The 72,089-nt window shown below is 38.6% G+C and overlaps 1 protein-coding gene across 1 annotated transcript; it reads right to left on the reverse strand.

Moving 5' to 3' along the window:
* Nucleotides 1–950: 950 nt before the first annotated feature.
* Nucleotides 951–59,653, reverse strand: LOC131943485 (uncharacterized). Its single transcript, XM_059303644.1, has 13 exons — nt 59,570–59,653; nt 58,045–58,136; nt 56,126–56,219; nt 54,884–55,078; nt 50,247–50,282; nt 43,520–43,663; nt 37,183–37,344; nt 36,174–36,380; nt 34,979–35,158; nt 30,559–30,741; nt 24,268–24,399; nt 8,418–8,612; nt 951–1,275 (listed from the first exon to the last, which is right to left on the reverse strand). Exons 3-13 carry the CDS (start codon nt 56,187–56,189, stop codon nt 1,124–1,126), a joined length of 1,650 nt encoding a protein of 549 aa, XP_059159627.1. The 5' UTR covers nt 56,190–56,219; nt 58,045–58,136; nt 59,570–59,653; the 3' UTR covers nt 951–1,123.
* Between the last annotated feature and the right edge of the window lie 12,436 nt (nt 59,654–72,089).

The raw sequence follows: 72,089 nt of genomic DNA on the forward strand, positions 1-72,089 counted from the left end.
TGTTTTTTTAGGACATCTATAAAAGCTTTCTTTACAGGTTTTTTTGGTTTTTAAATGATAAAAATAGTAATAAAAATGATTGTCTAAGTAGCACGAGAATGTGATTACTTAATTTAGTAGCTGAAACTGTCTTTAATTCGTTAGATAACTAACACTATCTGTTGTATCATTGCCGCTACCATTTGTATTTAACTTTATATAGAAATTTGTATTTATACAAAAATAAAACAAATATAAAAAAAAAAAACTTTATAGCAACAAGCTTTAAAATGCACTGAAAATAAGAATATAAAACTAATTTGCTTTCTTTCATAAAAGCGTTGGTAGCTAAAATATGTAAAAAATCTCATGAGTTTTAACCGGGTAAAGGTGGTGGGGGGGGGGGGGTGAGATGGGGGTCCCTGAAGAGATGCCTGGAAGAAATTCTGATGTAAATTTTCTAAGAAATTTGAACGCTCTCTACTGAATTTCTTGCTTAATATTATGGTCAAGACAGCAAATTAAAAAAATTATTGTCTGTAACACAACCACATGCTGCAATATTTTTTTAATTAATACAAAAAAATTGTACACAACAACATTATTATTTCAACCAACGAATGCAGTTAATAAAATAATTCTTGTCTTCTGTTTGTCATAATATAATGTTATCAAAGTTGAAATCGGATAATGTTTATATTAACTGGACAAACAGATTTATGACCATAATCGAAAACCTGACATATGACTAAAATAAAAAACCTGGCGTATGACTAAAAAAACCTGACGTATGACTAAAATAAAAAAACCTGACGTATGACTAAAAAACCTGACATATGACTAAAATAAAAAACCTGGCGTATGTCTAAAAAACCTGACGTATGACTAAAATAGAAAAACCTGACGTATGACTAAAAAACCTGACATATGACTAAAATAAAAAACCTGACGTATGACTAAAAAACCTGACGTTAACTAAAATAAAAAAAACCTGACGTATGACTAAAATAAAAAAAAACCTGACGTGACTAAAATAAAAAAAAAAACTGACGTGACTAAAATAAAAAAACCTGACGTATGACTAGAATAAAAAACCTGACGGATGACTAAAATAAAAACCCTGACGTATGACTAGAATGTAAAATTAGGCGGTTGTTGCGGATGATGATGAGACATTTGATGACGTAATGCTGCTTGTCGCCTCTGTCAGTGTCGTGGTGGCCTTTGATTGGATATTCTGGACGGTTGGACTTCCGGCTTGTCCTACAGGACTAGCTAGCGATCCGCGGTGGTGACCTGTTTCAATAGGACATTCAATAGGACATTCAATAGGACATTCAATAAGACATTCAATAGGACATTCAACTGGACATTCAATAAGACATGCAATACGACATTCAATAGGACATTCAATAGGACATTCAATAGGACATTCAATTGGACATTCAATAGGACATTCAATTGGACATTCAATAAGACATGCAATAGGACATTCAATAGGACATTCAATAGGACATTCAATAAGACATTCAATAGGACATTCAATAGGACATTCAATAGGACATTCAATTGGACATTCAATAAGACATGCAATAGGACATTCAATAGGACATTCAATAGGACATTCAATAGGACATTCAATAGGACATTCAATAGGACATTCAATAGGACATTCAATAGGACATTCAATAGGACATTCAATAAGACATTCAATAGGACATTCAATAGGACATTCAATAAGACATGCAATAGGACATTCAATAGGACATTCAATAGGACATGCAATAGGACATTCAATAGGACATGCAATAGGACATTCAATAGAACATTCAATAGGACATTCAATTGGACATGCAATAGGACATGCAATAGGACATGCAATAGGACATTCAATAGGACATTCAATTGGACATTCAATAGGACATTCAATAGGACATGCAATAGGACATTCAATTGGACATTCAATAGGGCATGCAATAGGACATGCAATAGGACATTCAATAGGACATGCAATTGGACATTCAATAGGACATTCAATAGAACATGCAATAGGACATTCAATAGGACATTCAATAGGACATGCAATAGGACATTCAATTGGACATTCAATAGGACATGCAATAGGACATGCAATAGGACATTCAATAGGACATGCAATTGGACATTCAATAGGACATTCAATAGAACATTCAATAGGACATTCAATAGGACATTCAACAGGACATTTTCAAATTTCAGTTACATCCGACACTTGAGTACAGTGATGCAAGGGTTTAAGTGACTAGAGTACAGTGATGCAAGGGTTTAAGTGACTAGAGTACAGTGATGGAAGATTTTAACTGACACTTAGAGACACACATACTATAGCATCCATACGCATATAGAAAACACCCACACATCTATCATAGCACCCTCATCCCCCGCCTCTCTGTGAGAGTAAGTCCCCACCTGTGAGAGTAAGTACCCACATGTGAGAGTAAGTACCCACCTGTGTGAGAGTAAGTACCCACCTGTGTGAGAGTAAGTACCCACCTGTGTGAGAGTAAGTACCCACCTGTGAGAGAGTAAGTACCCACATGTGGGAGAGTAAGTACCCACCTGTGTGAGAGTAAGTACCCACCTGTGTGAGAGTAAGTACCCACCTGTGAGAGTAAGTACCCACCTGTGTGAGAGTAAGTACCCACCTGTGTGAGAGTAAGTACCCACCTGTGTGAGAGTAAGTACCTACATTTGAGAGTAAGTACCCACATGTGTGAGAGTAAGTACCCACCTGTGTGAGAGTAAGTACCCACCTGTGTGAGAGTAAGTACCCACCTGTGAGAGAGTAAGTACCCACATGTGAGAGTAAGTACCCACATGTGAGAGTAAGTACCCACCTGTGTGAGAGTAAGTACCCACCTGTGTGAGAGTAAGTACCCACCTGTGTGAGAGTAAGTACCCACCTGTGAGAGTAAGTACCCACATGTGAGAGTAAGTACCCACATGCGAGAGTAAGTACCCACCTGTGTGAGAGTAAGTACCCACCTGTGTGAGAGTAAGTACCCACCTGTGAGAGTAAGTACCCACATGTGTGAGAGTAAGTACCCACCTCTGTGAGAGTAAGTACCCACCTGTGTGAGAGTAAGTACCCACCTGTGTGAGAGTAAGTACCCACGTGTGTGAGAGTAAGTACCCACCTGTGTGAGAGTAAGTACCCACCTGTGTGAGAGTAAGTACCCACCTGTGTGAGAGTAAGTACCCACATGTGAGAGTAAGTACCCACATGCGAGAGTAAGTACCCACCTGTGTGAGAGTAAGTACCCACCTGTGTGAGAGTAAGTACCCACCTGTGTGAGAGTAAGTACCCACATTTGAGAGTAAGTACCCACATGTGAGAGTAAGTACCCACATGTGTGAGAGTAAGTACCCACATGTGTGAGAGTAAGTACCCACATGCGAGAGTAAGTACCCACCTGTGTGAGAGTAAGTACCCACCTGTGTGAGAGTAAGTACCCACCTGTGTGAGAGTAAGTACCCACATTTGAGAGTAAGTACCCACATGTGAGAGTAAGTACCCACCTGTGTGAGAGTAAGTCCCCACCTGTGTGAGAGTAAGTACCCACCTGTGTGAGAGTAAGTACCCACATTTGAGAGTAAGTACCCACATGTGAGAGTAAGTACCCACCTGTGTGAGAGTAAGTACCCACCTGTGTGAGAGTAAGTACCCACATTTGAGAGTAAGTACCCACATGTGAGAGTAAGTACCCACCTGTGTGAGAGTAAGTACCCACCTGTGTGAGAGTAAGTACCCACCTGTGTGAGAGTAAGTACCCACATTTGAGAGTAAGTACCCACATGTGAGAGTAAGTACCCACCTGTGTGAGAGTAAGTACCCACCTGTGTGAGAGTAAGTACCCACCTGTGTGAGAGTAAGTACCCACATGTGTGAGAGTAAGTACCCACCTGTGTGAGAGTAAGTACCCACCTGTGTGAGAGTAAGTACCCACATGTGAGAGTAAGTACCCACCTGTGTGAGAGTAAGTACCCACATGTGAGAGTAAGTACCCACCTGTGTGAGAGTAAGTACCCACCTGTGTGAGAGTAAGTACCCACCTGTGTGAGAGTAAGTACCCACATGTGAGAGTAAGTACCCACCTGTGTGAGAGTAAGTACCCACCTCTGAGAGTAAGTACCCACCTGTGTGAGAGTAAGTACCCACCTGTGTGAGAGTAAGTACCCACATGTGAGAGTAAGTACCCACCTGTGTGAGAGTAAGTACCCACCTGTGTGAGAGTAAGTACCCACCTGTGTGAGAGTAAGTACCCACATGTGAGAGTAAGTACCCACCTGTGTGAGAGTAAGTACCCACCTGTGTGAGAGTAAGTACCCACCTGTGTGAGAGTAAGTACCCACTTGTGAGAGTAAGTACCCACATGTGATAGTAAGCACCCACCTGTGTGAGAGTAAGTACCCACCTGTGTGAGAGTAAGTACCAACCTGTGTGAGAGTAAGTACCCACATGTGTGAGAGTAAGTACCCACCTGTGTGAGAGTAAGTACCCACCTGTGTGAGAGTAAGTACCCACATGTGAGAGTAAGTACCCACCTGTGTGAGAGTAAGTACCCACCTGTGTGAGAGTAAGTACCCACATGTGTGAGAGTAAGTACCCACCTGTGTGAGAGTAAGTACCCACCTGTGTGAGAGTAAGTACCCACATGTGAGAGTAAGTACCCACCTGTGTGAGAGTAAGTACCCACCTGTGTGAGAGTAAGTACCCACATGTGAGAGTAAGTACCCACCTGTGTGAGAGTAAGTACCCACCTGTGTGAGAGTAAGTACCCACCTGTGTGAGAGTAAGTACCCACATGTGAGAGTAAGTACCCACCTGTGTGAGAGTAAGTACCCACCTGTGTGAGAGTAAGTACCCACCTGTGTGAGAGTAAGTACCCACTTGTGAGAGTAAGTACCCACATGTGATAGTAAGCACCCACCTGTGTGAGAGTAAGTACCCACCTGTGTGAGAGTAAGTACCAACCTGTGTGAGAGTAAGTACCCACATGTGTGAGAGTAAGTACCCACCTGTGTGAGAGTAAGTACCCACCTGTGTGAGAGTAAGTACCCACATGTGAGAGTAAGTACCCACCTGTGTGAGAGTAAGTACCCACCTGTGTGAGAGTAAGTACCCACCTGTGTGAGAGTAAGTACCAACCTGTGTGAGAGTAATTACCCACCTGTGTGAGAGTAAGTACCCACCTGTGTGAGAGTAAGTACCCACATGTGAGAGTAAGTACCCACCTGTGAGAGTAAGTACCCACCTGTGTGAGAGTAAGTACCCACCTGTGTGAGAGTAAGTACCCACCTGTATGAGAGTAAGTACCCACCTGTGAGAGAGTAAGTACCCACATGTGGGAGAGTAAGTACCCACATGTGTGAGAGTAAGTACCCACCTGTGTGAGAGTAAGTACCCACCTGTGAGAGAGTAAGTACCCACATGTGGGAGAGTAAGTACCCACATGTGAGAGAGTAAGTACCCACCTGTGTGAGAGTAAGTACCCACATGTGTGAGAGTAAGTACCCACATGTGAGAGTAAGTACCCACGTGTGTGAGAGTAAGTACCCACCTGTGTGAGAGTAAGTACCCCCCTCTGTGAGAGTAAGTACCCACCTGTGTTAGAGTAAGTACCCACATGTGAGAGTAAGTACCCACGTGTGTGAGAGTAAGTACCCACCTGTGTGAGAGTAAGTACCCACCTCTGTGAGAGTAAGTACCCACATGTGTGAGAGTAAGTACCCACATGTGAGAGTAAGTACCCACGTGTGTGAGAGTAAGTACCCACCTGTGTGAGAGTAAGTACCCACCTCTGTGAGAGTAAGTACCCACATGTGTGAGAGTAAGTACCCACATGTGAGAGTAAGTACCCAAGTGTGTGAGAGTAAGTACCCACCTGTGTGAGAGTAAGTACCCACATGTGTGAGAGTAAGTACCCACATTTGAGAGTAAGTACCCACCTGTGTGAGAGTAAGTACCCACGTGTGTGAGAGTAAGTACCCACCTGTGTGAGAGTAAGTACCCACCTCTGTGAGAGAAAGTACCGACCTGTGTGAGAGTAAGTATCCACCTGTGAGAGAGTAAGTACCCACATGTGGGAGAGTATGTACCCACCTGTGTGAGAGTAAGTACCCACATGTGGGAGAGTAAGTACCCACCTGTGTGAGAGTAAGTACCCACGTGTGTGAGAGTAAGTACCCACCTGTGTGAGAGTAAGTACCCACCTGTGTGAGAGTAAGTACCCACCTGTGTGAGAGTAAGTACCCACATGTGGGAGAGTAAGTACCCACCTGTGTGAGAGTAAGTACCCACCTGTGTGAGAGTAAGTACCCACCTGTGTGAGAGTAAGTACCCACCTGTGTGAGAGTAAGTACCCACCTGTGTGAGAGTAAGTACCCACCTGTGTGAGAGTAAGTACCCACCTGTGAGAGTAAGTCCCCACCTGTGTGAGAGTAAGTACCCACCTGTGTGAGAGTAAGTACCCACCTGTGTGAGAGTAAGTACCCACCTGTGTGAGAGTAAGTACCCACCTGTGTGAGAGTAAGTACCCACCTGTGTGAGAGTAAGTACCCACCTGTGTGAGAGTAAGTACCCACCTGTGTGAGAGTAAGTACCCACCTGTGTGAGAGTAAGTACCCACATGTGAGAGTAATTACCCACCTGTGTGAGAGTAAGTACCCACATGTGTGAGAGTAAGTACCCACATGTGTGAGAGTAAGTACCCACCTGTGTGAGAGTAAGTACCCACCTGTGTGAGAGTAAGTACCCACATTTGAGAGTAAGTACCCACATGTGAGAGTAAGTACCCACCTGTGTGAGAGTAAGTACCCACCTGTGTGAGAGTAAGTACCCACCTGTGTGAGAGTAAGTACCCACCTGTGTGAGAGTAAGTACCCACCTGTGTGAGAGTAAGTACCCACATGTGAGAGTAAGTACCCACCTGTGTGAGAGTAAGTACCCACCTGTGTGAGAGTAAGTACCAACCTGTGTGAGAGTAAGTACCCACCTGTGTGAGAGTAAGTACCCACATGTGTGAGAGTAAGTACCCACGTGTGTGAGAGTAAGTACCCACCTGTGTGAGAGTAAGTACCCACCTGTGTGAGAGTAAGTACCCACATGTGAGAGTAAGTACCCACCTGTGTGAGAGTAAGTAGCCACATGTGAGAGTAAGTACCCACATGTGAGAGTAAGTACCCACCTGTGTGAGAGTAAGTACCCACGTGTGTGAGAGTAAGTACCCACATGTGAGAGTAAGTACCCACATGTGAGAGTAAGTACCCACCTGTGTGAGAGTAAGTAGCCACATGTGAGAGTAAGTACCCACATGTGAGAGTAAGTACCCACCTGTGTGAGAGTAAGTACCCACCTGTGTGAGAGTAAGTACCCACCTGTGTGAGAGTAAGTACCCACCTGTGTGAGAGTAAGTACCCACCTGTGTGAGAGTAAGTACCCACCTGTGTGAGAGTAAGTACCCACCTGTGTGAGAGTAAGTACCCACATTTGAGAGTAAGTACCCACATGTGAGAGTAAGTACCCACATGTGAGAGTAAGTACCCACCTGTGTGAGAGTAAGTACCCACCTGTGTGAGAGTAAGTACCAACCTGTGTGAGAGTAAGTACCCACCTGTGTGAGAGTAAGTACCCACATGTGTGAGAGTAAGTACCCACGTGTGTGAGAGTAAGTACCCACCTGTGTGAGAGTAAGTACCCACCTGTGTGAGAGTAAGTAGCCACATGTGAGAGTAAGTACCCACATGTGAGAGTAAGTACCCACCTGTGTGAGAGTAAGTACCCACCTGTGTGAGAGTAAGTACCCACCTGTGTGAGAGTAAGTACCCACCTGTGTGAGAGTAAGTACCCACCTGTGTGAGAGTAAGTACCCACCTGTGTGAGAGTAAGTACCCACCTGTGTGAGAGTAAGTACCCACATTTGAGAGTAAGTACCCACATGTGAGAGTAAGTACCCACCTGTGTGAGAGTAAGTACCCACCTGTGTGAGAGTAAGTACCCACCTGTGTGAGAGTAAGTACCCACCTGTGTGAGAGTAAGTAGCCACATGTGAGAGTAAGTACCCACATGTGAGAGTAAGTACCCACCTGTGTGAGAGTAAGTACCCACCTGTGTGAGAGTAAGTACCCACATGTGAGAGTAAGTACCCACATTTGAGAGTAAGTACCCACATTTGAGAGTAAGTACCCACCTGTGTGAGAGTAAGTACCCACCTCTGAGAGTAAGTACCCACCTGTGTGAGAGTAAGTACCCACCTGTGTGAGAGTAAGTACCCACATGTGAGAGTAAGTACCCACATTTGAGAGTAAGTACCCACATTTGAGAGTAAGTACCCACCTGTGTGAGAGTAAGTACCCACCTCTGAGAGTAAGTACCCACCTGTGTGAGAATATCTACCCACCTGTGTGAAGCTTTGCTTTCCGTTTTTTCGACTTTTTCTTCCTACACGGACACGTGCAACAGAAGAGACCAGCCATACACAGCCCAAGTATCAGCAGGTAGATCAGGAAGGTGCCGAGTGTTGAGTTGAAAAACGCCCATTTATCTGGGGGAGCATCTGGTCTTGGTGTCGACGTCACATTGCCATCTATTGAAGCTAAAATAAAAACAAGTTGACTTTTAGCTTTGTATTACTGAGCTTATTTACCTGTCATTTAGCACCCTGCAGGAACTTCTAATTATCTAATTTTCTCACCTGTTCTCACCTGTTAGTTGACCTCTCCCATTAAAATCTCACCTGTTAGTTGACCTCTCCCATTAAAATCTCACCTGTATGTTGACCTCTCCCATTAAAATCTCACCTGTATGTTGACCTCTCCCATTAAAATCTCACCTGTATGTTGACCTCTCCCATTAAAATCTCACCTGTTAGTTGACCTCTCCCTGTCTATCGCCTAATGAATCGCCCACCTGCCTTTCTATTGCTCTAAATAAGTGCATGAGTTGAACAAGCCTCTAAACTAATCAAGATCGATTGTGGCACTAGGTACTTCTGCTTCAACTCTATCACATCTATAATGTATGCGGGCTGAGCGTGTGTCAGTCTGTCATCGCTATAGATTTTGAAACATAAAAGTAAACATCGCACCATGCTGTGCTTTTCAGTGCACTGCAGTGTCTTATTATAAGAAATAGAGTAGGGTTTGTTTATATAACGGCATAGAGCTATTTTATAATTGCCACTGTTTTTCTTTTTTTGCATAACGTGAAGAAAATATTAAATACACGCACATTGCTAAAACATATTAAAAAGATTAATGTCAAATATCATTTTCGTTTAGATTCTCAGAAAAAGCGGATACATTTTAATACCATAATAACATTAGGGTAGAAAAATTAAATTAAACGGTTTAGTAATTTTGCCAAGATAGGTAATTTAAAAATAAATTAAACTCACGCTAAAAATGTGAATGCAAAATCTGCAAGACGGAATAATTGGTGGAATAATATAATTAGCAAAATGTGAATGCAAATTATGCAGACGTGTAATAGTACATTATTGTTGGAATATTATAATTAGCATTGATTGATAAAAGGCTTTCTTTTATTTATTTTATTCACTGAATTTACTGTTTACTAATTATAATTTTTAATAAACTATTCTCCATTATTATATTAATTATCACGTTCATTAGGTGCGCAATGGTTTTAGTCATGAAACTTTATTGTAAATTTTAAAAAGTACTGAAAAAAGTGCATGAATTTATAATGTGCAATATGGTCTGTAAAACACGGATATTCTAAATAACGAGAAAAATTGCCCGTTGAGGAAGGATACAACGGGCGCTAGGTTGATAGTGCTGTCTATTTATTTTCTCTAAACCAAAACCAAAGCCACCACCTTAACCTCAAATTGAATCGGAAACGACAAATTACTTTGAAAACGGATTTTTATCAAGAATCGTCATTTTAATCGGATTTAAGCTTGATCTACACTTCGTAGCCATACACCTAAGCCATGCACCTAGTCTCAATCATGACATAAGTCGCATTTAGAGTTTCTTTCAGGCGACTCTACTTGGGGATAGGGGGCTCCGCCCCGCCCCCCCTCCCCCCACACCCCGACAATTTTCAAGTACCCCCCTCCCTCTCGGGGAGGAAAGAGTCTGAAAGAAACACTGTTCGCATTTGTAGATCATACAAACTAACGGTAGAAACTTTGCACGCATAACACTTTTTAGATTAGAAAATTTAAAGTTCCCCTCTCCTCGGAGGAAAAAGTCTGAAAGAAACACTGGTGTCGCGCTTAGCCACTACCCGAAGAATTATATGAAAGAAACTCTAAATGCCAAACACTTTTAAGTTTATACACATTAATTATGCAGTAATGTCAGTCTTTTTTATTATAGAGTATCGATGACGCCATATCTTTTGAGTAGGGGGGGGGGGAGGGAAGGCGGCTTAGATGTTCTACCGGGGGCAGGGCTTCGCCCCTACCTGAAGAATTGTATGAAAGAAACTCTTCACGCAAGCCATTTAGATTAGACAATGTTTACTCGAGAATCAATGACGTCATATTACTGTGTGCACTCTCCGGCTTGAGATTATTTTCTACTCTATGCTCAATATGACGTCATATTTCGTTTTCGAAATACTATGCATGTTTTTAATTTGCTTGTGTTTTCTCTAGAGCGTTCTTGTCAGATAGATACACAGATAGATAGATAGATACACAGACAGCGAAACTATTATTATAGATGCCTTTAATTTATTTTATACACTGAACGTATTATTTACTAATTATTATTCTATCTTTCGGTTTGCGGACAAGCTAGGGGTTTTATAGTAGAGGGGGAGGGGGTGGGGTGCAAAGCTAAAGTTTAAGGGAGTGGGGTGGAAATTGAAAGTTTGAGGGGAAGGGGTGCAAAATCAAAAGTTTGAGGGGGGGGGGGGGGATAGCAAATCGAAAGTTTGTCCCCGGGCGCCGGTAAGGGTCGCTACGCCTCATTAACTGTGTCAGACGCGTCCGCCGGCGCTCGGAAAGGGCGCGATTTGGCGCTACGGGCTAGACTGTGAGCAATATGCCTTTATGATTGCATTTAAGATGTGTTTATGTTATGAGTGTTGTGTTTGTTTTTTCGTTTGTGTTGTTTTTTGCGTTCGTTTGTGTTGTGTTTAGTTTTGTTCTGTTCCCAAGTTGGTACATTTAAAAAAGATTTACCGTGGCGGAGCACGGGATGCAGCTAGTACACATATAACATTCGTAGTTCTGTTCTAATTTCATCACATACACATATAACATTCGTAGGTCTGTTCTAATTTCATTACATACACATATAACATTGACCATCGTAGGTCTGTTCTAATTTCATCACATACACATATAACATTGACCATCGTAGGTCTGTTCTAATTTCATCACATACACATATAACATTGACCATCGTAGGTCTGTTCTAATTCCATCACATACACATATAACATTGACCATCGTAGGTCTGTTCTAATTTCATCACATACACATATAACATTGACCATCGTAGGTCTGTTCTAATTCCATCACATACACATATAACATTGACCAGCGTAGGTCTGTTCTAATTTCATCACATACACATATAACATTGACCATCGTAGGTCTGTTCTAATTCCATCACATACACATATAACATTGACCATCGTAGGTCTGTTCTAATTTCATCACATACACATATAACATTGACCATCGTAGTTCTGTTCTAATTTCATCACATACACATATAACATTGACCATCGTAGTTCTGATCTAATTCCATCACATACACATATAACATTGACCATCGTAGTTCTGTTCTAATTTCATCACATACACATATAAAATTGACCATCATAGTTCTGTTTTAATTCCATCACATACACATATAACAATGACCATCGTAGTTCTGTTCTAATTTCATCACATACACATAACATTGACCATCGTAGTTCTGTTCTAATTCCATCACATACACATATAACATTGACCATCGTAGTTCTGTTCTAATTTCATCACATACACATATAACATTGACCATCGTAGGTCTGTTCTAATTCCATCACATACACATATAACATTGACCATCGTAGTTCTGTTCTAATTTCATCACATACACATATAACATTCGTAGTTCTGTTCTAATTCCATCACATACACATATAACATTGACCATCGTAGGTCTGTTCTAATTCCATCACATACACATATAAAATTGACCATCGTAGGTCTGTTCTAATTCCATCACATACACATATAACATTGACCATCGTAGTTCTGTTCTAATTTCATCACATACACATATAACATTGACCATCGTAGGTCTGTTCTAATTTCATCACATACACATATAACATTGACCATCGTAGGTCTGTTCTAATTTCATCACATACACATATAACATTGACCATCGTAGTTCTGTTCTAATTCCATCACATACACATATAACATTGACCATCGTAGTTCTGTTCTAATTTCATCACATACACATATAACATTGACCATCGTAGTTCTGTTCTAATTCCATCACATACACATATAACATTGACCATCGTAGGTCTGTTCTAATTTCATCACATACACATATAACATTGACCATCGTAGGTCTGTTCTAATTCCATCACATACACATATAACATTCGTAGTTCTGTTCTAATTCCATCACATACACATATAACATTGACCATCGTAGTTCTGTTCTAATTAATCACATACACATATAACATTCGTAGTTCTGTTCTAATTCCATCACATACACATATAACATTGACCATCGTAGGTCTGTTCTAATTCCATCACATACACATATAACATTGACCATCGTAGGTCTGTTCTAATTCCCTCACATACACATATAACATTGACCATCGTAGTTCTGTTCTAATTTCATCACATACACATATAACATTGACCATCGTAGGTCTGTTCTAATTTCATCACATACACATATAACATTGACCATCGTAGGTCTGTTCTAATTTTATCACATACACATATAACATTGACCATCGTAGTTCTGTTCTAATTCCATCACATACACATATAACATTGACCATCGTAGTTCTGTTCTAATTTCATCACATACACATATAACATTGACCATCGTAGTTCTGTTCTAATTCCATCACATACACATATAACATTGACCATCGTAGGTCTGTTCTAATTCCATCACATACACATATAACATTGACCATCGTAGGTCTGTTCTAATTTCATCACATACACATATAACATTGACCATCGTAGGTCTGTTCTAATTCCATCACATACACATATAACATTCGTAGTTCTGTTCTAATTCCATCACATACACATATAACATTGACCATCGTAGTTCTGTTCTAATTTCATCACATACACATATAACATTCGTAGTTCTGTTCTAATTCCATCACATACACATATAACATTGACCATCGTAGGTCTGTTCTAATTCCATCACATACACATATAACATTGACAATCGTAGGTCTGTTCTAATTCCATCACATACACATATAACATTGACCATCGTAGGTCTGTTCTAATTTCATCACATACACATATAACATTGACCATCGTAGGTCTGTTCTAATTTCATCACATACACATGTAACAATGACCATCGTAGTTCTGTTCTAATTCCATCACATACACATATAACATTGACCATCGTAGTTCTGTTCGAATTCCATCACATACACATATAACATTGACCATCGTAGTTCTGTTCTAATTCCATCACATACACATATAACATTGACCATCGTAGTTCTGTTCTAATTCCATCACATACACATATAACATTGACCATCGTAGGTCTGTTCTAATTTCATCACATACACATATAACATTGACCATCGTAGGTCTGTTCTAATTCCATCACATACACATATAACATTCGTAGTTCTGTTCTAATTCCATCACATACACATATAACATTGACCATCGTAGTTCTGTTCTAATTTCATCACATACACATGTAACAATGACCATCGTAGTTCTGTTCTAATTCCATCACATACACATATAACATTGACCATCGTAGTTCTGTTCGAATTTCATCACATACACATATAACATTGACCATCGTAGTTCTGTTCTAATTCCATCACATACACATATAACATTGACCATCGTAGTTCTGTTCTAATTCCATCACATACACATATAACATTGACCATCGTAGGTCTGTTCTAATTTCATCACATACACATATAACATTGACCATCGTAGGTCTGTTCTAATTTCATCACATACACATATAACATTGACCATCGTAGTTCTGTTCTAATTCCATCACATACACATATAACATTGACCATCGTAGGTCTATTCTAATTTCATCACATACACATATAACATTGACCATCGTAGTTCTGTTCTAATTTCATCACATACACATATAACGTTGACCATCGTAGTTCTGATCTAATTCCATCACATACACATATAACATTGACCATCGTATGTCTGTTCTAATTTCATCACATACACATATAACATTGACCATCGTTGTTCTGTTCTAATTCCATCACATACACATATAACATTGACCATCGTAGTTCTGTTCTAATTTCATCACATACACATATAACATTGACCATCGTAGTTCTGTTCTAATTCCATCACATACACATATAACATTGACCATCGTAGGTCTGTTCTAATTTCATCACAAACACATATAACATTGACCATCGTAGGTCTGTTCTAATTCCATCACATACACATATAACATTCGTAGTTCTGTTCTAATTCCATCACATACACATATAACATTGACCATCGTAGTTCTGTTCTAATTTCATCACATACACATATAACATTCGTAGTTCTGTTCTAATTCCATCACATACACATATAACATTGACCATCGTAGGTCTGTTCTAATTCCATCACATACACATATAACATTGACCATCGTAGGTCTGTTCTAATTCCCTCACATACACATATAACATTGACCATCGTAGTTCTGTTCTAATTTCATCACATACACATATAACATTGACCATCGTAGGTCTGTTCTAATTTCATCACATACACATATAACATTGACCATCGTAGGTCTGTTCTAATTTCATCACATACACATATAACATTGACCATCGTAGTTCTGTTCTAATTCCATCACATACACATATAACATTGACCATCGTAGTTCTGTTCTAATTTCATCACATACACATATAACATTGACCATCGTAGTTCTGTTCTAATTCCATCACATACACATATAACATTGACCATCGTAGTTCTGTTCTAATTCCATCACATACACATATAACATTGACCATCGTAGGTCTGTTCTAATTTCATCACATACACATATAACATTGACCATCGTAGGTCTGTTCTAATTCCATCACATACACATATAACATTCGTAGTTCTGTTCTAATTCCATCACATACACATATAACATTGACCATCGTAGTTCTGTTCTAATTTCATCACATACACATATAACATTCGTAGTTCTGTTCTAATTCCATCACATACACATATAACATTGACCATCGTAGGTCTGTTCTAATTCCATCACATACACATATAACATTGACAATCGTAGGTCTGTTCTAATTCCATCACATACACATATAACATTGACCATCGTAGTTCTGTTCTAATTTCATCACATACACATATAACATTGACCATCGTAGGTCTGTTCTAATTTCATCACATACACATATAACATTGACCATCGTAGGTTTGTTCTAATTTCATCACATACACATATAACATTGACCATCGTAGTTCTGTTCTAATTCCATCACATACACATATAACATTGACCATCGTAGTTCTGTTCGAATTTCATCACATACACATATAACATTGACCATCGTAGTTCTGTTCTAATTCCATCACATACACATATAACATTGACCATCGTAGTTCTGTTCTAATTCCATCACATACACATATAACATTGACCATCGTAGGTCTGTTCTAATTTCATCACATACACATATAACATTGACCATCGTAGGTCTGTTCTAATTCCATCACATACACATATAACATTCGTAGTTCTGTTCTAATTCCATCACATACACATATAACATTGACCATCGTAGTTCTGTTCTAATTTCATCACATACACATATAACATTGACCATAGTAGGTCTGTTCTAATTCCATCACATACACATATAACATTGACCATCGTAGGTCTGTTCTAATTTCATCACATACACATATAACATTGACCATCGTAGGTCTGTTCTAATTTCATCACATACACATATAACATTGACCATCGTAGTTCTGTTCTAATTCCCACACATACACATATAACATTGACCATCGTAGGTCTGTTCTAATTCCATCACATACACATATAACATTCGTAGTTCTGTTCTAATTCCATCACATACACATATAACATTGACCATCGTAGGTCTGTTCTAATTTCATCACATACACATATAACATTGACCATCGTAGGTCTGTTCTAATTTCATCACATACACATATAACATTGACCATCGTAGTTCTGTTCTAATTCCATCACATACACATATAACATTGACCATCGTAGGTCTGTTCTAATTTCATCACATACACATATAACATTGACCATCGTAGTTCTGTTCTAATTCCATCACATACACATATAACATTCGTAGTTCTGTTCTAATTCCATCACATACACATATAACATTGACCATCGTAGTTCTGTTCTAATTTCATCACATACACATATAACATTGACCATCGTAGGTCTGTTCTAATTCCATCACATACACATATAACATTCGTAGTTCTGTTCTAATTTCATCACATACACATATAACATTGACCATCGTAGTTCTGTTCTAATTCCATCACATACACATATAACATTGACCATCGTAGTTCTGTTCTAATTCCATCACATACACATATAACATTCGTAGTTCTGTTCTAATTTCATCACATACACATATAACATTGACCATCGTAGTTCTGTTCTAATTCCATCACATACACATATAACATTGACCATCGTAGTTCTGTTCTAATTCCATCACATACACATATAACATTCGTAGTTCTGTTCTAATTTCATCACATACACATATAACATTGACCATCGTAGTTCTGTTCTAATTCCATCACATACACATATAACATTGACCATCGTAGTTCTGTTCTAATTCCATCACATACACATATAACATTGACCATCGTAGTTCTGTTCTAATTCCATCACATACACATATAACATTCGTAGTTCTGTTCTAATTTCATCACATACACATATAACATTGACCATCGTAGTTCTGTTCTAATTCCATCACATACACATATAACATTGACCATCGTAGTTCTGTTCTAATTCCATCACATACACATTTAACATTCGTAGTTCTGTTCTAATTTCATCACATACACATATAACATTGACCATCGTAGGTCTGTTCTAATTCCATCACATACACATATAACATTCGTAGTTCTGTTCTAATTTCAGCACATACACATATAACATTGACCATCGTAGTTCTGTTCTAATTCCATCACATACACATATAACATTCGTAGTTCTGTTCTAATTCCATCACATACACATATGACATTCGTAGTTCTGTTCTAATTCCATCACATACACATATAACATTCGTAGTTCTGTTCTAATTCCATCACATACACATATAACATTCGTAGTTCTGTTCTAATTTCATCACATACACATATAACATTCGTAGTTCTGTTCTAATTTCATCACATACACATATAACATTCGTAGTTCTGTTCTAATTCCATCACATACACATATAACATTGACCATCGTAGTTCTGTTCTAATTTCATCACATACACATATAACATTGACCATCGTAGGTCTGTTCTAATTTCATCACATACACATATAACATTGACCATCGTAGGTCTGTTCTAATTTCATCACATACACATATAACATTGACCATCGTAGTTCTGTTCTAATTTCATCACATACACATATAACATTGACCATCGTAGTTCTGTTCTAATTTCATCACAAACACATATAACATTGACCATCGTAGTTCTGTTCTAATTTCATCACATACACATATAACATTGACCATCGTAGGTCTGTTCTAATTCCATCACATACACATATAACATTGACCATCGTAGGTCTGTTCTAATTCCATCACATACACATATAACATTGACCATCGTAGGTCTGATCTAATTCCATCACATACACATATAACATTGACCATCGTAGGTCTGTTCTAATTTCATCACATACACATATAACATTGACCATCGTAGTTCTGTTCTAATTCCATCACATACACATATAACATTGACCATCGTAGTTCTGTTCTAATTTCATCACATACACATATAACATTGACCATCGTAGGTCTGTTCTAATTCCATCACATACACATATAACATTGACCATCGTAGGTCTGTTCTAATTTCATCACATACACATATAACATTGACCATCGTAGGTCTGTTCTAATTCCATCACATACACATATAACATTGACCATCGTAGTTCTGTTCTAATTCCATCACATACACATATAACATTGACCATCGTAGTTCTGTTCTAATTCCATCACATACACATATAACATTGACCATCGTAGGTCTGTTCTAATTCCATCACATACACATATAACATTGACCATCGTAGGTCTGTTCTAATTTCATCACATACACATATAACATTGACCATCGTAGGTATGTTCTAATTCCATCACATACACATATAACATTCGTAGCTCTGTTCTAATTCCATCACATACACATATAACATTGACCATCGTAGTTCTGTTCTAATTTCATCACATACACATATAACATTGACCATCGTAGGTCTGTTCTAATTCAATCACATACACATATAACATTCGTAGTTCTGTTCTAATTCCATCACATACACATATAACATTGACCATCGTAGTTCTGTTCTAATTCCATCACATACACATATAACATTGACCAGCGTAGGTCTGTTCTAATTCCATCACATACACATATAACATTCGTAGTTCTGTTCTAATTCCATCACATACACATATAACATTGACCATCGTAGGTCTGTTCTAATTTCATCACATACACATATAACATTGACCATCGTAGGTCTGTTCTAATTTCATCACATACACATATAACATTGACCATCGTAGTTCTGTTCTAATTCCATCACATACACATATAACATTGACCATCGTAGGTCTGTTCTAATTTCATCACATACACATATAACATTGACCATCGTAGTTCTGTTCTAATTTCATCACATACACATATAACATTCGTAGTTCTGTTCTAATTTCATCACATACACATATAACATTGACCATCGTAGGTCTGTTCTAATTTCATCACATACACATATAACATTGACCATCGTAGTTCTGTTCTAATTTCATCACATACACATATAACATTGACCATCGTAGTTCTGTTCTAATTTCATCACATACACATATAACATTGACCATCGTAGTTCTGTTCTAATTTCATCACATACACATATAACATTGACCATCGTAGGTCTGTTCTAATTCCATCACATACACATATAACATTCGTAGTTCTGTTCTAATTTCATCACATACACATATAACATTGACCATCGTAGTTCTGTTCTAATTCCATCACATACACATATAACATTGACCATCGTAGTTCTGTTCTAATTCCATCACATACACATATAACATTCGTAGTTCTGTTCTAATTTCATCACATACACATATAACATTGACCATCGTAGTTCTGTTCTAATTCCATCACATACACATATAACATTGACCATCGTAGTTCTGTTCTAATTCCATCACATACACATATAACATTGACCATCGTAGTTCTGTTCTAATTCCATCACATACACATATAACATTCGTAGTTCTGTTCTAATTTCATCACATACACATATAACATTGACCATCGTAGGTCTGTTCTAATTTCATCACATACACATATAACATTGACCATCGTAGTTCTGTTCTAATTCCATCACATACACATATAACATTGACCATCGTAGTTCTGTTCTAATTCCATCACATACACATATAACATTCGTAGTTCAGTTCTAATTTCATCACATACACATATAACATTGCCCATCGTAGTTCTGTTCTAATTTCCTCACATACATATATAACATTGACCATCGTAGTTCTGTTCTAATTTCATCACATACACATATAACATTGACCATCGTAGTTCTGTTCTAATTCCATCACATACACATATAACATTGACCATCGTAGTTCTGTTCTAATTCCATCACATACACATATAACATTCGTAGTTCTGTTCTAATTTCATCACATACACATATAACATTGACCATCGTAGTTCTGTTCTAATTCCATCACATACACATATAACATTCGTAGTTCTATTCTAATTTCATCACATACACATATAACATTGACCATCGTAGTTCTGTTCTAATTCCATCACATACACATATAACATTCGTAGTTCTGTTCTAATTCCATCACATACACATATAACATTCGTAGTTCTGTTCTGATTCCATCACATACACATATAACATTCGTAGTTCTGTTCTAATTCCATCACATACACATATAACATTCGTAGTTCTGTTCTAATTTCATCACATACACATATAACATTCGTAGTTCTGTTCTAATTTCATCACATACACATATAACATTCGTAGTTCTGTTCTAATTCCATCACATACACATATAACATTGACCATCGTAGTTCTGTTCTAATTTCATCACATACACATATAACATTGACCATCGTAGGTCTGTTCTAATTTCATCACATACACATATAACATTGACCATCGTAGGTCTGTTCTAATTTCATCACATACACATATAACATTGACCATTGTAGTTCTGTTCTAAATTCATCACATACACATATAACATTGACCATCGTAGTTCTGTTCTAATTTCATCACATACACATATAACATTGACCATCGTAGTTCTGTTCTAATTTCATCACATACACATATAACATTGACCATCGTAGGTCTGTTCTAATTCCATCACATACACATATAACATTGCCCATCGTAGGTCTGTTCTAATTCCATCACATACACATATAACATTGACCATCGTAGGTCTGATCTAATTCCATCACATACACATATAACATTGACCATCGTAGGTCTGTTCTAATTTCATCACATACACATATAACATTGACCATCGTAGGTCTGTTCTAATTTCATCACATACACATATAACATTGACCATCGTAGGTCTGTTCTAATTCCATCACATACACATATAACATTGACCATCGTAGTTCTGTTCTAATTCCATCACATACACATATAACATTGACCATCGTAGGTCTGTTCTAATTTCATCACATACACATATAACATTGACCATCGTAGTTCTGTTCTAATTCCATCACATACACATATAACATTGACCATCGTAGTTCTGTTCTAATTCCATCACATACACATATAACATTCGTAGTTCTGTTCTAATTTCATCACATACACATATAACATTGCCCATCGTAGTTCTGTTCTAATTTCATCACATACACATATAACATTGACCATCGTAGTTCTGTTCTAATTTCATCACATACACATATAACATTGACCATCGTAGTTCTGTTCTAATTCCATCACATACACATATAACATTGACCATCGTAGTTCTGTTCTAATTCCATCACATACACATATAACATTCGTAGTTCTGTTCTAATTTCATCACATACACATATAACATTGACCATCGTAGTTCTGTTCTAATTCCATCACATACACATATAACATTCGTAGTTCTATTCTAATTTCATCACATACACATATAACATTAACCATCGTAGTTCTGTTCTAATTCCATCACATACACATATAACATTCGTAGTTCTGTTCTAATTCCATCACATACACATATAACATTCGTAGTTCTGTTCTGATTCCATCACATACACATATAACATTCGTAGTTCTGTTCTAATTCCATCACATACACATATAACATTCGTAGTTCTGTTCTAATTTCATCACATACACATATAACATTCGTAGTTCTGTTCTAATTTCATCACATACACATATAACATTCGTAGTTCTGTTCTAATTCCATCACATACACATATAACATTGACCATTGTAGTTCTGTTCTAAATTCATCACATACACATATAACATTGACCATCGTAGTTCTGTTCTAATTTCATCACATACACATATAACATTGACCATCGTAGTTCTGTTCTAATTTTATCACATACACATATAACATTGACCATCGTAGGTCTGTTCTAATTCCATCACATACACATATAACATTGCCCATCGTAGGTCTGTTCTAATTCCATCACATACACATATAACATTGACCATCGTAGGTCTGATCTAATTCCATCACATACACATATAACATTGACCATCGTAGGTCTGTTCTAATTTCATCACATACACATATAACATTGACCATCGTAGGTCTGTTCTAATTTCATCACATACACATATAACATTGACCATCGTAGGTCTGTTCTAATTCCATCACATACACATATAACATTGACCATCGTAGTTCTGTTCTAATTCCATCACATACACATATAACATTGACCATCGTAGGTCTGTTCTAATTTCATCACATACACATATAACATTGACCATCGTAGTTCTGTTCTAATTCCATCACATACACATATAACATTGACCATCGTAGTTCTGTTCTAATTCCATCACATACACATATAACATTCGTAGTTCTGTTCTAATTTCATCACATACACATATAACATTGCCCATCGTAGTTCTGTTCTAATTTCATCACATACACATATAACATTGACCATCGTAGTTCTGTTCTAATTCCATCACATACACATATAACATTGACCATCGTAGTTCTGTTCTAATTTCATCACATACACATATAACATTGACCATCGTAGTTCTGTTCTAATTCCATCACATACACATATAACATTGACCATCGTAGTTCTGTTCTAATTCCATCACATACACATATAACATTCGTAGTTCTGTTCTAATTTCATCACATACACATATAACATTGACCATCGTAGTTCTGTTCTAATTCCATCACATACACATATAACATTCGTAGTTCTATTCTAATTTCATCACATACACATATAACATTGACCATCGTAGTTCTGTTCTAATTCCATCACATACACATATAACATTCGTAGTTCTGTTCTAATTCCATCACATACACATATAACATTCGTAGTTCTGTTCTGATTCCATCACATACACATATAACATTCGTAGTTCTGTTCTAATTCCATCACATACACATATAACATTCGTAGTTCTGTTCTAATTTCATCACATACACATATAACATTCGTAGTTCTGTTCTAATTTCATCACATACACATATAACATTCGTAGTTCTGTTCTAATTCCATCACATACACATATAACATTGACCATCGTAGTTCTGTTCTAATTTCATCACATACACATATAACATTGACCATCGTAGGTCTGTTCTAATTTCATCACATACACATATAACATTGACCATCGTAGGTCTGTTCTAATTTCATCACATACACATATAACATTGACCATCGTAGTTCTGTTCTAATTTCATCACATACACATATAACATTGACCATCGTAGTTCTGTTCTAATTTCATCACATACACATATAACATTGACCATCGTAGTTCTGTTCTAATTTCATCACATACACATATAACATTGACCATCGTAGGTCTGTTCTAATTCCATCACATACACATATAACATTGACCATCGTAGGTCTGTTCTAATTCCATCACATACACATATAACATTGACCATCGTAGGTCTGATCTAATTCCATCACATACACATATAACATTGACCATCGTAGGTCTGTTCTAATTTCATCACATACACATATAACATTGACCATCGTAGGTCTGTTCTAATTTCATCACATACACATATAACATTGACCATGGTAGGTCTGTTCTAATTCCATCAAATACACATATAACATTGACCATCGTAGTTCTGTTCTAATTCCTTCACATACACATATAACATTGACCATCGTAGGTCTGTTCTAATTTCATCACATACACATATAACATTGACCATCGTAGTTCTGTTCTAATTCCATCACATACACATATAACATTGACCATCGTAGGTCTGTTCTAATTCCATCACATACACATATAACATTGACCATCGTAGTTCTGTTCTAATTTCATCACATACACATATAACATTGACCATCGTAGGTCTGTTCTAATTTCATCACATACACATATAACATTGACCATCGTAGTTCTGTTCTAATTCCATCACATACACATATAACATTGACCATCGTAGGTCTGTACTTACCACCACCACACATCGGATCTTGGGATTTGAACTCACACCCATAACAAAGACCGTTGTAATGACACGCTTGGCCTCGACATCCCGAGGGGCAAGTCTGGTTGCAATATTCGCTGTAGTGGGGTGGCGCACAATCTAATCGAGAAGAAGAGCAGTACTAACCATCTTCACAGTACTGATGAATGCATCTTAATAATGCGGACGCACAGTAGGATCGTAGGATTAAAAGTGGTCTGTCTTCATGTACTATGCTTTTATTTTACCTTGTTGATTACATTTACTTAAGTCATTCATTGTTTGATTTAGTTTGACAATACAGTATTAAGATTTTTAAGTATAGTCAATTCAAATGTACACTTACAGTCTTTGTTATTGATAAGTAACATTTTGATTTGAGGCCTTCAGAGGCCCCGCAGAAATGTTTTGGGGCCCCTACCTATTTATGTATATATATATATATATATATATATATATATATATATATATATATATATATATATATATATATATATATATATATATATATATATATGAAGGGCTCAGTGGAAAAAGTACTTCAGTTACATTTTTTCAAAAATGAGTTAAGACCGGTATAATATTTGATTACCTCCCCTTAACCATCCCTGTATATTTGGGTCATGGAAAAAGTACCGAAGTAGCTTAATTCGATTACTCAGTTTCGATTTAAAAACTTTGCACTCATTTTTCTCAAAACTCTCAAAATACACTTAAGTACTTTTTCCACTGCGCCCTTCATATATATATATATATATATATATATATATATATATATATATATATATATATATATATATATATATATATATATATATATATATATATATATATATATATATATATATATATACTAGGCTTTCTGCCTAGCTTCGCTTAGGTTTACAAAAATGTATGAGAGTTTTAATGATTAATTAATTGGTGATTGGTTGTTATGTTGAGTCCTTAGGGCCGACATTTTTTTTAACAGTCTGAGTAATTTATTGTCATGCAAACATTGGTGGAGTATTCGCAAACTTATTACACGCAAGGTTATTATAACTGCAAAGGCTTCCTTAGTAGTATAAATCAAATATTACATTGATTTCACTTTTGCAATTAATTTTTACATTTAGGTACAATAACTTTACTAAATTTAAAACAAAATATTTATTTAAACGAATGCTATACGTTGTGGTGTTTTTTTTTTCTAAAAAAATTGTATAAATATTATTTTAAAATTATTAATTTAAAAGTTAGGGGCCTCCCTAAATGACGTCACATTCGTAGGGGGGAGGGAAGTTCCGTAATTTTGTGACGATGTGTGATGAGGGGGAGGGGGGGGTTCAGCTGTTGCGACGTCACATTTTTGCATTATAAAAAAGCAATGTTAGAAAACGAATTTTATACGTTATTTCGCGTTTTAGATAACTGTTTTAATAAATTGTAATAGTTTAGACAAGATTTTGGAAAAATATCGATGTTTAAAAAAAAATTCAACTGCAATTTGGAGGGGGGGGGGGTTGTAGGTTGAGGTGTGAGGTCATTTTAGGGGGGGGGGGGTCTGGCTTCTTGTGACAACATGTGACGGAGGGGAGGGAGGGAGGTAAAAATCGTCCAAAAAAGCGTGACGTCATTTATGGATGACCCCTTACCTCCCCGGTACATAAAACCATATGACATAGTCTTTGTTTACTTTCTCACCAACAATTGTTCATAGAAGAAATTACGGCATCTGGACAAATCTAACGATCACGTGGTTTTTTTCCGACAGGAATAATGTTGTTTTTGGTACCCTCCAGGTTCTGCCTAAGACCTCAAAAAATATTAGGGGGATCCTTCGTCAATTTACTTATATAAATCTCATATAAGGAGAATGTCGCTCGCGGTCATTTTTTAGCCCTCCTTGAGGACTTTGAGTCTGACCAACAGTTTTTCCATACGGAATAGTCATCTATAGAGGTGCATGCAAAACATTAGCCAGATGTACAGAGGTTAAGTAAACTAAAATGTGTGTTGAAACTATCCTGCTTTTCACATAAAATACAACGATTATATAGGGAAATATGACTGCTCAGTTTTGACCCATTTCTAGATTTTCCAAGATATGGGGAGTTTTTTCTGACACCCTTAGGCGTTCTTCTACCAATTTTCAAAATATCAAGGGGTCGTTCGACAAAAGTTTTTTTTTCCGTAATATAGCTCATATTAAGAGAATTTCACTCGCGTTCATTTTTTCCATACGGCCTAACAATTTATCTAGGTGCATGCAAAACGTTAGTCAGATATACAGAAAGTAAGTAGTACTTACTTTCTATATATCTGGCTAACGTTTTGCGTGCCATAATTACCATAAAATCTTTGTTGAAATTACCCTCTGTTTTCCCTTTGATTGAAACCGACAATTTTCCCTAAAGGTCAAGCCATTTACCTAAGAGCATGCAAAAAATTAGCCAGATGTAAAGACGGTAAGTGCCCTAAAATCCGTTTTGAAATCACCCTCTGTTTTTCCCATAAAATACAAAGATAATATAGGGAAATACGACTGGTCAGTTTTGACCACTTTAGGAAGATTTCCCAGATATGCCGAGTTTTTTCTGACACCCCAAGGCATTCTTCTACCACCTCAAAAAATATCAAGGGGGGTCGTTCGGCAAAAGTTTTTTTTCGTAATATAGCTCATATAAGGTGCCGGTCAGTCGAAGGTCAGTTTTGACCCCCTCTTCGTGGACTTTTCGGCCAACCGGCACCGGCTCCCGTGTTCTATTGCCCCAAGGCCTGATTTTGCCAAATTCGAAGCACCCGCGGTGCCGGGAAGTGTCCTTTCGTGCACCCGACCTCTTATATATATATATATATATATATATATATATATATATATATATATATATATATATATATATATATATATATATATATATATATATATATATATATATATATATATATATATATATATATATATGGACAACAATTGCCGTACTCATTTAAAAAAAAAATTTACTCCAGTTCTTGGGGACACATGGTATATATTTTTTCCTGTGGTGCATGAATAAATCAAAGATTGAGGTTTTCATCAAAATGTTACCAATCGTATATTTTTAGACGTGTGTCGTAGTATCCCGAAGTTGAATCAAATGTGAGCGATATCGGCACTTCATCGATTGGATCTTAGTTGTTGGGGCACATTACCAACGAGACACCCCAGGGGCGTACTGTAAGCTTTAGTTTGCGCTGATCACCCGTCGGCGACCTCCCAGGTGTCAAGGAGTACGGGGAGCTACCGGTTACATTACTGCACGGGTGGTGGGTGCAACCCCTGGTTAGATTTAGTCATCGAATGTAGTAGCGAGACTGCACGGGTGGTGGGTGGTGGGTGCAACCCCTGGTTAGATTTAGTCATCGAATGTCGTAGCGAGACTGCACGGGTGGTGGGTGCAATCCCTGGTTAGATTTAGTCATCGAATGTAGTAGCGAGACTGCACGGGTGGTGGGTGGTGGGTGCAACCCCTGGTTAGATTTAGTCATCGAATGTCGTAGCGAGACTGCACGGGTGGTGGGTGCAATCCCTGGTTAGATTTAGTCATCGAATGTAGTAGCGAGACTGCACGGGTGGTGGGTGGTGGGTGCAACCCCTGGTTAGATTTAGTCATCGAATGTCGTAGCGAGACTGCACGGGTGCTGGGTGGTGGATGGTACCCCTGGTTAGATTTAGTCATCGAATGTAATAGTGAGACTTATCCCAAGTGTTGTGTGCACTTTTTTACGACTCTCCGGATGACACTGCCGCCGGTGGTTTCAAGTAGTAACCCTATCCCTAACCCTATCCCCCATGGTTAACCCTAACCCTATCCCCCATGGTTAACCCTAACCTTATCCCCCATGGTTAACCCTAACCCTATCCCCCATGGTTAACCCTAACCCTATCCCCCATGGTTAACCCTAACCCTATCCCCCATGGTTAACCCTAACCCTATCGCCCATGGTTAACCCTAACCCTATCCCCCCATGCAGGGCACACAATAAGTGGATCCTAGGTGTAAAGATAACCACTGAGGATCTTGGGGGGCTAAATCACATATTTCTGTGGGGCGCCACCACCCCAATATGTAAACAAATGTCAGAGGCCTATGACAGAAACCTTTGCGGGGTTGTACTCAACAGCTTCCCAACTTTTCATGGCGATCGGATGAATGATGTAGAAATGCATAGAAGACAGAAATAAGATTTCACATGTACAACTGCATGTTGCCAGCTCACACGTCGGGTAACCTTCTCATTTAGGGGCCATTTACAAATGACGCTTTATTAAAGACTAACGAAATAAAACCCGTTTATTAATAGTAATTGACTATAAATTATGTTCAATTATTTCATTTACTAATGAATAACCTTTTCTAAATAATATAAAAAATAACCTGACCTGCCTTGTTTTGTGGATTCATTAAATGCTATGCAAGTAAATTAAAATCTGCTGACTAGTGTTGGTACAAAATGTGCTGAAGTGGTGAATGTACGGTTAGCAAGTTCAAAAACGATACATTTAACTATTCGATACTTGCGAGGCTAAGGGTAATAGTGATGGTCGCAACTACTTTTCTCAAAGCCTATTATAATTATAAAACCTATTCAAGGGAGAAAATTCAAAATATACAAGTCTACTATCACATTTCTTGTAAAAGCAAAATCAAGTAAACGTATATAAAAGTTACTAGTACCTCCCCATCTAACTACACATCTAAATACACATCTAGATGTACAACTACATCCCCATCTAGCTACACATCTAAATGTACATCTAGATGTACAACTACATCCACATCTAGCTACACATCTAAATGTACATCTAGATATACAACTACATCCACATCTAACTACACATCCAAATGTACATCTAGATCTACAACTACATCACCATCTAGCTACACATCTAAATGTACATCTACATCATCATCTAGCTACACATCTAAATGCACATCTAGATGTACAACTACATCCACATCTAGCTACACATCCAAATGTACATCTAGATCTACATCTACATCCCCATCTAGCTACACATCTAAATGTACATCTACATCCACATCTAGCTACACATCTAAATGTACATCTAGATGTACAACTACATCCACATCTAACTACACATCTAAATGTACATCTAGGTGTACAACTACATCCACATCTAGCTACACATCTAAATGTAAATCTAGGTGTACAACTACATCCACATCTAGCTACACATCTAAATGTACATCTAGATGTACAACTACATCCACATCTAGCTACACATCTAAATGTACATCTAGGTGTACAACTACATCCACATCTAGATACACATCTAAATGTAAATCTAGGTGTACAACTACATCCACATCTAGCTACACATCTAAATGTAAATCTAGGTGTACAACTACATCCACATCTAACTACACATCTAAATGTACATCTAGATGTACAACTACATCCCCATCTAACTACACATCTAAATGTACATCTACATCATCATCTAGCTACACATCTAAATGTACATCTAGGTGTACATCTACATCCACATCTAACTACACATCTAAATGCACATCTAGATGTACATCTACATCCACATCTAACTACACATCTAAATGTACATCTAGGTGTACAACTACATCCACATCTAGCTACACATCTAAATGTACATCTAGATGTACATCTACATCATCATCTAGCTACACATCTAAATGCACATCTAGATGTACAACTACATCCACATCTAGCTACACATCTAAATGTACATCTAGGTGTACAACTACATCCACATCTAACTACACATCTAAATGTACATCTAGACGTACAACTATATCCACATCTAGCTACACATCTAAATGTACATCTACATCGCCATTAAACTACACATCTAGACGTACAACTACATCCACATCTAGCTACACATCTAAATGTACATCTACATCCCCATTAAACTACACATCTAGACGTACAACTACATACACATCTAGCTACACATCTAAATGTACATCTACATCCCCATTAAACTATACATCTAGAGGTACATCTACATCATCATCTAGCTACACATCTAAATGTACATGTAAATGTACAACAACATCTAGCTACACATCTAAATGTACATCTAGGTGTACAACTACATCCACATCTAGCTACACATCTAAATGTACATCTAGGTGTACAACTACATCCACATCTAACTACACATCTAAATGTACATCTAGGTGTACAACTACATCCACATCTATCTACACATCTAAATGTACATCTAGATGTACAACAACATCCCCATGAACTAACCGCCAAAAGCCTCCAGCTCACAGATGAGCACCTGTTGTGTACTGCTCAGTCGAAATTTGTGAACACGTAGCCGTTGCTTGAGCTTGAACTCCACGCTACCCTTGTGGCTGGTGATACCGTTCATTGTGCCAATGCTCTCGTCTTTCTCAGTTAGAAACTGTAGACTTAACTCGACGTTGTGGCCTACAACAAAAGTGGCATTACCTCACCGGAAGCACGTGATCAGATGAGTTCATCAAGTACATGTGCACTTGACTTTGTTAAATTTTGGGGTGTGGTTGCATGATGTTTGTTTTCGTATTATATTTTTTATTGTATTTCTAATTATTTTTAAAAAATTGTACTTCTATTTTTAAAATCATATTTTTAGTTGTGTTGGGTGTTACGGGAGGTCAAGTATTATACATGAATCAAAGCAAGTAGCTTAGGTTAAATTAAAAATCTGTTGATAGGTTTAAGATGAGGTTTGTTTGTTTTGGATTAAATTGTTAAAGTTGGCCAAACAAAATTGTTAAAGTTGGCCAAACAAAATTGTTAAAGTTGGCCAAACAAAATTGTTAAAGTTGGCCAAACAAAATTGTTAAAGTTGGCCAAACAAAATTGTTAAAGTTGGCCAAACAAAATTGTTAAAGTTGGCCAAACAAAACTGTTAAAGTTGGCCAAACAAACTATTAATAATCTGATATCAATTCATGAAAGCATTAACTTGTGTTCAATTTAAAATCTGTATAGGTGACATGTTCACGGTTTGTTTAGAGCTACAGTTAATTCAAACAGGTGTTAGGCAGGTGATGGACAGGTGCTAGACAGTATTAGATAGGTGTTACATATGTGTTAGACAGGTGTTAGGCAGGTGTTAAACTGCTGCTGGACAATTGCTAGACAGGTTTAAACAGGTGTTAGACATGTATTAAACAGGTGTTAGACATGTATTAGACAGGTGTTAGACATGTATTAGACAGGTGTTAGACAGTTATTAGACAGGTGTTAGACATGTATTAGACAGGTGTTAGACATGTATTAGACAGGTGTTAGACATGTATTAGACAGGTGTTAAACAGGTGCTGGACAATGGCTAGACAGGTGCAGAACTATTGCTCTACAGGTGTAAGACAGGTGTTATGGAGGTGTTAAAGTGGTACTTGACAATTGATAGACAGTTTTAGACAGGTGTTAGACAGATGTTAAACATTTGCTGGACAGGTACTAGACAGGTGTTAGAGTGAAGGGAAAGTCCATAATTAAGGTGCATGTTGGGCGGGGTGGCGTTGGGTGTTGTTCATATGTCGTGAGGGCTTGGTATGGAGTGGTGGGGTGTTGTGATTCAGGTTGTTGGGTGGTGGTGGGCGGTGTTAGGTGGTGGTGGGTGGTGTTGGTGGGTGGTGGGTGGTGTTGGTAGGTGGTGGGTGGTGTTGGTGGGTGGTGGGTGGTGTTGGTGGGTGGTGTTGGTTGGTGGTGGGTGGTGTTGGTTGGTGGTGGGTGGTGTTGGTAGGTGGTGGGTGGTGGGTGGTGTTGGTTGGTGGTGGGTGGTGTTGGTAGGTGGTGGGTGGTGTTGGTAGGTGGTGGGTGGTGTTGGTTGGTGGTGGGTGGTGTTGGTTTGCTTCTGTATGTCGTTCATGGTGTCCTGCTATGTGAGTGTGTGAGTGTGTGAGTGTGTGAGTGTGTGCTGTGTGAGTGTGTGCTGTGTGAGTGTGTGAGAGTGTACTGTATGAGTATGTGCGGTGTGAGTGTGTGAGTGTGTGCTGTGTGAGTGTGTGAGTGTGTGCTGTGTGAGTGTGTGCTGTGTGAGTGTGTGCTGTGTTAGTGTTTGCTGTGTGAGTGTGTGCTGTGTGAGTGTGTGCTGTGTGAGTGTGAGCTGTGTGCTGTGTGTGTGTGAGTGTGTGCTGTGTGAGTGTGTGCTGTGTGAGTGTGTGCTGTGTGAGTGTGAGCTGTGTGCTGTGTGTGTGTGAGTGTGTGCTGTGTGAGTGTGTGATGTGTGAGTGCGTACTGTGTAAGTGTGTGTGTGAGTGTGTGCTGTGTGAGTGTATGCTGTGTGAGTGTGTGCTGTGTGTGTGAGATTGGGTGCTGTGTGTGTGAGTGAATGCTGTGTGAGTGTGTGCTGTGTGCGGTGTGTGCTGTGTGAGTGTATGCTGTGTGAGTGTGTGCTGTGTGTGTGAGATTGGGTGCTGTGTGTGTGAGTGAATGCTGTGTGAGTGTGTGCTGTGTGCGGTGTGTGCTGTGTCCTGTGTGAGTGGGCACTTTGTGAAAGTGTGTGTGAGTGTGTGTGTGCTGTGTGTCTGTGTGCTGTGTGAGTGTGTGCTGTGTGCTCTGTGAGTTTGTGCTGTGTGAGTGTGCTGTGTGAGTGTGTGTGTGTTTGAGTGTGTACTGTGTGAGTGTGTGCTGTGTGAGTGTCTGCTGTGTGAGTGTGTGAGAGTGTGCTATGTGAGTGTGTGTGTGTTTGAGTGTGTACTGTGTGAGTGTGTGCTGTGTGAGTGTGTGAGAGTGTGCTGTGTGAGTGTGTGCTGTGAGTGTCTGCTGTGTGTACTGTGTGAGTGTTTGCGGTTTCAGTGTGTGAGTGTGTGCTGTGTGAGTGTATACTATGTGAGTGTGTGCTGTGTGAGTGTGTGCTGTGTGAGTGTGTGCTGTGTGAGTGTGTGCTGTGTGAGTGTGTGCTGTGTGAGTGTGTGCTGTGTGAGTGTGTGCTGTGTGAGTGTGTGCTGTGTGAGTGTGTACTGTATGAGTGTGTGCTGTGTGAGTGTGTGCTGTGTGAGTGTGTGCTGTGTGAGTGTGTGTGTTGTGTGAGTGTGTACTGAGTGAGTGTGTGCTCTGTGAGTGTGTGCTGTGTGAGTGTGTGAGTGTGTGCTGTGTACTGTTAGAGTGTGTGCTGTGTGAGTGTGTGCTGTGTGAGTGTGTGCTGTGTGAGTGTGTGATGTGTGAGAGCGTACTGTGTAAGTGTGTGTGTGAGTGTGTGCTGTGTGAGTGTATGCTGTGTGAGTGTGTGCTGTGTGAGTGTGTGCTGTGTGAGTGTGTGCTGTGTGTTGTGTGTGTGTCTGTGTCTATGTGTGTGTGTGTGTCTGTGTGTGTGTGTCTGTGTGTGTGTCTGTGTGTGTCTATGTCTGCGTGTCGTGTGTGTGTGTCTGTAAACACGATAACTTGAGTACAGTAACAGCTAGGTTGATGAAATTTTACATATAAGTATAACTAGCCGTCCCGGCCAGGCCCTGCTCTGGCTTCTGTGAAAAACCTTTCTGTTAAAGACCATGTATCTGTGTGTTTAGTAATCATCATAAACCCGGCATTGCCCACCCAAACCACAACCAACCAAAACAACAAAACGCAAACATAACGCTAACACAAATACAAACGAAACAAAAACCTAACAACAAACCCAACCACAATCACAAACACCAATACAAACACAAAGTAAAAACAAACAAAAAAGCAAACGAAAACAAAAACCTAACAACAAACCCAACCACAACCACAAACACCAATACGAACACAAAGAAAAAAACAAACGAAAAAGCAAACGAAAATAAACAAAATCCAAACGCAAAACCAACCACAAACACAAACCCAAAGAAAAAAACACAAACGAAAAAGCAAACGAAAACAAACCAAATCCAAACGCAAAACCAACCACAAACACAAACCCAAAGAAAAAAAAACACAAACGAAAACGAAAAAAGAAAGAACAAAAACGAATCAAATCAAAACGCAACCACTAACGCAAACCCAACCTAAACACAAAGAAAACACTAACGTGAACATAAACGCAAAGTGCTCACAGTCTAGCCCGGGGCAGAATCGCCTGTTTCAGCTTAATAATCGACTATAGTACCCAAACTTATTCATAGTCTTTTGCACTCACTTAAACGAACGTAGGTGCCAAACCAAACCAAATGAACAATTATAATACTCCAAGCTTATTCGTAAAATACCTACAACATTTGCACTTGATCAATCCCCGCTAATTATGTAATTATTTTTTTCCCAACACCAAAGCAAAGTAATAAAAAGAAAATTCTTTTCCACTAATGCAATTTTTTATAAAGGGAAGTAATTGTGTTTTCCTAATTTATCAAAGGGAAGTAAGTGCTAAAGGACTAAATATAAATAATTTTCAGACATAATTAGAATTTTTGTTATTTTTTAAAAATTGTGTTTAATGAACATGCCGACAATTATTATTATCAGTTTGACAAATGAAAATTATTTCCCAACACTTTCAATAGTAATTTTTTAACTCATAAATTTAGACTATGAGCACGGTAATAGTCTAACACTTAAATCCATAGAAGTATGTCAACGACAAACAAACTTATTACACGTTACATACAGAATTGAGCTTTATATATTAGATATCAAAATCGTAGATCCGTATCAACTTTTGAATTTTTCAAAAGCCTATAACTTGAGTACTATTTGAATGAAAGGTTACCTTGAGGCGGATACACTATCAGCTCGTGCAGGAGGTATGGACTGCTGTAGGTGATGAGGAAGTTGAGTGGAGCGCTGTGGTCGGCGTGAGGTGTACAGGTTGCCGCGTTACCGTCTACAGCAGCCGCCGTCTCACGGTTCCCAATCTGGAAGCTTTTCTGCAGCAGGGCTGTATTGCGACCTGTCCAAAAATGTCGCTGACATTAAAGATACCGACACGTCTAATCTACAAAATATGTATTGCACATTTACTGCATATTTACTGCATATTTACTGTATATTTACTGCACATTTACTGTATGTTTAATGCATGTTTACTGCATATTTACTGTATAGTTACTGCATATTTACTGCATATTTACTGTGTGTCTATCTTGCGACTTGTTCAGTTTTCAAAATGGTCAAAGTCGTACACTGTAGTGAACGAGAGAAGGGGGTGAATGGGGGTGAATGTTGTTGTTACTGGGTACCCCATCCCGTTCGTCCTAGTTCAGTTCTCGTGCCGTGAGTTGTAATAGTCCGGTTTGTACCAGTTTATGAAAGGGTATAGGAGGAATTTTTTTTTAATAAGGTGTATGAAAACGTGTGCGATTGCCTCAGTTTCGTCCAGATCTCCAAGGTTAGTACAGGTTAGTTCTATACTAGTTTTTTTTTATAGCCACTGTATCAGAGTTTTCCTAGCTTGTTTGTTTTGTGTTTAGAATAGGCTGTGTTAGGTGTAGAGGTTTATGTGTTATCCAGTCAAAATAATAAAATATTAACACTCCACCGAAGAAAGTCTACGTCCCCCTCTCCCCCCCCCCCCCCGAACGAAATGGAATTTATATAGGAAACATATACTTTTACCATTGTCCACCACCCTTCACCCCCCCCCCCCCCCCCCGGAAAATAGTGCCCGCCCCACACCCACGAAAATTTCAAGTTCCCCTCCCCCCCCCCCCTGAGAAAAGTCTGGAAAAAACGCTGCAATATTTTCCTTGGGCCCCTATGCCTTGCTTAAGCTAGCTTTGATAGACGGGCTTACATTCGTACATGTGTCGTTCATTTAGGTACAAACCTTGAAAACTTATAAAACGACACAATGGGCGACACATGTGTCGTACATTTAGGTACAAACCTTGAAAACTTATAAAACGACACAATGGGCGACACATTGTGAAACCACGACACAATGGGCGACACACTTTGCCCGTTACCTCCACTAATGTTAATTGAGCAAATATTTTTTGGCCCCTCCCACATGAGGATGACACGGTCGACGTAGGGGGGGACGGGCGTGCAGACTAGATCGACGACGTTCAGGTCTGTCGCGGGCTGAACAACATACACGTGACTCAAGTCCCAGCAGTCGTGAAGTTTTTTCTTTGATTCGAATTGAAGTTCAAATCCCCTGGCCTTCTGACCTGCAGAATATTTCACGTTCACGGCAAGGCTTAGCATGGGTTGGAGGATTAGAGGAAAGGGTTGGCATTTGGTTGGCTTTGTATTTTAGATGGTTGGGGATGATGTTAATGATCGCTTTAAAGACTAGCTTACATCCCCTGCAAAGTAGATGCGATCTTGGTTACAGGGAGAAGGTAGATCTCAAGTAGGGTGAGGCGGTAATTTGCGAGACGAGCGCGAAAACCGTCGGTCAAGTGACATTTTTGCCTCGCCTATTACCACCACCCGATACTGTCGCTGGGCGTTGGTAAAATGCGAAGATATCTGCGAAAATTTACGGCACCCGATATTTGATGCCGATTTCAAAGACGTTTCATTGTATTGTTAAAACTTTCGATTTTTCCGTCGCTAGACATACTGATGATTTGACCACCACTTTTTAAAACCAAAACTAGATAGGGCCTAAAAAATAAGGACCTCATACCTCACAAGTGTTATCTGCCTGTTTATTTAATAACTAAAAGAAAAAAACATTTTTTTTTTCGTAAATTGTGTCTCGCTATTTACCAGTGATTCGGAAGATATGTCTCGCATTTTTTCTTCTCGCATTTTTCTTCTCGCATTGTTCTTCTCGCATTTTTCTTCTCGCAGTTTACCACCGCTTTGCGTTTCGCATATGGCAATTTACCAACACGCGTTTAATTTGAGTTTTATGTAAGTAAAGTTTAAATAGGGCTTAGTTTGAATCTTAACTTAGTTTTGGTAGGGCTCACTTTCAATCTTAACTTAGTATAGTATTTTAGAAAATGTGTGATCACTGACCAGTTTTTTTTTCTGTAACTCTCATCCAAGTAAAATATTTGGGTTCTCTAAATGTAATCGAAGCGGACACCATTTTATTATCCGTGTTGCAAGTAGTGACGTCATAATCCGTGGCTACAGGTAAACTAGAGGTCAAGGCCGCGTTCTTGCCTGCAAGATCCCCTAAGAGAGAATAATCAGTAGAGCTGTAATTAATGTTAGGGTCAAAGATAGATGTGAATGCAATGAGGGTAATAATGTTAGGTTTCCCGAGAGATAAAAGCCAATAAATTACAGCTATCCCTAAAACCAGTTGCGTTGTAAAGCATAAGGCATAAGGGCCTAAGGAAAAAAGTGACCTTTTTTCCGCTTTTAGAAAATGAAAACTTTTACATTGGAATTAAATATTACTTTTATTTAAATTATAATTTAAAAAAATGGAATCTAGTTCCTTTTCTACTATAGAAAATATACTCTAGAAATATTTAAAAGCTAGACCCATCAGTAATAACAAAACTGCAGGCGTTGCTGTATTGTCGGGCAAGCATCCGGCACCCTTAAATGTTCAAGCATCTCTGCAAACCTCAACTACCTGGGGAATTCCCCACCCCACAGACCTGCTTGCCCCAACTGTCTGCCCTCCCTGAAGTTCCATCCTACTAAACATCCATAATAACAATGGAGCCTTTAAAAAATAAACCGGGAGTGACTTCCCCTAGACTTTCTCGAATATTCTTATATAAAACAACAGGGGATGGGAACTCGGGATACAGACATGATTTTTAATCCATTTTAAATATTTAAACTTTTTAAAATAGAATAAAATTTCGTGGAAAAAGAATTGCACACCAAGTGAACGCCAAATAAAGATGTGCATAATAGTGCGCAATATTATTAGTACTTTAATAATTTACATGCGTTTTTTAAGAGATTGGAAATAGCGTAAATTACTACTTCCGGTCAACAGAAATTACTCAAAATTTGATAGAAGGTAGAGAATTAGATCATTTATTTACATGTGAAATTTTATTTATCTATCTGAAATAGTACTCAAGTTATAGGCTTTTGAAAAATTCAAAGTAGAAAAAGTACCACTTCCGGTTATCGGAAATCACTCAAAAGTTGATATGGATCTACGATTTTAATATAATACTTATATATGAAATTTCATCAGCCTAGCTGTAACCGTACTCAAGTTATCGTGTTTACACACACACATAGACACACAGACAGACACACAGACATACGTACGGACAAGATTGCAAAATTATGTTTTCCCGTATCAGTGAGGTGTAAAACGTCGAGATTTCTAAAAATCTCGATTTTTTTTTTTTGCACGATTACAATACTTTCTCTCTACTTCGTATATACGAGAAAGTAAAAAAAACAACATGGACACTATTTTCACAAGATGAGTCCAACAATGTTTTTCTACTAATTTTTACCTGAATGACATTTCATTTGCTGATCTAATCAATTTTTAATCAATATGGCGTTACTAACACTATTAACACTATGGTGTCGCCAAGAAACTTTAGCAAGTTGTTGATAGTATTCCAGGCAGATTTTAAAGACATTTTTTCTGAAAATGTAACTAAAAGAACTTTTTGGGCATGTTTCTCCTTTAAATTATTGTATTTATGAGGGCGGCGCTCGGCAGTAATGCGGTGCGGTGTGCCACCCAGAGTTTTCCAGCGGCTATTTTTGCACCTGGTGTCCGTTGATTGGGTGTCCACCACAGCGGGTACTACTTGATTCAGTGGTCAAATTGCACATCAACCCGGTGCGTTCCTGGTTTCCCAATTTTTTCAAATCAAAAACATTTTTACAAGCCGCTCCTAAATGTCAATATGTTTACTTCGGGAGCCGGACGTTTTCCCGAATGGACACTTGCCCGAATGCGACAATTGCCCGAATGTACACTTGCCCGAATGCGACAATTGCCCGAATGTACACTTGCCCGAATGCGACAAATGCCCGAATGGACACTTGCCCGAATGCGACAAATGCCCGAATGGACACTTGCCCGAATGCGACAAACGCCCGAATGGACACTTGCCCGAATGCGACAAATGCCCGAATGTACACTTGCCCGAATAGGACAAATGCCCGAATGGACACTTGCCCGAATAGGACAAATGCCCGAATGGAATGGACACTTGCCCGATTGGGACAAACGCCCGAATGGACACTAGCCCGAATGCGACAAATGCCCGAATGGACAGCGAAATGAGATGGACAGACTCAGGCCTGACTACACTAGGATCAGGAGAAACTATAATCTATTCTGGGAGATCTGATAACCAACAACAGGAAGGAGTTGGTATTATCATGGATAAAATATCAAGGAAAAGTCTAATAGGGTGGGAACCAATCAATTCTCGCATTCTTAGAGCCAGACTCTACTCAAGACATGTAAAGATTACCTTAATACAGTGCTACACCCCGACAGAACAAGCAAAAGATAAAGACAAAGACATGTTCTACCACACTCTACAAGATCAAATCGACAGGACTCCACAACATGACATTCTTGTGGTCATGGGAGACATAAATACAAAAATAGGAGCCAGTAACCAAGGATACGAGCTCTGCATGGGTAAGGAGGGGCTGGGAGAGCCAAACAACAACGGCCAAAGATTTAGAGAGATTTGCCTAGAAAATGGTCTGGTTATAGGTGGCATCTTATTTCAGCACAAAGAAATACACAAAACCACATGGATATCCCCATATAAGCAAACCAGCATCAAGTCGATCACATTGCTATAAATAAAAAGTGGAGAAGATCCATGAGGGATGTAAAGGCAATAAGAGGAGCTAATGTAGGAAGCGACAATAATCTAGTCTTGTGCAAACTACACCTCAAGCTTTAGGAGAGCTGACAGGAAAGTAAACCACCGGCTATTTGACTCAGCTAAACTAAAAGATTCCACCCTTAAGGCAAACTTCGCAATTGAACTAAAAAATAGATTTAGTCTACTCGAGAACCTATCAGAAAAGGACACCAATACACAATGCGAGAAGATCCTGGATGCATACACGAAAACAAGCCAATGTATACTAGGACACAGGAACAAACAAAGGAATGAATGGATCTCAAACGATACTTGGAATCTCATTGAAAAGAGAAGATAAGCCAAAATCAAAACACTATCTGGAACCATGGAAAGCAGAGTACGGAACGATGTAGAATATAGAAGACTGCAAAAAGAGGTAAAAAGGAATGCTAGGAAGGATAAAAGGAACTATGTAGACACAATGGCCACAGAAGCACAGGCTGCAGCGGATAAGGGAGATAGCAGAACAGTCTATAAGATTATCAGGACTCTAACAGGCGGAATAGCAAACAGATCATCTACTATCAAGGACAAAACATGTGATAATTCTCACAACGGAGAAAAATCTTTGACCAGATCCAGAAGAAACTGCTGGCTTCACTGACATAAACCTGCATTTTGAAATGTATAGAGGACCCATCGTAGAACAAGAAATAATAGAAGCTATCCAAAAAACAAAAAGCAATAAGGCTCCAGGAGAGGATAGAATCACTGCGGAGATGCTAAAGGCAGACCCAAAAGTAGGTGCAGAAACTCTATCAGGGATCTTCAATAAAGTATGGAATGAAAAGTCCCAGATTCTTGGAAACGGGGAATCATTATCAAATTACCCAAAAATGGCGACCTTAATGTTTGTGAGAACTGGAGAGGCATTAATCTTCTGCCAGTACCAGGAAAAGTCTTCTGCAGAGTCCTATTACAAAGAATGAGGAAAGGAATTGATGGGATCCTTCGTGAAGAACAAGCTGGCTTCAGGGCCAACAGGTCATGTAACGACCAAATATTTGTCTTGCGCACTATAGTGGAACAGTCCCTGGAGTGGAATTCGTCTCTCTACATCAACTACATAGATTTCGAGAAAGCATTTGATAACATCCACCATCCATCATTATGGAAGATACTAGAGCTATATGGCTTTCCAGGAAAAGTCATAAACATACTTAAGGACTTGTACTTTGACAACCAATGCTGTGTGCGACATGAAAATCAGCAAAGTGAATGGTTCAAGGTAAAAACAGGAGTCAGACAGGGCTGTGTCATCTCACCTGTCATCTTTTTGATGGTAATAGACCGGGTTATGAGAAAAGCCACTGAGGATAAGCCAAGAGGAATTGTTTGGGAACTTACCAACCACCTAGAGGACTGTGACTTTGCTGATGACTTGGCTTTACTTTCACATGCCCAAAAAGACATCCAAGCAAAAACCACAAGAATAGAGCAAACCAAAAGCATTGGGCTAAAGATAAACTCCGGAAAAACCAAGCTAATGAAAATAAAAACCAAAAGTGCTCTCAAGACCTTTGCGAATTTAGCAGAGCTAGAAGAGGTCGAGGACTTTAAGTACCTCAGCAGCTATATATCAGCAAATGGCAGCATGGAAAAAGAAATGGCCACCAGAATAGCAATGGCAGCACAAGCTTTCAACAGACTCGCTAAGATCTGGAAATCATCCTCACTGCAGCAGAGAACTAAAATAAGGATCTACAAGTCTAATGTACGTTCTTTACTCCTCTATGCAGCAGAGTCATGGAAACTAAACAAGAAAGGAGAGAGCCGACTCAGAGGCTTTGAAAGAAGATCCCTCTAACGCATCCTCAGAATAAAGTGTGACGACAAAGTCCCGAATAAGGAAATATTGCGAAGGACAGGGTTAAACGACATTTTTCAGAACTTCGAATGAGGAGATGGAGATGGCTGGGCCATGTCCTACGCATGAGCAAAAAAAGACTCCCCAACATGGCGCTGAAGTGGACTCCGCCTGGAAAGCGAAAGAGGGGAAGACCACTGGGAACATGGAAGAAGAAGTGCAGGCTACTAGCAAGACCTGGCATGAATTGAAGTGGCTCGCCCAAGACAGAGTGGAATGGTGGAGATTTGTTGTTGCCCTAAACTCCACAGGGAGTGATGAGGATTAAGTAAGTAATTTGAATCAGGCTGTTCAGACAGCGCCCCATGCAAGGTGCAATTTGACGACCCGGGCTATACTGTGAACACCATGCGTTTATGTATGCATTTAGGTTTGTGTTTATTTTCTGCTTCCTTGTTTTCGTCTAGGTTTGCGTTTGTTTGAGCGTTTGTATTTTCACCATGCATTTATGTATGCATTTAAGTTTGTGTTTACATTTTTACGTTGATGTTTGGGTTTGTGCTTGTTATTTTTGCGTTTGTTTTTATGTTTATGTTTTGGTTTTTGCTTTTTGTAGTTATGGTTAATTCGAAAAGCTATACATAATCTAAACCACGGCAATGCCGTTTCTATGATGCTTACAAAACACAAGTCATGGTCATTTTCACAGAGGCCAGGGCAAGGCCTGGCCGGGACCGCTAGTTAGAAAATAAAACTAGTTTGCTTTCTTTCATAAAAGCTTTGGTTACTCATGAAACTGTTGCATATTTTAGCAACCAAAGTTTTTTATGAAAGCAGATTAGTTTTATTTTCTTATTTTCGATGCATTTTAAAGCTTCTTGCTATTTTTAAATTTGATTAGATGCTTAATAAGTCATAAAAAATTAATTAAACGGTTTTGAAAATAATAGGAGCCAAGAAAATAAAATCACTCGATGGATTACTATATTCAATAACGGAAGGGGAGATAACAAGCTAGACGCGATCACCATAACAGTAAGGTGAGCTGTCGTTCACGAGAATGTTTACAATCGTACAGGCGGTCGATCTAGTGAAGGCTATTAGGGGGAGATAATAAAGTTTTTTTTTTAAAGATTTGAAACTAAGGGGAGGTAAAATATAAAAAAAAAAGAACTTGCTGTCGTCTGTTAAATATAGTCACGGACGGCTGCTTTTACGCGACAGATAATCGTCTTTTAGACATCGCGATCTGCTAATGGTGTTTTAAAACAAATATTTTTGGTCGTGTCGACTTCATAAATTAGAAATCACTAAAAAGTATAAAATAAAACAAATAAAAATAATTAAAAAAACCTTCACAGTAAAAAGCTTTTCAATGCACTGAAAAAAATTAAACTAATTTGCCTAAGGTCTGGTCACTCATTATTTCTTTTACATATTTTAGCGAAAACAACTTTTATGACAGATAGCAAATTATTTTTTTTTAATTTTCAGTGCATTTAAAAGCTTGTTGTGTTTCTTTCATTCTTATAATATTTGTCCTACAAATGTCCTACAAAAAGCGTCCTGTAAAGTCTTTGACAAAGGTCCTACAAAAGTGTCCTGTAAAGTCTTTGACAAATGTCCTACAAAAGTGTCCTGTAAAGTCTTTGACAAATGTCCTACACAAGTGTCCTGTAAAGGCAACAAATAATAAATCACATGTTGTACTTACTGTATTGGCAGAATGGACCATAAAAATCGGGCAGACATTTTTTGACTTTGACCCGACATGTGTTCTTGGTTGGGCAGACTTTGGTGATCTCACAATGGCAGAAGACTTGACCGTCGGGGGTCTCCATCCAAACTCCGGCTGATGCTGGACAGACACGTGAAATGATGTCATGACACTACAGACAGCTGACATGATGTCATGACAGACAACTGACATGATGTCATGACATTACAGACAGCTGACATGATGTCATGACACTACAGACAGCTGACATGATGTCATGACAGACAACTGACATGATGTCATGACACTACAGACAGCTGACATGATGTCATGACACTACAGACAGCTGGCATGATGTCATGACACTACAGACAGCTGACATGATGTTGTGACCTACTTAGGTCTGTTTGGCTTTATGTATATTTAATCTCCTGAGTTATGTATTTGTCCTTGGGAGAATTGTCAGTTCACTGGTACAACCCGGTCAACTGAACGCTGTCACATCATGTGATTGTAAGTTTAATCCCTGGCAGACCCTCAACCAATGGACTTGCGACCATGAGAATCCTTGACTGACCCTCAACCAATAGTCGTAAGACTTTTGAGTTATTTCCCCTTACTCTGAGTTGTATTTAATCCCGAGAGTTTCAAGTCCAGAGGCCGCCAGATTGACCTAGGGACCAGGAGAGGTGTGCCTGTGGTTAGGTACGCCATTTTGCAGTATTGTTATTTTGTGACATGATTTCACCTTTTGTATAAGGAATTATGTGACTAGTTGTAGTTTACTGAATTTGTGTTCTGGTGTATTATTACACCTTTTTGACTATCGGTGATAGTTTAACCTGTATAAGGATTTCTATTGTTGTAGAGGCAAATTGTCTCTCCTTGGTCTTTTGTTGTGGTTATTATGAGGCCAGTTCAGTTGTGTGTATTAATGATTTATCACAGCTGTGATGTATTGTGATTTTTCTCAAACTGTAAGTTGGAGTTGAGTTTATTTATATTACACTGAGAATCTGTACATTTTGATCTTACCTAGTGTCATTATCTTGTACATGAATTAAAAAGGTATTCATAGTTTAAGGCGTGTGAGTCTCTTTGATTTGTCGTGATTTACCCCTAGACTGAATTAACGAGCTCACGGCAAGTTGTTGAGATTCCGTTACAACGTCTTCTATCGGTACCATACCAAACGAACCTGGGGCGTCCGCTTCCTCCGCGGCTGTCGGAGGTCGGACATAACAAGTGAGGGCTCGACCGGTATTTTGATTTATGTGCAAGTTTGGCATTAGTTTGAGTTTGTGATTTAGAGTTTGGTCAGTAGTTCGAAGAAGTTGAACTAGTTCTTGAGTAGTTGTTTTTGTTATCAGTTGAAGGTAAACATTGTTACTTTGTAGCTATGGAGGCTTTGTTGTTAAGTCCTACTGTGGAAGCAGTTGAGAACTTAAGTAGAAAAGATTTGATAACAGTTGTCAAAAAGTTAAACCTGGACTATATTGTTACTCAGACCTCTAGGGTGTTGAAGGACAAAGTTATTGTTTACTTCATTAATGAAGGCATGTTAGATGAGAGTCTCCTTTCTGAAGTTTTGGCACGGGAAGTGGAAATTGTTGATAGGGAGTTTGAGGCCAGACTAAAGTTAGAAAGAGAAGTTCAGATGAAGCGGTTAGAATATGAGTTTGGTATTATTGACAGTAGTTCAAGGTCAGGAGGTCCTTCTCAGTTGTCTGTGGCCCAAACATTGGCCCAGTTTTGCAAATTAGTCCCTAAGTTTGATGAGTCAGATCTTGTCGTATTTTTTAATACATTTGAGAACATGGCTGAAAGTTGTCAATGGCCTAGTAACGTAGTCACAACGTTATTAAGCACTGTTTTAATTGGTAAGGCTGCCACCACATACCAGGCACTCTCTCGCGAAGTCCAGTCAGATTACAAAAAGGTCAAGGCTGCCATTCTGAAGGCTTACGAAATAACTCCAGAAGCCTACAGAATTAAGTTCAGAAAAAGTAGGAAACAACAGAACCAAACCTATGTTGAGTTCCTTTTTGAAAAAGAAAAAGTCTTTTCAAGATGGCTCCATTCTGAGAATGTCGACGACTTCGACAAACTCAGAAGTCTGATACTAAGAGAAGATTTCCTCAACGCAGTACCTGAAGAGATCAGACTACACATCTTGGATAACCGAATAACAGACATCAAAAGGGCAGCAGAATCAGCTGATACATACGAGCTGGTACATAAGAAGTCACAGGGTTCTGGTACCAAATACAATCCGGTACTACCTCTCATCAGCAACAATCCCCCTGCTGGCCAGTTGCTGAGATCTCGTCAGTCAACACAGATACCCAGAGTCACAGCCAGGCGACTGATCTGCCACTATTGTTCCAAGCCTGGGCACATCATCAAGAACTGTTTCCTGCGACAGCGAGATAACAGAGAGTATATACGAACATCTCGTAACGCTCTCCCCCATCAAGCAAGGCCAAAGGTGAACCTCGCCCGTCGTGATGACCCTACACCAGCGTGTCCACAGGGAGGTAATGAAGTGACCACCACTTTCGTCCAGTCATCTTATGACTATCCTCTTCACCAACCGGTTACATCAGCAGCAACCAATGGTGAAGAATCGAGAACTGTTGGCTTCACATCATTCATGACAGATGCTGTCATCAGCAACCCTGGAGACCCAGCATCATCGCGGAACATCGTCGTCCTAAGAGACACTGGGGCTTCTCAGTCACTTTTGCTGAGAGACTCATTGAACATCGCTCCAGAAACCAACACCGGTGATGTCACTATCATTCAAGGAGTGGGAGCTGAACCAACAGTAGTTCCACTACATAAGTTCAACTTGAGACATCAGCTCATCCAAGGAGATGTCATCCTTGGGGTGATAGATTCCATACCTGTCCCAGGAGTACACCTGCTTCTAGGGAATGACCTAGCGGGAAGCAAAGTCCACCCCCAGGAAGTTCAGAACCCGTTCTCTACAGACCCCGACGGTGAAAATGAACTGTTCTTTTGGCCGAGAATGCACAACGATGACACCCGTTATTGCAGACATTGTAAGAACTGTCAGTTGGTTGGGAATCCCAATCAAAATATTCCCAAGGCCGATGAAACCTATTCCGGTGCTAGACGAAGCACTTAACAAGATAACCAAGGACTGCGTCACCTACTTCCCAGACCGGAGAAAGAAACAACTGGTTTATCATGTAAATTCACTATCTCTTTCTCCACAGCTAAGGTTATGTTACATATAAGTATTTTTCTAGTAAATTTGATGATGCTACTCTTAACAAGTTAAAGGCCCCAAAATTGTTAAATACTAAATTTTTGGCCCATTTAGAAGACCAACATGTACATTTATCTTCTAATGAGAATCAGACATTCTCACAGGTAGTTAAAACTTTACCCTCCCTTCCTTGGGATGGCAGGTTACTATAGGCGGTTGTAAAAACTTTTCAGCTGTAGCTGAACCACTTACGGCCTTATTGAAAAAGGGTGTTGAGTTTGAATGGTCAACTACATGTCATGAAGCTTTTTTGACCATTAAGTCATTTTTATCTAATGCTCCTGTTATGGCTGCACCAGATTTCAGCAAGCCTTTTAAACTTGCCATTGATGCTAGCAATTTAGCCATTGGCTCAGTCTTATTCCAGGAAGACAACCGAGGGATTGATCATCCAATAGCCTTTTTCTCTAGAAAGTTAAATGAGAATCAAAAGAATTATTCCACTATTGAAAAAGAAGCATTAGCTTTAGTCCTGTCCTTACAGCATTTTGAAGTCTATGTCACCTCTTCCATCAATCCAGTCATGGTATTTTCTGACCATGATCCTCTTAAGTTCACTACTAAGTTGGGACAGAATAACAACAGAATTTTAAGATGGTGTCTATTTTTCCAAAACTTTAATCTGGTTATTTCCCATATTAAAGGAACTGACAACATTGTAGCTGACTGTTTGTCAAGAATGTAAAACAACTTTTGATGTTCACATTGATCTTGTGAAACTTTTTTGGTTAGTTATAACCATTTTGCAAATGTTATGGTTGATTAAACTGTAGCCTGGTGGCTGGAGTTCCAAGCTTTCAATCAGATCAGAATTGTAGGGTTTTTTTCAAAACTGATTACTTGTTGAAAATGCCTGTTATTTTCAAATGAACCTTATTTAAAGGTGGTTTTGTATAATGTGCATTGAGTTGTTATAAAAATGTATCACATTATTCAGTGATGTTGTAGTGGGACATTTAAATAAAGGAATTAAGTTGTAAGTTTCCCACATATTATATCCAGATGGATATGTTTGGTTTCCTTTGCATAAGGAACTTTGATGTATTATTATTTTGGGAAGGATTGTTTCCCTTTGGTAAATTGTAAAAAGGTGAATTGTTTCCCTTTAATTTTTAAGGATGTTTTTTCTTGACATAGAAATTTTGTTAGTTACTATAATTGGACATTTTTTATGTCAGATTTGTTCCATATAGTGATTGCCATTTTTGTGTAACAAAAATGCCTCTCTAAAAGGGAGGGGATGTGACCTACTTAGGTCTGTTTGGCTTTATGTATATTTAATCTCCTGAGTTATGTATTTGTCCTTGGGAGAATTGTCAGTTCACTGGTACAACCCGGTCAACTGAACGCTGTCACATCATGTGATTGTAAGTTTAATCCCTGGCAGACCCTCAACCAATGGACTTGCGACCATGAGAATCCTTGACTGACCCTCAACCAATAGTCGTAAGACTTTTGAGTTATTTCCCCTTACTCTGAGTTGTATTTAATCCCGAGAGTTTCAAGTCCAGAGGCCGCCAGATTGACCTAGGGACCAGGAGAGGTGTGCCTGTGGTTAGGTACGCCATTTTGCAGTATTGTTATTTTGTGACATGATTTCACCTTTTGTATAAGGAATTATGTGACTAGTTGTAGTTTACTGAATTTGTGTTCTGGTGTATTATTACACCTTTTTGACTATCGGTGATAGTTTAACCTGTATAAGGATTTCTATTGTTGTAGAGGCAAATTGTCTCTCCTTGGTCTTTTGTTGTGGTTATTATGAGGCCAGTTCAGTTGTGTGTATTAATGATTTATCACAGCTGTGATGTATTGTGATTTTTCTCAAACTGTAAGTTGGAGTTGAGTTTATTTATATTACACTGAGAATCTGTACATTTTGATCTTACCTAGTGTCATTATCTTGTACATGAATTAAAAAGGTATTCATAGTTTAAGGCGTGTGAGTCTCTTTGATTTGTCGTGATTTACCCCTAGACTGAATTAACGAGCTCACGGCAAGTTGTTGAGATTCCGTTACAACGTCTTCTATCGGTACCATACCAAACGAACCTGGGGCGTCCGCTTCCTCCGCGGCTGTCGGAGGTCGGACATAACAATGTCATGACACTACAGACAGCTGACATGATGTCATGACACTACAGACAGCTGACATGATGTCATGACAGACAACTGACATGATGTCATGACACTACAGACAGCTGACATGATGTCATGACACTACAGACAGCTGACATGATGTCATGACACTACAGACAGCTGACATGATGTCATGACACTACAGACAGCTGACATGATGTCATGACACTACAGACAGCTGACATGATGTCATGACACTACAGACAGCTGACATGATGTCATGACACTACAGACAGCTGACATGATGTCATGACACTACAGACAGCTGACATGATGTCATGACACTACAGACAGCTGACATGATGTCATGACACTACAGACAGCTGACATGATGTCATGACACTACAGACAGCTGACATGATGTCATGACACTACAGACAGCTGACATGATGTCATGACACTACAGACAGCTGGCATGATGTCATGACACTACAGACAGCTGGCATGATGTCATGACACTACAGACAGCTGGCATGATGTCATGACACTACAGACAGCTGGCATGATGTCATGACACTACAGACAGCTGACATGATGTCATGACACTACAGACAGCTGACATGATGTCATGACACTACAGACAGCTGACATGATGTCATGACACTACAGACAGCTGACATGATGTCATGACACTACAGACAGCTGACATGATGTCATGACACTACAGACAGCTGACATGATGTCATGACACTACAGACAGCTGACATGATGTCATGACACTACAGACAGCTGACATGATGTCATGACACTACAGACAGCTGACATGATGTCATGACACTACAGACAGCTGACATGATGTCATGACACTACAGACAGCTGACATGATGTCATGACACTACAGACAGCTGACATGATGTCATGACACTACAGACAGCTGACATGATGTATCCTAGCTTGTGTAGGTTAGTTCTGTTAAGGCCACTGTATGCTAGTTTGTGTAGCTTAGTTCTGTTAAGGCCACTGTATGCTAGTTTGTGTAGCTTAGTTCTGTTAAGGCCACTGTATGCTAGTTTGTGTAGCAGCGTATGTATTTATATTTAGAATAATCTGTGTTGTGTTGAAAATGTATAACGTATTCAACTCCTTCAGTCGTGTTTTGCATCCCGTTTGTGGTAGTTTGTCTGACACGTTGCGTGACATAATGAATCACCCCTAGACGTGTGTCTGTGTTCATCACATACACACCATTCACACCATACACACCATACACACCATACACACCATTCCAAAAATAGAAGGACAGATTAGGGAAGAAGACTGGTCAGCAAACAGAAAGATAAAAATACTTACTGCGTGTCACTCTTTTTATCCTATCGATTGGCAAAACTGAAATCATTTTTGGAAATGTCACAAATGTCACAAACAGAAGAAGTGGGCATAAATAAATGTCACAGAGGAAGTGGGCATAAACAAATGTCACAAACAGAGGAAGTGGGCATAAACAAATGTCACAGAGGAAGTGGGCATAAACAAATGTCACAGACGAAGTGGGCATAAACAAATGTCACAAACAGAGGAAGTGGGCATAAACAAATGTCACAAACAGAGGTAGTGGGCATAAACAAATGTCACAGAGGAAGTGGGCATAAACAAATGTCACAGAGGAAGTGGGCATAAACAAATGTCACAGAGGAAGTGGGCATAAACAAATGTCACAAACAGAGGAAGTGGGCATAAACAAATGTCACAAACAGAGGAAGTGGGCATAAACAAATGTCACAGAGGAAGTGGGCATAAACAAATCTCACAGAGGAAGTGGGCATAAACAAATGTCACAAACAGAGGAAGTGGGCATAAACAAATGTCACAAACAGAGGAAGTGGGCATAAACAAATGTCACAAACAGAGGAAGTGGGCATAAACAAATGTCACAGAGGAAGTGGGCATAAACAAATGTCACAGAGGAAGTGGGCATAAACAAATGTCACAAACAGAGGAAGTGGGCATAAACAAATGTCACAAACAGAGGAAGTGGGCATAAACCAATGTCACAGAGGAAGTGGGCATAAACAAATGTCACAAACAGAGGAAGTGGGCATAAACAAATGTCACAGAGAAAGTGGGCATAAACAAATGTCACAAACAGAGGAAATGGGCATAAACAAATGTCACAGAGGAAGTAGGCATAAACAAACGTCACAAACAGAGGAAGTGGGCATAAACAAATGTCACAGAGGAAGTGGGCATAAACAAATGTCACAAACAGAGGAAGTGGGCATAAACAAATGTCACAAACAGAGGAAGTGGGCATAAACCAATGTCACAGAGAAAGTGGGCATAAACAAATGTCACAAACAGAGGAAATGGGCATAAACAAATGTCACAGAGGAAGTAGGCATAAACAAACGTCACAAACAGAGGAAGTGGGCATAAACAAATGTCACAAACAGAGGAAGTGGGCATAAACAAATGTCACAAACAGAGGAAGTGGGCATAAACAAATGTCACAAACAGAGGAAGTGGGCATAAACCAATGTCACAGAGGAAGTGGGCATAAACAAATGTCACAAAAAGAGGAAGTGGGCATAAACAAATGTCACAAACAGAGGAAGTGGGCATAAACAAATGTCACAGAGAAAGTGGGCATAAACAAATGTCACAAACAGAGGAAATGGGCATAAACAAATGTCACAGAGGAAGTAGGCATAAACAAACGTCACAAACAGAGGAAGTGGGCATAAACAAATGTCACAAACAGAGGAAGTGGGCATAAACAAATGTCACAAACAGAGGAAGTGGGCATAAACAAATGTCACAAACAGAGGAAGTGGGCATAAACAAATGTCACAGAGGAAGTGGGCATAAACAAATGTCACAGACGAAGTGGGCATAAACAAATGTCACAGAGGAAGTAGGCATAAACAAATGTCACAAACAGAGGAAGTGGGCATAAACAAATGTCACAAACAGAGGAAGTGGGCATAAACAAATGTCACAAACAGAGGAAGTGGGCATAAACAAATGTCACAGAGGAAGTGGGCATAAACAAATGTCACAGACGAAGTGGGCATAAAAATGTAACAAACAGAGGAAGTGGGCATAAACAAATGTCACAAACAGGAAGTGGGCATAAACAAATGTCACAAACAGAGGAAGTGGGCATAAACAAATGTCACAAACAGAGGAAGTGGGCATAAACAAATGTCACAAACAGAGGAAGTGGGCATAAACAAATGTCACAAACAGAGGAAGTGGGCATAAACAAATGTCACAGACGAAGTGGGCATAAACAGATGTCACAAACAAAGGAAGTTACTTGTTATGGCTCTACTTTATATGACCCACTTAAATGGCTCTACTTGTTATGGCCCACTTAAATATCTCTACGTGTTATGGCTCTACTTGTTATCGCTCTACTTGTTATGGCTCTACTTGTTATGGCTCTACTTGTTATGGCTCTACTTGTTATGGCCCACTTAAATGGCTCTACTTGTTATGGCCCTACTTGTTATGGCTCTACTTGTTATGGCCCACTTAAATGGCTCTACTTGTTATGGCCCTATCTGTTATGGCCCTACTTGTTATGGCCTTACTTGTTATGGCCCACTTAAATGACTCTACTTGTTATGGCTCTACTTGTTATGGCTCTACTTGTTATGGCTCTACTTGTTATGTCTCTACTTGTTATGGCTCTACTTGTTATGGCCCACTTTAATGGCTCTACTTGTTATGACCCACTTAAATGGCTCTACTTTTTATGGCCCACTTACATGACTCTACTTGTTATGGCCCACTTAAATGGCTCTACTTGTTATGGCTCTACTTGTTATGGCACTACTTGTTATGGCTCTACTTGTTATGGCTCTACTTGTTATGTCTCTACTTGTTATGGCTCTACTTGTTATGGCCCACTTAAATGGCTCTACTGTTATGGCCCTACTTGTTATGGCCCTACTTGTTATGGCCCTACTTGTTATGGCCCTACTTGTTATGGCTCTACTTGTTATGGCCTTACTTGTTATGGCTCTACTTATTATGGCCCACTTAAATGGCTCTACTTGTTATTGCCCTACTTGTTATGGCTCTACTTGTTATGGCCCACTTAAATGGCTCTACTTGTTATGGCCCACTTAAATGGCCCTACTTGTTATGGCTCTACTTGTTATGGCCCACTTAAATGGCTCTACTTGTTATGGCCCTACTTGTTATGGCTCTACTTGTTATGGCTCTACTTGTTATGGCCCACTTAAATGGCTCTACTGTTATGGCCCTACTTGTTATGGCCCTACTTGTTATGGCCCTACTTGTTATGGCCCTACTTGTTATGGCTCTACTTGTTATGGCCTTACTTGTTATGGCTCTACTTATTATGGCCCACTTAAATGGCTCTACTTGTTATTGCCCTACTTGTTATGGCTCTACTTGTTATGGCCCACTTAAATGGCTCTACTTGTTATGGCCCACTTAAATGGCCCTACTTGTTATGGCTCTACTTGTTATGGCCCACTTAAATGGCCCTACTTGTTATGGCCCTACTTGTTATGGCCCTACTTGTTATGGCCTTTCTTGTTAAGTCTCTACTTGTTATGGCCCACTTAAATGGCTCTACTTGTTATGGCCCTACTTGTTATGGCCTTACTTGTTATGGCCCTACTTGTTATGGCCCTACTTGTTATGGCCCTACTTGTTATGGCCCTACTTGTTATGGCCTTACTTGTTAAGTCTCTACTTGTTATGGCCCACTTAAATGGCTCTACTTGTTATGGCCCTACTTGTTATGGCTCTACTTGTTATGGCTCTACTTGTTATGGCCCTACTTGCTATGGCCCACTTAAATGGCTCTACTTGTTATGGCCTTACTTGTTATGGCCCTACTTGTTATGGCCCTACTTGTTATGGCCCACTTAAATGGCCCTACTTGTTATGGCCCTACTTGTTATGGCCCTACTTGCTATGGCTCTACTTGTTATGGCTTTACTTGTTATGGCCCTACTTGTTATGGCCCACTTAAATGGCTCTACTTGTTATGGCCTTACTTGTTATGGCCCTACTTGTTATGGCCCTACTTGTTATGGCCCACTTAAATGGCCCTACTTGTTATGGCCCTACTTGTTATGGCCCTACTTGCTATGGCTCTACTTGTTATGGCTCTACTTGTTATGGCCCTACTTGTGATGGCCCTACTTGCTATGGCCCTACTTGTTATGGCCCACTTAAATGGCTCTACTTGTTATGGCTCTACTTGTTATGGCTCTACTTGTTATGGCTCTAATTGTTATGGCTCTACTTGTTATGGCCCTACTTGTTATGGCCCTACTTGCTATAGCCCTACTTGTTATGGCCCACTTAAATGGCTCTACTTGTTATGGCTCTACTTGTTATGGCCCACTTAAATGGCTCTACTTGTTATGGCTTTACTTGTTATGGCCCTACTTGTTATGGCCCACTTAAATGGCTCTACTTGTTATGGCCCTACTTGTTATGGCCCTACTTGTTATGGCTCTACTTGTTATGGCCCACTTAAATGGCTCTACTTGTTATGGCTTTACTTGTTATGGCCCTACTTGTTATGGCCCACTTAAATGGCTCTACTTGTTATGGCCCTACTTGTTATGGCTCTACTTGTTATGGCCCACTTAAATGGCTCTACTTGTTATGGCTTTACTTGTTATGGCCCTACTTGTTATGGCCCACTTAAATGGCTCTACTTGTTATGGCCCTACTTGTTATGGCCCACTTAAATGGCTCTACTTGTTATGGCTCTACTTGTTATGGCCCTACTTGTTATGGCCCTACTTGTTATGGCCCTACTTGTTATGGCCCTACTTGTTATGGCCCACTTAAATGGCTCTACTTGTTATGGCCCTACTTGTTATGGCCCTACTTGTTATGGCCTTACTTGTTATGGCCCTACTTGTTATGGCCCACTTAAATGGCTCTACTTGTTATGGCTCTACTTGTTATGGCTCTACTGCTTATGGCCCTACTTGTTATGGCCCTCCTCACTGGCGGCTCCACCTCCACGGCGCACATAAATTGATAATTCTTGGAGCAGTTTTGTCTGGTATAGTCAAGGCCTGACGTCATTAGGGCTGACGTCACAAGTCTGACTGTCACACAACTAGCCTCCAGGTTCCAGATGGTTTCATTTGCACGAGTGACGTCATACGAGAGGATCCACACTGCAGATTGAAACTCTAATAAAGATCCGTTGTCCTAACTCTCACTCTAATAAAGATCCTTTATCCTAACTCTCACTCTAATAAAGATCCTTTATCCTAACTCTCACTCTAATTAAGATCCTTTATCCTAAGTCTCACTCTAATAAAGATCATTTATCCTAACTCTCACTATAATAAAGATCCTTTATACTAAGCCTCACTCTAATAAAGATCCTTTATTCTAACTCTCACTCTATTAAAGATCCTTTATCCTAAGTCTCACTCTAATAAAGATCATTTATCCTAACTCTCACTCTAATAAAGATCCTTTATCCAAACTCTCACTCTAATAAAGATCCTTTATCCTGTCTCACTCTAATAAAGATCCTTTATCCTAACTCTCACTCTAATAAAGATCCTTTATACTAAGTATCACTCTAATAAAGATCCTTTATCCTAAGTATCACTCTAATAAAGATCCCTTATCCTAAGTCTCACTCTAATAAAGATCCTTTATCCTAAGTCTCACTCTAATAAAGATCCTTTATCCTAAGTCTCACTCTAATAAAGATCCTTTATCCCAAGTCTCACTCTAATAAAGATCATAAATTTGTCCTTATCCTACCTCTTACGCAATTATTACCCTAACCCTTGTAATGTTCCTAGGTGTGGATTAACACTACCTTACCTAGATGTGGATTAACACTATCTTACCTAGGTGTGGATTAACACTACCTTATTTAGGTGTGGATTAACACTACCTTATTTAGGTGTGGATTAACACTACCTTATTTAGGTGTGGATTAACACTACCTTATTTAGGTGTGGATTAACACTACCTTATTTAGGTGTGGATTAACACTACCTTATTTAGGTGTGGATTAACACTACCTTATTTAGGTGTGGATTAACACTACCTTATTTAGGTGTGGATTAAAACTACCTGACCTAGGTGTGGATTAACACTACCTTATTTAGGTGTGGATTAACACTACCTGACCTAGGTGTGGATTAACACTACCTTATTTAGGTGTGGATTAACACTACCTTTCCCGAGTCAGTGCTCACCTTCCTCTTGGATTCTAGCCTTGCTCAAAACTTGAGAAATGGTAGACTGCTCTCCCATAGACATCAGTTCCTTCCCTTTGTGCTGGCACCAGCCCTGGCCACAGTCATATGCGTCATTCAATTTGAAAATCTAGACTTAACCCTAACCCTAACCTGAGCCTGCACATAAACCTAAACCCTAACCCTAACCTGAGCCTGCACATAAACCTAAACCCTAACCCTAACCTGAGCCTGCACATAAACCTAAACCCTAACCCTAACCTGAGCCTGCACATAAACCTAAACCATAACCCTAACCTGAGCCTGCACATAAACCTAAACCCTAACCCTAACCTGAGCCTGCACATAAACCTAAACCCTAACCCTAACCTGAGCCTGCACATAAACCTAAACCCTAACCCTAACCTGAGCCTGCACATAAACCTAAACACTAACCCTAACCTTTTCCTGCACATAAACCTAAACCCTAACCCTAACCTGAGCCTGCACATAAACCTAAACCCTAACCCTAACCTGAGCCTGCACATAAACCTAAACCCTAACCCTAACCTGAGCCTGCACATAAACCTAAACCCTAACCCTAACCTGAGCCTGCACATAAACCTAAACCCTAACCCTAACCTGAGCCTGCACATAAACCTAAACCCTAACCCTAACCTGAGCCTGCACATAAACCTAAACCCTAACCCTAACCTGAGCCTGCACATAAACCTAAACCCTAACCCTAACCTGAGCCTGCACATAAACCTAAACCCTAACCCTAACCTGAGCCTGCACATAAACCTAAACCCTAACCCTAACCTGAGCCTGCACATAAACCTAAACCATAACCCTAACCTTATCCCAGAGGCGTAGCGAGGGGGGGGGGCGGGGGGGGGGACGACATATATCCCCGGGCGCCGACCTTAGGGGGGGGGGGCGCCAAATTGAAAGTTTGAGTGGTGGGGGTGCAAATGAAAAGTTCGAGGGGGGGGGTGCAAATCGAAAGTTTGATGGGGGGGTGCAGATGAAAAGTTCGAGGGGGGGGTGCTAATCGAAAGTTTGTCCCCGGGCTCTGGGAAGGGTCGCTACGCCTCTGCCTTAGCCTGCACATAAACCATAACCCTAACCCTAACCTTATCCTGCACATAAACCATAACCCTAACCTTAGCCTGCATATAAACTTAAACTCCACACTCCGCTGCTCTACATGAGTTCGTGCTTTATCAATTCGTGGAAACGTTACTTATATATTAACAATTTACTAAATACACGGCCATGTTACTCATACATCATATAACCCAATTAAACATTCATTTTTTTATGTGTGGTAATTTCTCTAAGACAATTTAGAAGCTACATTGAGAATGTTCGAGTCAATCACCCCCTACACCGGATCAACAGCCCCCCCCCCCCCCACCTCCCTAATTTTCGATTACACCGACTGTCAATTAAATTTTTATATCTGTAATTTGCCACTTATATCCCATATTGAAATATACGGCATTATAAAAGTGTTCTACATGTGAGCCTCCTATACATATACATATATATATATATATATATATATATATATATATATATATATATATATATATATATATATATATATATACATATACATATACATACATATATATATATATATATATATATATATATATATATATATATATATATATATATATATATATATATGTATAGGAGGCTCACACGTAGAAAACTATCACACCTTAACTATTAACTCACACTGAACCTCAAATTTAACTTCAAGCTCAACCTAAACCTAAACATCAACCTAAACTTAACCTCAACCTCAACCTATGACTAAACCCCTAACCTTTGACCGGATGACTAAATCCCTAACCTTTGACTGGATGACTAAACCCCTAAACTTTGACCCTATGACTAAATCCCTTACCTTTGACCGGATGACTTACCTTTGCTCGATGCCATGACAACGGTATGACGACGCGAAGAAAACAAAAGCCGTCGACTAGGATTTCATCTGTACTGACACATCTGGTGCTTGCTGTAAGGGACAATGGTCATTCAGCAGTGGTCAGTGGTGGTCAGTGGTGGTCAGTGGTGGTCATTGGTGGTCATTGGTGGTCAGTTGTGGTCAGTAGTGGTCAGTAGTGGTCAGTGGTGGTCAGTGGTGGTCAGTAGTGGTCAGTTGTTGTCAGTAGTGGTCAGTTGTGGTCAGTGGTGGTCAGTGGTGGTCAGTGGTGGTCAGTGGTGGTCAGTTGTGGTCAGTGGCGGTCAGAAGTGGTCAGTTGTGGTCAGTGGTGGTCAGTGGTGGTCAGTGGTGGTCAGTGGTGGTCAGTGGCGGTCATTGGTGGTCAGTGGTGGTCAGTGGCGGTCAGTAATGGTCAGTGGCGGTCAGTTGTGTAGCTACTTTCTTTACTTGTAGGTTACCAATACAAAACAAAAAAATGTCGATATTTCATTTCTAGATTGAGCTGTAATTTAACATCGCAAAGTTCTAAAAGTTCATTGATCATTAGGTCTAAATGTTCATTAGGTCTAAATGTTTATTTTGTCTAAATGTTCATTAGGTCATTCGGTCTAAATGTTCATTAGGTCATTAGGTATATGTTCATTAGTTCTAAATGTGCATTAGGTCTAAATGTTCATTAGCTTATTATGTCTAAATGTTTATTAGGTCATTAGGTCTAAATGTTCATTAGGTATAAATGTTCATTAGCTTATTATGTCTAAATGTTTATTAGGTCATTAAGTCTAAATGTTCATTAAGTCATTAGGTAAAAATGTTCTAAATGTTCATTAGCTCATTAGGTCATTAGGTATAAATTTTGGTAATCTATCGTTTTGGGTACGTAAAATCGCCCGCGGCTATCTACGAAAACGTTACCTCATTGTCAAGGCTGTAATAGAAGTATATTGTGATATGTTGGTGTCAAATATTATAGATAACTGAATAATAAACCTAAATCAATGGCTAAATATATCAATATAGGCCAGAAATTAACTTTAAACAGCAGTGTCTGCAAGCAAGATTTGCTATATATATATATATAAACAGCAGCCCTTTGTAAAATAGAGTGGCTTCCCCCTTAGACAAGATGGCATCTATAGTAAATGAGCATGGTTGCATCTGTTGAAAACATCGCTAGTCTTCATTTATTACGGAAAAGTTTAAATTCAATTGTTTAAAAACAGGTGCATAAATGAAACAAGGAAACATTTTTGTATTTTTTAAAACATAAATCCTCCTCAAAATGTGAAATAATTATTAAAATTTAAGGAGTTACCTGTTTTTCACATTACAAATTGCGGGCGATTTTACGTACCCAAAACGATAGATTACCTAAATTTTCAATAGTTTATTTATTAGGGCTAAATGTTTATTAGGTCATTAGGTCTAAATGTTCATTAGGTCATTAGATGTAAATCTAACTACTCATCAGGTCATAACGACATAACAATCTGCTATTTTTATACCCAGTTCAATCTTATTGGAGAGACTGAAGACGATGAATATGCTAATTGTGAAAATCTGTTTTGAACTTTGCGGTAAAAAAGGTGTGTAGCCCGCCATTTTGATTGATGCAAAAGGAAGTGCATAAGTCTTCGGGAGTCACTGTTTTTGGTGCACATGCAGTGCGCATCTGTCTAACTGCCTCACGGGAAGTGCGCAAATCTATGTTAGTGTAATAGAAGAAAGAAGCATTTTTAGGCAAATAGTAATTTCACCTACCGCATGAAAGTTTGGGAACTTATCCATTTTTACAAGCTTTTATTTAACTCACTTCCTCTGTCTGTCGTCAGTCGTCAGTCTAGACGGAAACGCAGGAGTGAAAATTCGGACAGTTCTACTTGACCGACACGATTCACAGTTGGCACGTGGGTCAAGACATGAAGACAATGCAATCTGAAACTAAATTTGACTTAATTGGATGCCTAATTGATTTTTTATGAATTAATTAAAATTTGGACCGAATTAGTAGGCATGTCTAGCCAACCACACCACACGCGTCATCAATAGCTGCGCCATCACGACCACGTAATGGCTGCGTTCAAAAACCATTGCGCGCCTACTGAACGTGATATTCAGTAGGCGCGCAATGGTTTTTAGTCATGTAACTCTATTGTAGATAAAACATGTAGAGTACTGAAAAAAAATTCATAAAAAACGTTTTAATAACAAGCTTTTATGTAATGATGCACTAAAAAGTAGAAAATAAATTATAGACTACTATTTAAATAACTATAAAGAAAAGCGTGGGTGTCTTCCTTAACATTAGTAAAGGTATCCAATAGATACTAAAGTGACCCACGCTTTTCTTTATAGTAATTTAAATAGTAGTGTATAATTTATTTTCTACTTTTTAGTGCATCATTACACAAAAGCTTGTTATTAAAACGTTTTTTATGAATTTTTTTTTTCTGAGATCAAGAGAGATAACAACAATAGTTAAGCATGTTTCAATTAAAGTGATTACCTCCCCCGTTATAGTCGGATAGTATTGAGAAATAGTAAAATAATGTTAAATTCTTTCTTGTGTGTTTGTTTGTGTGTGTTGGTGTGTCTGTGTGTCTGTTTGTGTATATTTGAGCATACAAATACATAAACACTAGTGTTCAACGCAACTCACAAACCCAATATCCTCGTGTCTTGTTATCCTTGTGTTTTGTTATCCTTGTGTTTTGATATCCTGTGTTTTGATATCCTTGTGTTTTGATATTCTTGTGTTTTGATATCCTTGTGTTTCGATATCCTTGTGTTTTGATATCCTTGTGTTTTGATATCCTTGTGTTTGCAAACATTCTAGCCTGTTCTTTTATTGACTCTTAATAGGAGTGTATGCGTGTGTGTATGTGTGTGTGTGTGTGTGTGTCGGCCTACATAGGCTTATAATTTAGATATATACCGCATAATTAATCATTTATACAACTGGCAAAAAACTTATTTCTGTTTATTTTGCAATTTTTTGCCATGGGGTCACCCCCCCCCCCTAAATGGTGTCGCCCGGAGCGGTCGGCACTCCCCGCCCTCGCTACGCCTCGATGTGTTGTGTCTCCATGTAAAAATCTGTCTTGCGATATCTTTATATACTCTCCTACTTTCTGTTTGCAAGTAACATTTTAAAAACTTTCTGCCTTTTTCAAATGTCTCGAGTACTTTCTGTTCAACTTTATTCCTACTTTGGGTGCTTTCTGTTCACCTTTATTCCTACTTTGGGTACTTTCTGTTCACCTTTATTCCTACTTTGGGTGCTTTCTGTTCACCTTTATTCCTACTTTGGGTGCTTTCGTTTTACTGTAGTAGCTCCTCAATGTCTTCCATTTGTCATAATTTTGCAATCGTGTCCGTATGCCTGTGTGTGTGTGTATGTGTGTGTATGTATGTGTGTCTGTAAACACGATAACTTGATTACCGTTACAGCTAGGCTGATGAAAATTCATATTTAAGTATTATATCAAATTTGTAGATCCGTATCAACTTTTCAGCGATTTCCGATAACGGAAGTGGAATTTTTTCTACTTTGAATTTTTCAAAAGCCTATAACTTGAGTACTATTTTAGGTAGATAAATGAAATTTCACATATAGGTAAAATATATAATTCTCTACCTTGTATTAAATTGTGAGTAATTTTTGTTGACCGGAAGTAGTAATTTACGCTATTTTCGATTTCTTAAAAAAAACACATTGTTATGATGCATGTTTGACTGGGGAAATCGGTTTGCATGATTGATGGTGCGGCCGTATATTGAACAAGTGAATGTGTGACGCGATACGAAAGATAGCGACGTTTTAGGTTAGAGAGTTGGTTGCTATGAGCTTGTGGGTGAGTTAGTAGAATCCTTAGTGTCGGTGTGAAAGGACGTGTGCTGGTTGACAGGACTCAAGTCGAGAGATATGTTCTAGGAAGATAGACATATGTAGATACTAGAATAAAAGATTCGTACAAGGAGTACTTAGTTCCTCTTACTTCCAAAGTCGTTGATGAGTCTGAATGTAATACAGCCTTAGTGGTTACCAAGGTTTACTACTCTCTCCCTGGTATTGGAGAGGAGTTAAATGGTAGCTGGCTGAGTCAAGTGACTCAAACCCTCTCACTGCAGCAACATAACCGTAACACACATATTAATGTATATTATAGTACTAATAATAGTCCGCACTATTAAACACATGTTGTTTGACATTCACTTGGTGCGCAATTCTTTTTTTCTACGAGATTCTATTATATTTTTTAAGAGTTTAAGTAATTGAAAATAGATTACAAATCATGTCTATATTCCGAGTTGCCATCCCACGTAGTGTTATATAAGAATATTCGAGAAAGTTAAGGGGAGATCACTCCCGCTTTATTTAGAGGGAAGCACTGGTTTTTGTGTGTGATCTTTCAAGGAAAAGAATTGGTGCTAAAGGAACCAATTAAAATGTGAACACTTTTTTAAAAAATTGTAAGCTGATACCTTTGCTTTGATTTTGTTCATTCCCCACGACGTTTGCTAAAATGATTAGTTTGAAAAAGAAAACTTGTTTTACAAAACCATCCATATTAATTTTTTTTAATCATTAAATTAGATGATCAACGCTTTAAGAGTATTACACTAAGGCGGTAAAGTCGAGTTTTACTCTATGTATGGCTACCACGGGTCAACTGTCACATACAGAGACACATAATCCGTTTGAGCTTTATATATTAGACAAACATTCGGTACAGCTATACATACATTGTCTGCTGTTCACTTGGTGCGTAATTCTTTTTTCTACGAGATTCCATTCTATTTTTAAAAGTTTATGAAATAAAATAAAAATATCTAGTCTATATCTCGAGTTGCCATCAGCGTAGCGTTATCCTTATAGACGACAAAAATGGCCCGTTGAGGAAGGATACAACGGGCGCTAGGTTGATAGTCTATTTTCGCGGTACTTTAAATACAAAATACAGTCATAGGCATATCCCTAAGGGCCTAAACCATGCACCTAATCTCATTCATGAAATAAACCGGGAGTGATCTCCCCAAAACTTTCTCGAATATTCTTATATAAAATAACAGGGGATGGGAACTCGGGCTATAGACATGATTTTTAATCCCTTTTAAATACTTAAAGTTTTAAAAATAGAATAATATCTCGTAGACAAAAGAATTGCACACCAAGTGAACGCTAAATAAAAAAGTGCATAAAAGTGCGCAATATCGTTAGTACTTTAAAAATTTACATAAGTTTTTTGAGAAAACGGAAGTAGCGTAAATTACTACTTCCGGTCAACGGAAATGACTCAAAATTTAACAGAATGTAGAGAACTAGATCTTTTACTTCTGAAATAGTACTCAAGTTATAGGCTTCTGAAAATTTCAAAGTAGGAAAAGTACTTTTTCCGGTTATCGGAAATCGCTCAAAAGTCGATACGGATCTACGATTTTGATAAAATACTTATATATGAAATTTCATCAACCTAGCTGTAACGGTACTCAAGTTATCGTGTTTACACACAAACAGACAGACAGACACACAGACAGACACACAGACATACGGACAAGATTGCAAAATTATGTTTTTCCGTATCAATGAGACTTTCTCTATACCTCGTATATACGAGAAAGTAAAAAGTCGCATTTAGAGTTTCTTTCCGGCAACTCTACTTGGGAGGAGGGGGCTTCGCCCCCTCCCCCCCCCCCCCCCCCCACCCCACACACACTCCAAAACATGTCTACCGTCACATTCAATGAAATATAATTATATACTTTTTCCAGTGTCCGCCCCCTCCCAGAAAATTCTACCCCCGCCCCCGAAAATTTCAAGTACCCCCACCCCTCTCCGGGATGGAAAAAGTCTGAAAGAAACACCGGTCGCATTTGTAGATCATACAAACTAAAGGAAGAATCTGGGCGGGGCTTCGCCCCTACCGGAAGAGATGCTTGAAAAAAAACTGCACGCTAAACACTTTTTAGATTAGAAAAAGCTCCCCCCTCCGAGGAGGAAAAAGTCTGAAAGAAACACTGGTGTCGCGCTTAGCCACTACCCGAAGAATTGCATTAAAGGAATTGCAAGAAAACCACTTTTTAGATTAGACACATTAATTAGGCGGTAATTTTATTATAGAGTATCGATGACGACATTTCTTTTTAGTTGGGGAGGGCGGCTTAGACGTTCATTCTCGAGGGTGGGGCTTCGCCCCTACCCGAAGAATTGTATGAATGAAACTCTTCACGCAAACCACTTTTAAGATTAGACAAAATTGCCTTTTTATTCAATGCTTACTCGAGAATCAATGACGTCATAATACTGTGTGCACTCTCCGGCTTGATGCTATTTTCTTCTATATGCTAAATGTGACGTCATATTTGTTTCCGTCGGTACTTTAATTTATACAAAATATAGTCATAGGCATATCCCTAAACCATGCACCTAATCTCATTCATGACAAAAGTCGCATTTAGAGTTTCTTTCAGGCAACTCTACTTGGGATGAGGGGACTTTGCCCCCCCCCTCCCCCCCCCCTTCCACACACACACACTCCAAAACATGTCTACCGTCCCATTCAATGAAATATAATTATATACTTTTTCCAGTGTCCGCCCCCTCCCAGAAAATTCTACCCCCGCACCCGAAAATTTCAAGTACCCCCACCCCCCCGGAGAGGTGGGGGGGGGAAAGTCTGAAAGAAACACTGGTCGCATTTGTAGATCATACAAACTAAAGGAAGAATCTGGGCGGGGCTTCGCCCCTACCGGAAGAGATGCTTGAAAAAAAACTGCACGCTAAACACTTTTTAGATCAGAAAAAGCTCCCCCCTCCGGGGAGGAAAAAGTCTGAAAGAAACACTGGTGTCGCGCTTAGCCACGACCCGAAGAATTGCATTAAAGAAATTGCAAGAAAACCACTTTTTAGATTAGACACATTAATTAGGCGGTAATTTTATTATAGAGTATCGATGACGACATTTCTTTTTAGTTGGGGAGGGCGGCTTAGACGTTCATTCTCGAGGGTGGGGCTTCGCCCCTACCCGAAGAATTGTATGAATGAAACTCTTCACGCAAACCACTTTTAAGATTAGACAAAATTGCCTTTTTATTCAATGTTTACTCGAGAATCAATGACGTCATATTACTGTGTGCACTCTCCGGCTTGATATTATTTTCTACTATACGACGTCATATTTCGTTTTTCGAATTACTATGCATGTTTTTAATTTGCTTGTGTTTTCTCTAGAGCGTTCTTGTCAGATACATACACAGATAGATAGACAGACAGCGAAACTATTAGTATTAATAATAAATATATCTTAAAGAAGTGTAACATTAAAATATATAGGCCTATAGTTCACGTGTAACGGCTACCGATGGCTAGTATTGGTATATTCGAGAAAGTTTAGTGGAGATCACTCCCGCTTTACTTCAAAATTGAATAGTGTGTAGAAAAAGATAATGAGCACTAAAGGGACTTAAACAAAATATGCATAATAGAGCAAGAAATGGGTTCTATATATGGAAAACTACAATTAATTTTTCAAATTTCCTTTCACCGAAAATCATTCAAAAGCTGATACAAAACTACAAATTTGATATTATAACTATACATAAAACTAGCTGTAACACGTGCCCCGCCATGGGGAACATTTTTTAAATGTACCAACTATTTAACAGAACAAAACTAAACACAGCCGAAAACGAAAACACAACACAAACCCAACGCAAAAATAAACACAAAAGAAAACACAAACACAACGCAAACAGAAAACAAAAGGATACACAAACCCAAAAACAACGCAAACACAAACACAACAAACAAACACAAAAGAAAACACAAACACAATGCAAACACAAACGCAAAAAACACAAACACAAACGCAACACAGAAACACAAAAACAAACACAAAGGACACACAAACACAAACCCATAATGGTCACCGGATAGCCCATCGCGCAAAATCGAACCCTGCACGGATGCCGGCGGACGCGCCTGGTTCAATTTAGTGAACGACTATAAAAACAATTTAGAAAACGACTATAAAAACAATTTAGTGAATGACTACAAAAACAATTTTGAGAACGACTACAAAAACAATTTAGTGAACGACTATAAAAACAATTTAGAGAACGACTATAAAAACAATTTAGTGAACGACTATAAAAACAATTTAGAGAACGACTATAAAAACAATTTAGTGAACGACTATAAAAACAATTTAGAGAACGACTATAAAAACAATTTAGAGAACGACTATAAAAACAATTTAGAGAACGACTATAAAAACAATTTAGTGAACGACTATAAAAACAATTTAGAGAACGACTACAAAAACAATTTAGTGAACGACTATAAAAACAATTTAGAGAACGACTATCAAAACAATTTAGAGAACGACTATAAAAACAATTTAGTGAACGACTATAAAAACAATTTAGAGAACGACTATAAAAACAATTTAGAGAACGACTATAAAAACAATTTAGAGAACGACTATAAAAACAATTTAGAGAACGACTATAAAAACAATTTAGAGAACGACTATAAAAACAATTTAGTGAACGACTCTAAAAACAATTTAGAGAACGACTACAAAAACAATTTAGTGAACGACTATAAAAACAATTTAGAGAACGACTATAAAAACAATCTAGAGAACGACTATAAAAACAATTTAGAGAACGACTATAAAAACAATTTAGAGAACGACTATAAAAACAATTTAGAGAACGACTATAAAAACAATTTAGAGAACGACTATAAAAACAATTTACAGAACGACTATAAAAACAATCTAGAGAACGACTATAAAAACAATTTAGAGAACGACTATAAAAACAATTTAGAGAACGACTATAAAAACAATTTAGAGAACGACTATAAAAACAATTTAGAGAACGACTATAAAAACAATTTACAGAACGACTATAAAAACAATTTAGAGAACGACTATAAAAACAATTTAGTGAACGACTATAAAAACAATTTAGAGAACGACTATAAAAACAATTTAGAGAACGACTATAAAAACAATTTAGAGAACGACTATAAAAACAATTTACAGAACGACTATAAAAACAATTTAGAGAACGACTATAAAAACAATTTAGAGAACGACTATAAAAACAATCTAGAGAACGACTATAAAAACAATTTAGAGATCGACTATAAAAACAATTTAGAGAACGACTATAAAAACAATTTAGAGAACGACTATAAAAACAATTTAGAGAACGACTATAAAAACAATTTAGAGAACGACTATAAAAACAATCTAGAGAACGACTATAAAAACAATTTAGAGAACGACTATAAAAACAATTTAGAGAACGACTATAAAAACCCCAGCTTGTCCGCAAAGCGAAAGATAAAAGTAAACAGGGGACGTTTAGGAGTGGCTTCTAAACTGTTATTTATTAATAAATAATAATAAGTAAACAGTACATTCAGTGTATAAAATAAATAAAGGCAGTATTTAAAATATCCATGTTTTACCTACCATATTGTTCTTTATCAATCCATGCTAATTATATTATTCCTACAATAATGTCCTCTTATTCGTCCGCTGAATTTATATTCACATTTTGCTAATTAAATTATTTCAAAAATTTCGTCTTCGATGTCCGAAGATTTTGCATTCAATTTTTACTTTCTCGTATATACGAAGTATAGAGAAAGTATTGTAATCGTGCAAAAAAAAAAATCGAGATTTTTACAAATCTCAACGTTTTACACCTCACTGATACGGAAAAAACATAATTTTGCAATCTTGTCCGTATGTCTGTGTGTCTGTCTGTGTGTCTGTGTGTCTGTCTGTCCGTGTGTAAACACGATTACTTGAGTACCGTTACAGCTAGGTTGATGAAATTTCATATATAAGTATTTTATCAAAATCGTAGATCCGTATCAACTTTTGAGCGATTTCCGATAACCGGAAGTAGTACTTTTCCTACTTTGAATTTTTCAAAAGCCTATAACTAGAGTACTATTTCAGATAGATAAATGAAATTTCACATGTAAGTAAAAGATCTAATTCTCTACCTTCTGTTAAATTTTGAGTAATTTCCGTTCACCGGAAGTAATAATTTACGCTACTTCCAATTTCTCAAAAAACTAATGTAAATTTTAAAAGTACCAATAATATTGCGCACTATTATGCGCTTTTTCCCACGTTTTCTTTAACTTGCTTTCTCTGTGTGTTTATTTGTTTGTCTTTCCAATCAAATCTTGCGATCGAAATTTCTGGCACTTCCCAGTTAGCTAGCGCGCTGAAATTTTCAGGGAAGCTTTCTTTTGGATGACCATTGAATATTCAATTGTTATTATTACTAAATTGATCAATGGAAACATTTTATTGAGCATTTTAGACCGCTATATAATCTATATATATAATTCTCCTCTGCTAGCCATTAGAAAAAAAACCAGCGACGCGTACCTCGCGCGCAGTGAAGCGAACGATCACATGTCGCCACAGGCTTAGGGGCAGAGAATTTAGCTTGAACCGAGTTTAAACTTACAGGAGGTAGGCCAGTTTGGGGGAGACGATATGGTCGAGTGGTTGGGCACACGATTGCTATCCCACTCGACACGGGTTCAAATCTATGTGTTCTAGTCAGTAACGTATTCAAACAACGTGTTTTTTACGAGTTGTCTTTTTACGAGTTGTCTTTTTACGAGTTGTCTTCGTTTACCCAAAAAAAGTGAAAAGATAAAATCGATAGCAAGATTTTAATGCAAACAAACAGACAAAGACTAAAAAGTAGAAAATAATAATCATTAAAAAAGTTTTAAAAAACCCACGTTTTCTGATTGAACTAAAAAGTAGAAAATAAATGCTATAGGCCCTACATCACAATAATGCAAGCGATCACTCTACTATAAGCGAGCAAAAACGTGGGGCGCCGTGATTTTCTTACAGTTTCTAATACTGTTGACTCTCTACAAGCTCCCTAATAAAAGTCAATAGTATTATCTAATCAATAGTAATATAACTTTTACTTCGGCGCCCCACGTTTTTCATCGCTTATAGTAGAGTGATCGCTTGCATTATTGTGATGTAGGGCCTATAGCATTTATTTTCTACTTTTTAGTTCAATCAGAAAACGTGGGTTTTTTAAAACTTTTTTAATGATTATTATTTATTTGGCGCTCATTTGGTGTGCAATTAATTTGTCCACGAGATTTTATTCTATTTTTAAAACTTTAAGTATTTAAAATGGATTTAAAATCATGTCTATAGCCCGAGTTCCCATCCCCTGTTATTTTATATAAGAATATTCGAGAAAGTTTAGGGGAGATCACTCTCGGTTTATTTTTTTATTAGCTTGAGTTGAATTTCCCTGGCATAACAATTAAATACATTAATTAATTAGTTGTTTCGACAATACTGTTATTAAAATGTATCCACTTTTTCAAGGAATCTAAGCGAAAATATTGTTTTATATTGATCCGTTTAATATGTTTTAGCAATGTGCGTGTATTAAATATTTTCTTTACGTTATGCGAAAGAGTAAAAACTGTAGCAACTATAAAATAAATTTCAGTTGTTATATAAACAAACCCTACTATATATATGTTACGGTCAAAGCCCGAAGTGCGGCCAATGCTAGGATTGGCCGGCCAATCCGCGCATTGGCCGGCTCTCTTGGCCAAAGCCCGAAGAACGTAGCACTAAGATCGTATTTCGTACATTGGCCGGCCAATGCGCGCACTGGCCAGGACGTACTGGCCAAAGTCCGAAGCGCTTAAACTTGACAGCGTATTTTGTACATTGGCCGGCCAATGCGCGCACTGGCCGGGATGTCCTGGCCAAAGGTCTATCTAGACTAAGTTTTGATCGCATTTTCATTATTCTGGGTGTGTTTTCACTGAGAGTAACGTATTGTTCAGCTCTTGTTTGTATAGCATTTTATATGCTAGGCGACATGGATCAAAAGGGCAGTCAGACCATGAGACAGACATAGCAGATGGCTGTCAAAAGAAAAAAATTAAATCCATGTTAGTTTCCATATATGGGCTCTCGATAAAATTATTACTGAGGAAGATCTTGAGAACATTGAACAAGAAATGGAGGTTGCCATAAATGCAGCGACATCCTCAGCGAACACATCTACTGCCGTGGCGGAACGTCCAGACCAGTTGCGTGACAATAATGTGGCCAACAGATTCTATATAGTTTGTGAAAAACATTGTAGTGCAGCTCATTCTTTTGGATCCTGTGGCAACGATGTCCATGCTATTTGTGGAATACCCAATGAAGCAGACGAAGGGTACGGAGGGAACATTACCTGCAGATTGTGTCACAACAAACAAGACATCATGGAACACAGATCAGCAGCTCATACTGGCTTGCAAACTCAAGGTGCTAAAATGCTTAAAACATCAAATACAAAATTTAAAGATGGTGAAGTGGATGACAATGTACGCATTCGTTTTCCAGATGTTGACAGAGGTCACGGTGATCCGCGAAGCGTGATTGCAGTTGTCATGAGCGTCGAGGGCGGTTTCTACAAATTAGGAACGGAACATGGTGTTCTAAAACAACTGTATGCTAGAAGTGAGTTTTCAATTCTTCACGAAAAACTGCTCTTATTGTCATCAGTTCGCACTGAGGAAAAATCACTACGAACCATCGCATCTTCACAATCATTGAATGGGGGCCAAGGCTACACTCGCTGCAATTGCACAACTAAGTGCACAACAAATCGCTGCAAGTGTAAAAATAACAAACTGCTAAATGCCATAAAAGTTCAACTTGTTGTAACAAATGATGATATTGATAGATTGAAACTATAGTACAATAAAAAATGTGTATGTTTTTATGTCATTTACTTTAATTAATAATCAATTAGACTTAATTTCATGATCCTTACGGCAAAAAAACCCCAAAATCTGCTCATGATCTTCTAATTCGGACTTTGGCCGGTCATCCCTAGCCAGATGATCTTCTAATTAAGACTTTGGCCGGTCCACCATGGCCAGTCCGCGGACTGGCCGGCCAAAGGCCGAAATCAAGATCTATTTCAGCAAAATCAAGCAAAGTTTCGGACTTTGACCGACCTATGGGAGGCGATATTGGCCAATGCGCGGATTGGCCGGCCAATCCTAGCATTGGCCGACTTCGGGCTTTGACCGTAACATATATACAATTCTCTTCATGTAGACCATAGAAAACACCACGCAGCTTTGCCACCACCCTCATCCCCACCTGTCAGGTGAGCTGAAGTTCACCCCGAATGTTGACAATAGTAGAGCCCGTTCGGCAATTAGGGGCAGATAATTTAGTTTTTAAACGATTTGAAACTAAGGAGAGATAATAAATTCTGCTTGATATTTTCATTGTCGTCTGTAAACGGCTGCTTTCACTGGGCGGGGTGGGGTGAATTGGGAGGCAGGGGGTGGGGTAGTGTCGAATTCACAAATTATGAATTGTTGATAAGAAGAAAATAAAACAACTAGATAACGGCGTATGCTACGTCGCGGGTCAGCTCGTTACTTATAATCAGACAATGCGATGTAATGTTAAAGCACTGCATGGTGCGATGTTTACTTTTATGGTTCCAAAATCTATAGCGATGACTGACGGACTGACACACTACCAGCAGCGTTATATTATAGATTCCGTCAATATAATTGAAACGGTACTCAAGTTATCGCAGTAACAGACAGACAGACAAACACACACGGACAAAATAGAAAAGCCTAGTTTTTCAGACTCGATTACACGTAAAACGCCGAGATTTTGATAAATACTGAGGTGTAAAGCGTTAAAGAGTGTCAAAATATCATGTGATTTTTGTGCACGATTACAATACTTCCTCTATACTAATGTGATTTTTGTGCACGATTACAATACTTCCTCTATACTCATGTGATTTTTGTGGACGATTACAATACTTCCTCTATACTCATGTGATTTTTGTGCACGATTACAATACTTCCTATATACTCATGTGTTTTTTGTGCACGATTACAATACTTCCTCTATACTCATGTGATTATTGTGCACGATTACAATACTTCCTCTATACTCATGT

This window comes from Physella acuta, unplaced genomic scaffold (genome assembly GCF_028476545.2).
Source record: "Physella acuta isolate Inbredline_101_S28 unplaced genomic scaffold, ASM2847654v3 ptg000457l, whole genome shotgun sequence".
Lineage (NCBI taxonomy): Eukaryota > Metazoa > Mollusca > Gastropoda > Physidae > Physella > Physella acuta.

Excerpts from the sequence above, each read along its gene's own strand:
- LOC131943485 (XM_059303644.1), bottom strand. The coding sequence starts at position 56,189 with ATGTCTATGGGAGAGCAGTCTACCATTTCTCAAGTTTTGAGCAAGGCT. Across the intron at positions 36,381-37,182 it reads AGTTACAGAAAAAAAAACTG|GTCAGAAGGCCAGGGGATTT; the intron begins GTCAGTGATCAC and ends AATATTCTGCAG. Across the intron at positions 1,276-8,417 it reads GAAAGCAAAGCTTCACACAG|GTCACCACCGCGGATCGCTA; the intron begins GTGGGTAGATAT and ends CTATTGAAACAG.